A 72,089-nucleotide genomic window follows, 5' to 3' on the forward strand; every position below is an offset into this window, starting at 1 on the left:
ATTAATACTCAAATATGAACTCAAGTATATTTTTAACTCTTTAAGTTTGAATCAATCATATATATATATATTTTTGCTAAGCATAGTTAATAAAAAGTAATGAAGAGGATAAAGAAAACTTTCAATAGCTATTTTTTGTATCTTGTTCCTAAAAATCAATGAATATCTCACCATTTGAATTATTTCAAGTATTTCCTGAAAACGTCGCATAAACTCGCATTTTTGTCTACTCATATATAAATTATCTTTTGCAAGTTTTATTGCTAAAAATATCATTAGTATTCAAAATCATATCAACATTCATAAGTTTATTTTAAATGGCATTTGAAATTTCCTCTTATGCAAATCATCACGTTTTCTACAAATCGCATTCTAAATAACATTTCTATTTAAAGTTTTATCAATTTCTATCAATTTCGTTTTAAAAGGCATTTGAAATCTTCTTTTATACAAATTACTATATTTTCTTTAAATCTCATCTTAAGTGACATTCTTATATTTTTCTTAAAAATCTTAGCAACATTTTAAGCTTTATTTAAATAGCATCTAAAATCCTCTTTTATGCAAATTATCTTTTATAAGTTTTATTTCCAAATAACATTTGATTTAAAGCCTTAGTAATATTTACGAGTTTATTTAAAATGGCATTCAAAGTCCTCTTTTATATGAATTTCCATCTTAATTAATTAACCTAAGTTTGGTCGGATAACCGTAAGTTAACGGATTCTAAAGGATGCCTAACCCCTTCCCTTTAGGATAATATAGAGCCCTTACCTAGAATCACACTGGTTAAGCAGAATAGGTTTAGTCTTAACTTTACCTTAGTTAACATTTAGGTGTCCTAATTCACCGTTAAATTAATTAGGTGGCGACTCCTTAAAACAAAATAATAGGAATCACCAATACGTCATACTCTCTAAATCGACCCGGTTAAAATGGGGTGTGACAGTTTGGCGACTCCGCTGGGGATTTTAGGCTCTTAACCATAACAACTTAGGTTAATAAATCATTTGTTGGATGATTTGTTTATTTTGCTTTATTTTGTCTATATTGTTGCTTTATATGCTTTTAAGTATTTTTATTCCTTATATGTATTTTCTGTGTAATATGTTATTACTGCTTTCCTTAAACTGGCATTCCGTTCATATTTCCTCCACTTTTGGAAAATTCACACTATCACACGTACACGCGAGGTGTGCTTAGCGCACCCGCAAATTTCTTCATAGAATCCAAATTTTAAGGGAGTTGGCGCATGCGCGGGGGTGCCCGAATAACGGGGACCGCGTAGCCTTCTCACTCGAGTAGTCCGCTCGGGAACCTTGCGTCTAGTAAACCCACTCTTAGTCTACCTAGGGTAGAGCGAAACCAAAACCTTGTAAGGACATGCATCATTTTAAACCTAGGAAGCTTAATACCCTTGGTGTATTAAGTTCATTAGTCAATCTTACCAAATGTCGAAATGAGTCTATGACTCTAAGTGACACTACTCACTATCTATGTGCATTATTTGAAGGACAAATATGTGGAATATGTGGACCTAATACTCTATAGATAAATATTTCAAGGAAACTGACATTTTGTTGCAGGTTGCCGTGGAGCATTAATTAATGCCGGAGGTTGAAGACAACCAAAGGAAATTAGTGAAGTTGAAGTATTAGATATCTTAGGTTGATTTTGGGATGTATTATTAGCATGTAATAATTTTTATTCTTGCAAATTACTTTTAGGAGGAGTTGTGGAATGATACATAAAAGACATGTTTGTCCTTCAAATATTCGTTAGGCCTACCTCTGGCATAAAGAGGTCCCTTATTATAGAACGCGATTTATTATGTGCGATAATGTGTTTATGCAATATTATGTCCTTACCGTATACTGACTCGTTTTCTTTTTTCTTATTTTATCTTTTTTCTTTTAAACTTATTTTCAAAATAAAAAAAAAAAAAAATTGACTTGTGCTGAAGGAGAACTGACGGAGTATCCATATTTCACACGATCTAAAGCCAAGAGATCAAACTCTGACTCATCACTAACCACCTGGTTAACTAAAAAGACTCGTTCTAAAATGGAGCAAAGTTTGATCAATGCGACCACTTCATCTGATCCATCTCTTAGTTTACCGATCACAAGTAATCCCACATCCTCTAATGAACCAGAAACACATTTGGAGATCAATCCTCGTCTTGAGCAATAGTTGCTGGATTAAGCCACATGATACTTCAAAACCGGTCATTTTCTCAAAATCCGCTACATATAACTCCATCTCATGGGGTTCGTTAAACTTTGCCTATGCCAGATTCTCAAACCAAGCAAGTTATTTTACCTCTTCTCGACCAGCTCATTCCGAATCAGGCACCCACCTCATAATGCGGGTATTTTAAAATTCAATTTAGGCAACCCACATCGGGTTCGACCCTCCCTTTTATTAAAAACAAAACTCAAAAGTTCTTATTTTGATCACGAACTACGTCTGGCCTGATTCCTTTGGGATACGTAGGCAACCCGAGGCGGGTTCGGCCCTTCTATCTTAAAATTTTTATCTTCATTTTGTCCAAACATTTTGGTTCCTATAAAATACATAAGGATTTTTATACAAGACTTGGTCTTCCCACCGTTTAAATTCATGTGTCTCAGTATCTTGAAACTGGGATAAATTTTTGAAATCGGTCAAATCACTTTCAAAATTTTTCATTACAACTTTCTCACTTTTCGATTGTTTAGAACCAAGTGTCTTAGTATCTTGAAACTGGGACAAAGTTTTGAAGTCGGTCAAATCACTTTCAAAACTTTCATTATAAGTTTTTACTTTTCAATTGTACAGAATCAAGCATCTCTAGGACTGAAACTGGGACAATTTTTTAGAAGTAGCATAAAAGTGGTCTTAAATAAAAGTCCATTCATATTTCTAAAAATGTGAGTAAATTCAAAAATCGAGTCTTCTTAATCATGTTACATATTAGAGCCACTAAGTATTTCCTTTCAAAGTCATCTAAATCTCATTACTTTTATTTTCAAAATACATTTTTTTTATAACTGAAACTCCCCGGCAAAGCAAGATATGTGGTGAGACATCGAAGAACGCGGACGCGACCGAGACAAAAGTCAATTCAAGGGCCAAGTTCCCCGACATGCACAAGTCAACCAATTTTCTTTTAAACTCACAATTTTTCTTTGTTGAGACAGGTCCAATTAACATGAACACGGTGCATGTATTAAATTATGGGCGTGATCAAAAAGTTAACTTTCTTCAAAATGCAAATATTCTTCAACGTGGATGCAAAGGTAGCTTATGCCGAACGGCGGACATCGTTCCACTCATCACGAAATTTCGATTACAACAGGGGACACAAGTTCATCTTTTCATCCAAGGGTTGTAAGTATAATTCTTTCAGACCCAACTATTTATTCTTATCACTAACAATTGTTTTAGCTCGTGACATTCATCGATGGGTCGAATACATATAATCATGGACACTGACCTTGATCACCTGTTATCGGTTACAATTCCTCAATTTCGACATCATTTCATACATATTCAAATCATTATCAAATTCTTTTAAAATGAGGGATTAAGATGTGGATATCTTTTTACAATACTATTTCTAAAGTGGACGTGGATTTACATTTACATTGTGGATGCGAGCATGGAAGTGAAAATAGAATTATATTACGGAAAATATACCTACAATTGTAGAAAGTGGATACAGATTTACGTTTTCGAAAGTAAAGTGGATTTATTTTGCGCCGTATAATACGGATGTGAAAGTAGATATAGGTTTGTTTTGCACCGTATAATACAGGCGTGAAAGTCGACGTGGATTTATATTTTGTACCGTGAAAAATGGGCATGGATTTACATTTTGCACCATGGGAAGTGGACATGATTAGGCACCCACCTTAGAATGCGGGTATGTCAATTTCAATCCAGGCACCCACCTTAGAATGCGGGTATTTCAATGTTCAAATTAGGCACCCACCTTAGAATGCGGGTATTTCAAAAGTTAATTTAGGCACCCACCTTAGAATGCGGGTATGTCAATTTCAATCCAGGCACCCACCTTAGAATGCGGGTATTTCAATGTTCAATTCAGGCACCCACCTTAGAATGCGGGTATTTCAATGTTCAAATTAGGCGCCCACCTTAGAATGCGGGTATGTCAATTTCAATTCAGGCACCCACCTTAGAATGCGGGTATTTCAATGTTCAATTCAGGCACCCACCTTAGAATGCGGGTATTTCAATGTTCAAATTAGGCGCCCACCTTAGAATGCGGGTATGTCAATTTCAATTCAGGCACCCACCTTAGAATGCGGGTATTTCAATGTTCAATTCAGGCACCCACCTTAGAATGCGGGTATTTCAATGTTCAAATTAGGCACCCACCTTAGAATGCGGGTATGTCAATTTTCAATTTAGGCACCCACCTTAGAATGCGGGTATTTCAATGTTCAGTTCAGGCACCCACCTCCGAATGCGGGTATCTTATATTTCAAGTTCAGGCACCCACCTCCGAATGCGGGTATCTTATATTTCAAGTTCAGGCACCCACCTCCGAATGCGGGTATCTTATGTTTCAGTTCAGGCGCCCACCTCCGAATGCGGGTATCTCATATTTCAAGTTCAGGCACGCACCTCCGAATGCGGGTATCTCATATTTCAAGTTCAGGCACCCACCTCCGAATGCGGGTATCTTATATTTCAAGTTCAGGCACCCACCTCCGAATGCGGGTATCTTATGTTTCAGTTCAGGCGCCCACCTCCGAATGCGGGTATCTCATATTTCAAGTTCAGGCACCCACCTCCGAATGCGGGTATCTCATATTTCAAGTTCAGGCACCCACCTCCGAATGCGGGTATCTTATATTTCAAGTTCAGGCGCCCACCTCCGAATGCGGGTATCTTATATTTCAAGTTCAGGCACCCACCTCCGAATGCGGGTATCTTATATTTCAGTTCTAGCATCCACCTCCGAATGTGGATTCAACTTTTGAAACAGGGGCTGCAAGTGTAACTTCTCCAACCCTGTCTTATTTACATATATTTCTTTATTGCTAACAATTGTTTTTAGCTGGTGGCTTTTGAACAATATCGAAGTTGGCATCACACATCAAATCGTGGAACTTTTTCTTCGGCAGCGAACTGGGGCAATTTGTCGGGAAGGATAGTCAAACTTCCCGACACGGGTCAAAGATCTACCTCGAACACTCGTCTCTAATTGCAAGTATTCTCTTGCGTTCCAGCAATTCAATTTTCAGAATTCTAAAGTTTCTATCACAATACCCAGTGTTATCATAATTCAGCACTGGGACAATATTTTGCAAGTTTTGCGCCAATTGGGGTTCAAGTGTCGTAATTGTCCCAGAACTACACTCGACCTGATTCTCGTATAGCCCGAGATATGTAGGCAACTCAAAGACCGGAGTCCGGTCATAATCCTCTCAAGTTTCCTTTAGCCGGGACAAAATAGGCTACCGAGTCAACGTCTTTGCCCGACAACTCTTTTCATCGTTACCGGGCAAAGAGGGACAAGTTGTTGACACCCAATTTTGTCCCGCCTCTCTGCCAAAATACCTATTTTAAGCTTCTAATATTTTTTTTGAAAAAATTAAAAATATACATATATTATATTTTACTATGATTATTAGCCTTTTATCAAAGCCGGGGTTTCATTATTATATTACAGTTACTAATTATTATTATTATTATTATTACAGTTCACAATTTTTATCATTTTAGTATTTTACCAGCTTACGCACACGCATCGCATTTATCTTTGTATAATTAAATAATAGTATTTATTTTACTGTGGATTTTTCGCAATATTATTGCACTGCTATTACAACGCCATTTTTTATCTAAGCATTAATGACGACATATTCCATATTGAGCAATATTTTAACAGAAGTTATTTAAACAAGTCTTTTATTTAAATTTAGAAGCCAAACTATTTCTTGCACTCAGTCCGTATTTTGATTTATCGGATTCCAAATCAAAGCCCAATCAATTCATAAATATTTTTTAACCAGCCTATATTTTTTACCTTAATTTTTAGACCAGTCCGTATTTTAATTCGTTAGCCCATTCTTTTAATACCCGGTCTAAAAATTGACCCGGTCCGTAAATGAACCGGGTCTGACCCATTTCAGTGAAAATAAGGGGAACCCTTTTTAGGGTTCCCCTCATTTCCCCCCACCTTCCTCCGCCTCCCTCTTCTTCGTCCCTTTCTTCTCTCTTTTCCGCCGTCTCCACCATCCCCTCCATCATCGCCTCCACCACACCACCATCTCTCCATCTCCGCCCCTTCTCCACCATCCTCTCCTCCTCGTCGCCACCCGTCCTCACCGCCGCTTCACCTCCTCCGCCTCCTCTGCTCCACCTCCTTCACGCCTCCACCTCCTCCACCACTCAGCCTTGTCCCCCACTCTGCTCCTTCATCGTCATCGTCGCCTCACATCTCTGCTCCCCACGTTACTCTCCACTTCATCACCGACACCTCTGACACACCCCACGCCGCACCATACCTGTCTCCACCATCATCATCCCCACTCGCGTCTGACACCCCACTCCCTTCGCTCCATCTCACGCTTCTGACACCCCACCTTCTCCTGTTCCCCCCACGTTTCCTCTGTCACTCCACTTCCCTTTGTTCCCTCTCCTCTGAAACTCGAACCAAAAATCAGTCTATAAATGTGTTTTCATCATCCATTAGAAAAAGGGGAATTTTTCTGGGATTCATGAAATTTCCCAAGAACTAGGTAATACTGAGTTCTTCAGCCTCTGAATTAGTTTGTTTTTTTAGCAGTCATAATATCGATTAATATCGAAAAACATACCAGACGTTTTTTTTTCCTTCTTTTACTGCTTCGAATCCAAATGATACCAACTCGGAAGTTCGTGGTGTTTCGAGGGTAGATCGGAGACTCGAGGCTTCACTTCGCTGCACTCGAAGAAGGTAAAAAAGCTTCTTTCATCGAATTCATAAGGTCTTAGTATGTTTATGTGTGTTGATGAGTGTTAAGATTGGATTAATTGTTAGTTTGGCATATTAGTGAGTTTAGTATTAGAAGTTTGTGTAATTTCGTATGAAATTCTGAAGTGTCTGTAGATTAGTTAGCGATTATTATGTGATCATTTTGGTTTCATTTAAGTTAATTTAGCTTAGCATCTGTCGATATGGGTAATTTTGATTAGTTATTAGCTTCTTGATTAGATCTTATGTAGCAATATTTGTCATGGATTGTTCTTAATGGTCACTTGCACCTCTAAAATAGTTGATTAGTAGCAACCTGAGTCATTTATACCTATGTGAAGCTACTTTGCTGTTATATGTCCTTCATAATTAGTATGATTTTTCCCTTTAGTTCAGTTAACCATGAGCCAGTCCAGCTGAATATTGATATCAGTACATTCATCCATTGGCATAGTTAAATAATTTCATGCTAATATGAATTATGTATATGGTTGGCTTGCTATTTCATAGAAGGATGTTTGCTTTAGGCCAAGGTTAGTAACTTTTTGTTTATCTTCCAGTTCTGGTGTGAGTCTATTTCTGTACTTAATCTGCTGTTTAGTTCAACTGTCGTTAGGATGCGCTCAAATGCTTATATGACGTAGTTTTGTTGTTTTATCTGGTTGTTTGTTTGTTGTTAGTTTACCTCTATTCTATTTTAGACGTGTCGAATATTTCTGATTAATGTTTATTTTGTCTTATATTTCTGGTATGCCTGTTATAGTTTAAGTTTATTCATGCTTCATCCTATTGCCTAGAGCTTGTTTTGGTTTCATGTTTGGACAATTGGACTAATGATTTAAGTATGAGACCGATTGGACATTGCTGGTTGCCTATAGTTCGACTGTCCTTTCTGGATTTAGGAAGTCACTATTTCACTAAGTATATGTCAGTTTAAGTTAGACATTGTCCTCTCTCCTGTTGCCACTGAACTTAATCATTGTCGAAATCCAAATTTAGCCAAGTTTGCTGGCATATGAAGGAACTCAAATAGGACTCAGTCTATGATTAATTGATAAGTTACCAAATTGGTTAAGATATATAAAGAATTTCTATCCATTGTGTGACTGTTTGTGATATTGATGATGATATTCTGGATGGTTCAGTTTGGTTTATAGTGTGCTGCCTCATTCAATCCTTTTGTTTGCTTGTGTGGTTTATTGTTAACATAATACCAATTAGTCACTTGGAATTCTTTACCAAACCTAGCATCAGTTCATCATGCCCATTCTGTTTGCTCCCACGTGCTATTTAGAAGAATGATGTTAATCCTTGCTTGTCCTCTAAAATCTGGGTTTTGTTTGATAGCTAATGAGCTTTATGTTCAGTTTTGATCTAGAAGCCTACCAATCATGCTAATATGGTTAAAATTTGTTATGATTGGTCAGCCTATTAATAGTTTATGTCAAAATCTGGATTAATAGGTGCTGGGTTTGATCAGTATGATTAAATATATATTAGGTAATGCATAAACTTTCCTGTTTGACACCATGATTAGTGTATTCAGTTCTTCTTGCTTGGAGTGTAACTAAGAAGTAACATGTTAGAATCATACTTGATGTTTATACTTCTGAGGGTCTATCATATTGTTATATCTTTGACTGCAAAGGTTTAAATGGAGTGTGTGGGGTTGTCTTGAATTGTTGGTTGAAGAGTATATTAACATGGCTTGATCCCGGTTAAGTTGTGATGCGTTTGAAATGTTAATGGTCAAGGTTGTACACTTGATGTCGATCATTAGTTTCCTGTTACTCTAGTCAGTTTGGCAATGCTATGTTAAGGTCATTTTGGCTTGACTAACAGTGGTGTTGCCTTCTGCTTGAAATGTGTTTTAATTGATATGGTTACAACTCCTTTTTTTGTTTTTGTTGATATTGTGTTTAATTTCTGAATTCCTTATCTCATATGTACGTGTAATACTCTGCATCCTGTGGTTTCCGAATCCTTTATCCCACTGGCATTAAGTTTTAGAATTGTTTCTCCTATATATCCTAATGAAATGTATATACATAAGATACATCTAAATATGCAATAATATACATAATCTACTGATTTGTTTTGAGTTTAATTTTTACATGTTTAATCTTATTTGTCGTTTAGATACTAATCCTTCTCGCCTCATTTTTTATGCATGATCATTCACATACGAGTCCGAGGGACGCGTTCCCCTTCTGCATTCAGTGCTGGGCCAAAGCCCAACGAAAGATATCCCACCCCTGTCCGCAGCCAAAACAAGAAGCACAAAGTTCTGGGCCAAAGCCCAATAGCCAAGCACAGCCGCAGCAGTCTAAAAATGACTGGGCCAAAGCCCAACAGTAACATATTTGGAGCAGTCCAAAGAAGGGGCTCAACCCATTTCAATTTGATTTATCCCTCTATTTTATTATTTGTGCATTTAATTTGTATTGCATGACTAACGTTTTGTTTTTCTTAATTTAGATGAACCTTAGTGAAGTTAGAGGGGTTTAGTCTTAATAATGGGTAATAAACCAATAGTTAATTATACAGGTTTCATCCTTATTTATTTTACGTTAAAATTATCTATAACGCTTATAACATTCATCTTTCATTAGAACAATTGATTTTTTTTAAAATAGCATATTCAAGTAATGGGAAGCATATTTGTCTATTATAGACACTTCAAAACATCATTAATACTCAAATATGAACTCAAGTATATTTTTAACTCTTTAAGTTTGAATCAATCATATATATATATATTTTTGCTAAGCATAGTTAATAAAAAGTAATGAAGAGGATAAAGAAAACTTTCAATAGCTATTTTTTGTATCTTGTTCCTAAAAATCAATGAATATCTCACCATTTGAATTATTTCAAGTATTTCCTGAAAACGTCGCATAAACTCGCATTTTTGTCTACTCATATATAAATTATCTTTTGCAAGTTTTATTGCTAAAAATATCATTAGTATTCAAAATCATATCAACATTCATAAGTTTATTTTAAATGGCATTTGAAATTTCCTCTTATGCAAATCATCACGTTTTCTACAAATCGCATTCTAAATAACATTTCTATTTAAAGTTTTATCAATTTCTATCAATTTCGTTTTAAAAGGCATTTGAAATCTTCTTTTATACAAATTACTATATTTTCTTTAAATCTCATCTTAAGTGACATTCTTATATTTTTCTTAAAAATCTTAGCAACATTTTAAGCTTTATTTAAATAGCATCTAAAATCCTCTTTTATGCAAATTATCTTTTATAAGTTTTATTTCCAAATAACATTTGATTTAAAGCCTTAGTAATATTTACGAGTTTATTTAAAATGGCATTCAAAGTCCTCTTTTATATGAATTTCCATCTTAATTAATTAACCTAAGTTTGGTCGGATAACCGTAAGTTAACGGATTCTAAAGGATGCCTAACCCCTTCCCTTTAGGATAATATAGAGCCCTTACCTAGAATCACACTGGTTAAGCAGAATAGGTTTAGTCTTAACTTTACCTTAGTTAACATTTAGGTGTCCTAATTCACCGTTAAATTAATTAGGTGGCGACTCCTTAAAACAAAATAATAGGAATCACCAATACGTCATACTCTCTAAATCGACCCGGTTAAAATGGGGTGTGACACCTCGCATGAAATCAATCTCAATAATCACCGCAATCATAGGTTCCACAGATTCATACTATGAAGTGCAATTCAATATTTAATTTCTCAGTAATAACCTTCCTCTTACATATGACAAGTGAGATAACAAGAGAGAGAGAGAGAGAGAGAGAGAGAGACAATTATATCAAGTACATGAGATCACAACCATGGTGACAAGCCCACATAACAATATCGCACAATTATATCAAGTACATGAAATCACAACCATGGTGACAAGCCCACATAACAATATCGTAATAATGACGACAAGCTCACATAACAGTATCACAATAATGGCGACAAGCCCACATAACAACTAACAATACCAACCTAGATGGAATTCACCTCCACACCATGCCTGAAGACCTATCATGCTTTCCCCGTCAATCACTATTATTTACATACGTTTCGCTAACCGGAGTCTAGACATAAAGTAAGCCGTAACCTACCTCAATGCCGAGCGGGTGCCATGAACGATCAAATCAATGCCTTCCCTTTGCGTAGAGCCTTCGAATGATCGAAGTCTATCAAATATGAGATCTACGTTAGAATACGAATCTAAGGACACCCATATTGCTATACTTATATTTGAAATCCCAAAACGCACCTCGAAAAGTAATCCCGAGCCTACAAGGGCAAAACTGAATTTTTCTTTAAAAATCATTTTACCATAACCTAAGGGTCATAAATCCAGAAACTTAGTCAACTTCTTCCATAAATGTACTCTCAAATCATTAATTCTCATTTCTTAAGACTAGGGTCTGAAACCTTTAATTACCCCCAAAATCTTAACTTAGGATTACAATCCCATTTTGCATATCTCAACTACCACGAATTTAAGGGTACAAATATATCTCAAAGAGAAAACATCACAAATTAAGTTTAGCAGCTCGTTATTTCCATCCATTATTCCCGAAAGTACCCAACAATAGAATTTGGCATTACAATATTGCATTTCACGTATGCCACTGATTCCTTTAAGAATTGATAGTCATGGCTTCCAATTTGCAAGAAAACGTACAGGGATCATGCATTAACCAAACACCCATTCTATTGTTTGTGCCCAATGATTGCTTCATCATTACATTATCTAGTCCCTCAAATAATTTTTTCATCATTAGCCATCCACTAAGTTTCACTCAATTCCATAAGCAAAGAACTGTATATTTAAAGAAAATGATCTCATTGAAATCAAATATTATCCTACCTGCACATTGTTAAATAATATCTTTGTGAATAAATCACTCAAATCATCTACCTGAAGGTGAGAATCTCCTCTTCAAGGCATAGACGTCGTAACTTTCATGCGTAGCTACTCCTTTCTTGAAACTTTTGATGTCCTCCTTTAACAACTTCAAACCCTACCCACTTAAAGTGATTCTTATATATGAGCCATATAACATGAGTGCTAAATAAATTATGGACTTGGCCTATTAACCACCGACTAAAATTAATAGCCCAAATAACCTATTAACTGAACCACTATGTAAGAGGTAAAAACTAACTCAGTTATTCAACAACATTATTCACCAACTATACCTTATATTGTGGAAATAAAAATCCTACAAATATATATTCACACACTAAATAAATATAATTCTAAAAGTACATGCCAATGAAATCACCGTGCCACCAATTCCCGCAAGTCAAGAATACCATTTAAAGCTACGAAAAGGGTATTTTGGGAAAAGACTCCAAAACGCCAAAACGACCAAACGGATCGTTACACATCGTCCCTGCCCTTTCTCTTAACATGCCTGTTCCCTGCCTCTGCTTCCTTCTCTTGGCTGCACCACCTTGTTTGTTTGCCTCACCTAGCCATGTAGTCCTAGGTACCAACTTTGCCCACTCCTTGTACATTACTGCAGTCTGCACCTAACTATGTACTATAGATATAGAAATTGGTCCTAGTGGCATTTTTATGACTTGTGCTGAACTTATGACCATGTTGCATTCCTTTGTTGGTGCTGAACTCTTCTGTTAAGACTTATTGTTTTGCCATGTCTTGTTCTGAGGTCTTCTCTGCTAGGTAAACTAAAAACCTTTGTTTGGATCTTTGGTCCTTCATATGGCACTTTGCTTAGGCCCCATCATGCCCCCCCTATCCCTACCCATGTATGATCCTGTCCAAGATTGCCCTTCTAATGTGATTAACTGTTGTTGTTCCCATACACATGATTGGCCACAACATCTTGTTTAAAGCAAGCCTAATGACATTTGCCTGTATGTACAAAATTTGCCTAAGAGTAGTCCTGCATGCTTCTTGATTCTGTAAAGACCTGACCTTAAAATGGGTTTGAGTGATTCTTCTTGTTGAGCTGATCTTGCTTCACCTGTGCTACTATATTATTAGTAACCTGTGCTTTCCTTCAAACTTGCTGTAAAAATGCTAATGAGATTCTCATGTTATGCCTCAGCTGATCTGTTGAATCTTACCGAATCATTTCATGCTATGCCTTGCTTATATCTCTTGTTCCTGGGCAGTGTTGTTGTTTTGTCATGCGTGAGCTTAGTTGATTTTGTTTAGTCTTAAAGCCTTATGCTCTCTACTGTCTCTCTTTGGGGTTTATCAATTTTGAAATGAGTCGTGGTAGTTTGGGGTTGTTCGAGCCTTTCCCGGTGTTAGCCATGCCTGGGGTCCCTATAAACCCCTTGAAACTTGTGCGACATCGGGTATACGGGGCAAGGACCCAGTCCCCATACCATGTCAAGTCTCAAATTAATAAAACCCCATTTTGGGACTGGTATGGGGTAAGCATAAAACTTTATATGGTTTTGTTTGATATGTATATATACATAATTATAGTTGATTATTATTATAGTGATAAGTTCAGCGATTATAAACTAACCGGTGTTTTCTTTCTTCTGCCCCTCCCCCCCTCCTCCTATCACGTGACTGCTCAGGTAAAAAATGCATGAACCACCCTCTTGGGCCAAAGGCCCAAGTAGGAGTACTACTTCAAAAAATAGAGTCCGGGAAGACAAAGAAGATAGCGAGACGCGCAAAAAGCCCAGCCATAGGTGAAAATGGCCAACTAGGGGCTTGGTACGCCCCTAATCTAACTTAGTCTCTTTACATTTATTCAAAGACTTATTCCGATTTTGATGTGCTTGTACAAAGTGTATTCAAATACATATTATAGTGGAAATCCTTATGATTGGAATTAGACGTCGTAGGACAGCGGTTCTTATGCCGTTTAGTCGACTTTAGGTCCCCGTACGCGATTTCTTTAAAAACCCATGGACTCAACATAATCTCTTCATTTTTATAACTAAGTATCAAAGTAAGACTTTAAACTGCTTCCAAACAGATCACCATTGATTTTCCAAGCTTAAACAAACAAATCACGTTTTATATAATAAAGTTATTTCATAAACATGAGTTTATTAATTAAATTCCTACTCCAAAACTGAATTTTCAAAAATCAGCTTTAATTGAACAGGTTTGACAATTGGATTTAATCTATACATGACCAATTTTTGGCATAATATTGGGCTGGTTTTCAGAAGACAAAAAATCAGATTTTTGCCAAAGCCATGAAACTCATCTCTGAAAAAATAGAAACAAGTGGAAGTTTTTTTTAGCACGAACGCTGTTTTGGCCCAAAGTTGGCCCAAATTAACCTATATCTTTCAGGCGGGATATACTCGTCAAAAAAATAAAATACCTTTATAAACGATTAAAGAACCTACGTGTAATATAAAGTTCCGAATAAGACTGAAACATACCAATACGAGTCAACCCGAGCCCCGGTGTATGAGTATAAAATAAACAATATTTCTTCATAGTTTACTTATTTCTTACATAAAGGGAGACTATTTACGCGCGGATGATATAAATTTGAAACTACGATACCCCTATAAATAAAGGGGATATATTTTTTCAAAATATATGATATGCGTGACAGTTCTTCTTTGCGGGAAAATAAACACAAAATAAGCAGTTTAAACAAATACTCATATACTGGAATTCGAAGGTCAACCATATAGTACGGATCCTTAATACTTGGGTGCCTAACACCTTCCCCAGGGGAACACCAGAACCCTTACCTAGAACTCTGGATTACGAATGTTTTGTCACTGTATTTGAATAAACTTCCTAATTTCCTAAAAATTAGGTGGTGACTCTTTTAAAACAAAGTTCGAAAGAGCGTCAACGAGTTCGTAGTAGCCTTCTTGTGCCCTAAACTCGCGAAAAAGCGAACCGTTACACCATCCATCAAGTTTTTTGTTTGTTTGTTTGTTAAAGCATCAGGATTCTTCTAATTTGGAGCAAATGGAAAGGAATCCAATATTAGCCTATTGTAAGTTTTTTTTTTTTTTTTTGGTTAACTGGTTAATAATATTTGAAAAGAATTAGTAGCAATATTACAAAATAAGGGAGTAGTGTAAATTGGAAAAAGATCCGGTCAAGTATATTTGTGTCAAGTAATGTTCGATGGTCTTGTAGATCTATGCCATATGTATCATAAAACAATTATTGGTTGAGATCTATTTCAACTCATATGCTTAATAAAAGACTTAAAAGGTCAAAATATACTAACGCAAGTTGTTAACTATAACCCACTGTTCTTGCCATTTAAAAAGATTTACTTTCTTTCCTACGAAATCCAAAAGTTTGTACAACCTAGAAACATGATACTTTTTAGAAACAAGGTTTTATTTTCTTCTGTTCTTTTAAAGTTAGTTATTGTTTGATCTTATTGAGTTTGATTCTTTTATTTATTTTAAAGTTTGATTATTTGATATATTTTTGATATAGTATTATATATTTTTATACTTCATCCGAAAAGCTCAAAACAAGATATGGTAGCACTATGATTTTTTTAAATGTATGATGTCATTAATTCTTTGCTTGAATTATTGCTCGGAAATAAAGACGATAAGACGGTTTTGCAAAGTCTAGATTAATTTATGTAAAATAACAAAAAAGCTAAATTTGTATAAATTTCATAAAACTACCATCCAAATCGTACCAATCACACCCCTATTGTGGAGTTGGATTAGTTAAAAAAAAAAAAAACAATTGCGTTGCATACTTTTTATATGATGGAATTTATTATTTTTTCTTTCTCTAAATGAGGTATATTTATATTGATTGAGGATAATAGTTAAGAAATTTTTATATTGATTGAGGATAATGTCTTTGTTAAGAAATTTGACAATATTTGACGATTAAATATCTGAAAATATAATTAGTTGTGTGGTGTATTTAACTGTAATTTCCAGTTGAAATAGCAATAGAAAGTAAATCTTTTTTAAATGGTAAGAAAAGTGTGTTATAGTTAACAACTTCCGTTATGTTATAAATATTATTTAATTATGGATGACTATCTTTAGGAGAAACTTTAGGGTTTGTGCCTTTGACACCAAGTTAATTTTCTCCTATAAATAGAGATGTTATCTTCATTGTATATCATCCCTAACAAGAGAAATAAAAGAATTCTCCTCTCTTCTCTCTTTCTCTACTATATTTTTGTTCTTGCTTTATTATTTTATAACACGTTAGTATATTTTGCCATTTTTAATTCTTTTATTAAGTATATGAGTTGAAATGGATCTCAACCATTAATTATTTTATAGTACATGTGCCATTGATCTACAGGATCATTGAACATTACTTGACACTAACTTGATTGGATCTTTTTCCGTGTAGATTGTAGCATTGGATAGTAATTTCTCAATCATCCACACCCATAAGAAATAAACGAGAGCAAATTAAATAGCAGAACCCAATAAGGAAGACTCTTTGTGTTTAACTAATATCCACCGACAATGTAAACGTTTTTCTCACTGTCAGGTAATTTTAAACCCTATTACATGTAATCTCTCAAGTATCTTACCTTTTTAATACATTAAATATTTATATAAGGTAAATATATAATAGTAGATGGTAACTTGAACTCTACAAACTACAATTATCAATATACCTAAATTACAACTTTGTTTACCAGAAATACAAGGGGTTCCTGTCTTCTTGGTTAGAATCATACGTGGGTTTTACACATTCCAACATCATTGAAGCAACCAGTAGATGATCTTTCACCCCGCTCGTAGATGATCTTCTGTCAACAATAGTCTATTTTTACCACTATAAGAAAGTAGAGATACGACAATATTTATTTAGTGAAAATGAAGAATTTTTGACATTTATGAACAATGTCGTGAAAACAATGATCGAATGTCGTAAAAAGAACGACATTTAGTATAAAATATTATAAAAACAACGACATTTGCTATGAACAGGTTCTTGAAGGATTTTTAGATTTGATTCAAAATGCAAGTCTTGCATATTTTCTTGCGAGTGTTGCCGAGGTGTATGCATCAAATTTTAGTAATTATCCACGATAATTTTTAATTTATGCAGTAAACTTCTACTGAAAATTTGCTAATCTAAACCCAAATGAGGTAACTACATTTAACTTTAGTATGAATTTGAATTTATATTTGTTTGAAATAAAAATTATATATATTTACTGATTATGTATAAAATGATATTATAAATCTCAATTTTTCATTTATGAGTTATTAGAAATATTTGAAAATATTATAAGTAGTAGATTGAATAATTTTACTCTCGAAATAGTAATAATTTATATAAAATAGCACGGAATAAACAATTTTAAGATGAAAAAAATATCTTCATTAAAAATTTACTACTCCATCTGTCTCAAATTATCTGTTATAGTTACTAAAAATAGTTATCCCAAATTATTTGTCGTTTTAAAAGTTCAAGGCACAATTAATTTTTTATTTTTATTTTACCCTTAGTGGAATTTTATCATTAATGGAGCTGATAGAGAGATTATAACTTAGATATAAATAATGAAAAAATTAGTCAAATACCTCTCCTATCTAATATTCTCTCTGGTTCATAATAAGTGTCCACTTAGCCTTTTTTTTTTGGTTCAAAATAATTGTCCACTTACATAATCAAGAAGGAATTAATTATTTTCTTTCAAATTTACGCCTATGTAGATAAGTGATTTTTTATGTGATAAAGAAACTATATTAGTAATTATTAGGTAGTATGTAATTAAGGATAATTTAGTCAAAATACCGATTGTCACCTAGGAATAACTCCATCCGTCTCAATTTAAGCGTCTTACTTTTTTTTTTTTTTATATGTCCCAAAAAGAATATTTCTTTCTATATTTAGTAAGTTTTAGCAAATTTTAGACCATAAGATTTAAAGGACTACACATATTTTTAATTTAAGATCACAAAATTCAAAATTTTTTCTTTATTTTTTAAACTCTTTGAGATGGAGAGAATAATATTTTCTTAAGAAATGTGCTAAACATTAAAAGTTAAGTGAACATTTATTTTAAAAAAGTGACACAAATGTTTTCGAGAAGTAAATGGAATAGCTGTACAAAATCTATAGGCTATAGTATTGGGCTTTTTGGGTATTGGGTTTCAAAACTAATCTTTATATATATCAGCCCTTTTCTTTTCCATTTGCCCCCTTTTCTCCTCTCTTCTCTTTCATCGATAATCACCTGACGCCATCGAACATCACTACTTGGCACCTAGATCTCTCTCAATCTCTTTTTCCGGTAATCTCTCGATCTATTTATATATATACATATAACTATTTCCTTTATGTAACTGTCAATTTTTGTGTATCGTGCAAAAATGTTAGGGTACGTACTTACTGTTAGTACTTGTTATCTAGGGCTTTTTCGTGTTTCTGTTAGTTTTATTTGCTTCAGTTTCTTCTTTACTTTACCTATCGAATTCTTAATTTTTTTAATTTTACTTTTCGCTGATATTTAGTACTCTCACTGTCCCAATTTATGAGATACAGGTCGGATTTCGAGACTCAAATGAGAAAATCTTTGACCGCTATTTATTCGTATGCCATTTAAATATTTTAAATTATTAATTATTGTGACGTATAGTGCTTTTTTGTGCAGTTTCTAAATATGTAAATTATTTTTCGAAAAAACTTAAAAGTTTGGACGTTCGATTTCACGGTCAAAATAAAGAAGTTTGACTCTCGAAATCCGAACTGTATCACATAAATTGGGATAGAGGGAGTAGTATTTTAGTTTCGATGGATTTTTGTGGTTATATTACGTTGTGTTTAGTCTATTGGAAATTTGGATTACATTATATTACCAAAAGTAATATCAGAAGTTGGGTTACGAAAAGAAGTACTTTCTCCGTCTCAATTTGTTTGTCTTACTTTTCTTGTTAGTCAGTTTAAAAAAGAATGTCTGTTTTCTTTTTTGACAACTCTTTAATTTCAACTTTCCACATGACATGTTTTAAGACCACAAAAGATTAAAGGGAATTCTGGTACATTCTACGTATCTTTAGAGTAAGACCACAAGATTCAAAAGTTTTTCTTTACTTTCTTAAACTCCGTGCCAAGTCAAAACCAGACAAACAAATTGAAATGGAGGGAATAGTTTTTTTTGCTTTATTTTCTCTTCGACTTACCTATAGAATTTTATTTATTTTTTAGGCGCATTTGGGGAAATAAGTGTGGATTAGTTATAGAAGAAGGATATATATATATATTTTGGTTTATTGAATTAGGTTTATGCATGAATTTTATTTTTCGCTGTTGTTTGAGTTTGAAGTGTGATATTCTGCATTTTAGGTTCGGTGGATTGTGTGGTTATGTTACGTTGTGCTTAGTCCATTGGAATACTCTGTTCAAAATTCGTGTAGCTGGTGATTAGTAATACTCCCTTCGTTATGATTTGCTTGTCTGGTTTTGACTTGATACGGAGTTTAAGAAAGTAGAGAAGACTTTTGAATTTTGTGGTCTTAAACTAAAGATGTGTAGAATGTACCAAAATTGGAACTAAAGAATAGACAAAAAAAAGGAAAGAGACATTCTTTTTGAAACAGTCTAAAAGGAAAGTAAGACAAACAAATTGAAACGGAGGGACTATTATTTAATATTTTGGACGCTTTGGGGCAGCAAGTGTGGATTAGTCATAGATGAAGGATAGATAGATATATATTTTATGGTTTATTGAAGTATGTATGTGCATGAATTTTACTTTTCTTTGTTGTTTGAGTTTGAAGTGTGATATTTTGTATATTAGATTCGGTAGATTGTTGTGGCTATATTACATTATGTTTAGTCCATTGGAATACTGTGTTGGAAATCCGTGTAGCTGGTAATAAGTGATATTAGAAGTAAGTTACCAAAAGAAATAAAAGGAAAAACCAAAATTATTTATTGGAAGCTGTGAATTCCATACCAATTAAAAGGATTTTAATTGTCGTTATTATTTTCCTGGAACGGTCTGAAAGTAATTTGGCGAGAGTACACGTTCTTCACTACGTATTTCTTATGATGTGAACACGTAAGTTGTTAATTTGCATATGGAGTGGCCAGTAACGCCAGTTGCATGCTGAGAAACTTCATAAATCTTTTAGTCATTTAATTGTTGCATACTTTTTTTACTGCACCATTTTGCGCGCTTCTCCATTATTTCACTGGATGGCTTGCTATCCTAGTCACACAGGTTCAGAGTAAACGTGTCGACTGAGGTGGGAGCACGCTTTCTCACACTGAGTCTCCAAATTGCATGATGATAACATGAGCATGAAATTTTTAATGGTTATTTACCTTTTCAAATTTTAACTGGTGTTTTGAAGAGGTGAACTCGTTGAATACGTTTCTGAAAACTGGCTTCCACCGGGTCATATGTTTTGCATGTTCAGGACTTTGTGTGCTCATGCTTTGTGGCTCTCTCTCAGCACGTTTCAAGGCTTAAATTATGCTTTGGTTACTTTTTGATGCTATCTTATTTCTTTTTTCGCTCAATTCGATTGTAGAGATCAATAATACTTTTTGACTGGCTGTTCCAATCACATTCCTTTTCAGATAATAGGTATTTACTCATTGGAAAGGCTTCCAATATTTTCTTCCATAACCTTTCCGAAGTTAAGGATAACGGAAGCTGCTGTACAACCAGGAATAATTTCTGCATGACATCTTGACATTTCTGCAATGTCAGGGTTACTCAACGTATTCATCTTTCTTAATAAAATTTATTTGTATACTGATATTTCAGTTCTGTTCTTGTATTCATGGCTGTTCTGTTTTGGGAAAAGTTGTTTCTTTTTAGTTGGCCCCTTTTCTGTTCACTTTCCTATTTTGGAAGGACTAGGTGCTGATATTGTACAAGAAGTTGGTTGATGCTGGTAGAAATCTAATTTCTAGATCCTCTCCTGGATTTACAATTACTCTTGCTATCGATTTTATATGATAGTTTTGACTAAAATGGAGTTTAGGTTGTTACTTTGACTGATCTATTAGATTATGTAGTTTAAGGAAGTATTAAAGTAATGGTTGAAAAGTTAATTTAATACAGAAAAATCAGCAAAGTTTAAAATTTCAATTGTTAAATTTATTTTTGAACTTTGTGGAAGTTATATGAAATTCGTTGTTAATAGAATAGTGCCAGACAATTTGGAGCACTCCAAAATGAAAGGGTTTCATATAAATTGCATGAAAGGAATATCTCATGTTTCTGTAAGGCTATTATTCCTTCTGTTGGTTCTTTTTCTGGAAATATTTGTTTCAGTTATTTTGTTAGACTAGTTGGATAAACTTTCACTCATTTTCACCAATCAAAAAATAAAATAAAAAATTCACTCTTTTCATGCCCTACTTCATTGGACCTGATTATTACTAGATTGAGAATAGAATGAAATGCTGTTCAATAAATTTAGATTACAATTATCATTCATTGACGTTACCTGTCTAGTAGATGAACTGTAAAGCATCTTGCTATAATTGAAATCAAGCATGATTGTCCAATGTTTATGGAAACGTGTGGAAGATGTTATTGATAAGTCTGTTGCATTATCTACACCTTTCTCGCTGCTATCTGAAACTGTCAGCAGTTTTGAGGTGTGGACATCAATGTTGGGCTTCTGAATGCGGAATTAGTTAAATTTCCTAGCAATAGTTGTGGAAAGAATAATTCCTAGACCAGGCTGATGCATTGGGCAAATGAACGGACTTCCTAAATCGGTATTCCAAATGAAAGGGCTTCGTGAATTGGGTGTGCTCTTAATAGTTTTGTACTGTTTGAGAGATCGTAAATTTGTGGATATTTTGGCATCTAAGTACTATGTATTTCAGTAATGACATTGGTTTATGTATATTCTTAGCCATTTTAGATGGCTGCCCTTTTCATAGAATGCCATGCATCTATCACTCCATAAAAACCGGCTCCTTTTGCTGGATGATTTTAAAATCCAATGTCATGATTGCTTGATTATGCGGAAGGACAGTTAAAGATTGAAGTTTTGAGTCTATGGTTGAATAATGGAAGTTGAGCAGCTTTAAGGACCACTTCCCTTATTATTTGATTGATTACCTTTCTCTATGGTGTATTAGATGTCTTGGATGACATAGTTTTCATACATGAAAAAGGGCTATTCTGAGCTGAATAATTTTTTAGCAGTCCTTTCTTAATGTATTTCCTGTTTGTTGTAGTCTTCTCTAAACGGATCAGCTTCAAATCTTCCTGACAACACCGGCCGCTCATTTCCTTCATCTTTCTCTCCTCAATCTGGTGCACCCTCCCCTCTTTATCATCACTCTGGTGAGTTATTTGCTGGATTCTCGTTACTTTCCGGATATTTATGCCAATCTATCACTAAACTTCTTCCTCACAGGAAGTATTCAGGGGCTGCATAACATTCATGGGAGTTTCAACATTCCTAACATGCAGGGGGCACTTGGTTCAAGAAACACAGCGATAAATAACCTCCCCTCCAGTGGTGTCCAGCAATCTGGAAATAACCTTTCTGGTGGTCGTTTTTCATCAAACAATCTCCCCGCTTCCCTGTCTCAGGTTTGTGTAATGTTTCTCTTATCACTATTCTATCTTTTTGTATTTGATATTACCTAAGTGGGAAGGGAAGGAGGGGAAAAACATTCAAAATCATTGTCATTATCTCTTCTAGGCTCTCTCCTGCACTTGGTGAAATCTAATTTGTGATGGGAAACCATGGCCGACGGGAACTTTTGAGGGTGCGGTGTGATTTTCATTTTAGTAATGGTTTAATTCGCCTTTTGGAAATGGAGATGAAAGAGCTTTTGAAAGATACTGCTAATATATTGTAAACCATGTCAAGGATTTGTTAAATTTCATTCGGGAAATATTCCTCGTTTTGTCCTCTATATGCCAAAGCGACATTCCCTTGTATTGCATATCTTATATGCCTGTTAGTATTTGTTTTACAGATATCCCAAGGCAATTCGCTTGGTCATTCTGGAATGACAAGTAGAGCTGGTATGAGTGTTGTTGGTAATGCGGGATATAGCAATAATGCTAGTGGTGTAGGAGGTTCTATTCCTGGGATTCTCCCAACCTCTGCAGCAATTGGTAATCGAAGTTCTGTGCCAGGTCTTGGGGTGTCCCAAATTTTGGGAAATGCAGGCCCAAGGATGACAAACTCAGTTGGAAATATAGTTGGTGGGGGCAACATTGGCAGAAGCATTGGCTCTGGTGCAGGATTGTCTGCGCCTGGTCTTGCTTCACGGTTAAATATGAACGCCAATGCTGGTTCTGGAAATTTAAATCTTCAAGGACCTAATAGGATAATGAGCGGTGCTCTTCAGCAAGGTAAATCAGCTTTGATTAGATGATTATTTCCCTCTTCTAGTTTGTTAGCTCCCTTGTTCTCTCTGTTGTTTAGCACGGTAAATTAGCTTGAATGCCTGATAGTTTCCTTCCACTTATTGTGGGATTACACTGGGTATGTTGTTGTTGTACTGATAGTTTCCCTCTGGCCTCATCTAGTCTGTTGACTCCCTTGGGCTCTTGCTATGCGTTCTCTTTTTTTACTTCCCAAAGTTATTGAAGAGTGTTCCTTACAGTTGGCAGAGCCTCAGCTCATTTCGTTCGTTTGTTTCTTTTCAGCTGCACTACTTCATGTTTTGGACGTTACGGTTAATTTTGAATGTAGTAAAAAATGAATTGTGCTAATTTTGCCAACTGCAAACCTTGGTGGACGAAGTTACTGGAATTATGCGTTTTCCCAGTATTCCTTATCATTCATTTTCAGACATATTTTTCCCACAGTATAGGTATCAGGTTATTTGTAGTGGAAGGGAAATGGAGATGTTATAAGATTTTCAAAAATTTCTTCATGTTTTTGGCTATTTTGGTTTTAATTATTTTCCTTGACTAAACTCTACAGGATGCTCTTTAGATAACATTGTCTTATATTTTCTTGAGAATTTTTCTACATGAAAAGTCTTTGAGTCTTTGTGACAGATCTGTTTTTGGATATATATATACAAGTGTTACCTTATAAAAAAAAAGTCTTTCAGTTAAATACGATTACAGTCCTCAGTTTTTGATTTGTGATAAAACCTCCTTGACATTTGAAAATATATAATAACCTCCTCAAGATTGTGTACTAATAGTGATACGGATTATCCATATATTTTGGGGGTGGGTGGAGAGTTAACTACCTAGTCTCGCACACATGAGTCGACAGTGGTACTGGTGCTAAGCTTATATTCTTATCCAAAAAACATAACATATTGGATCAAAACTTCTACTTCAATTAAAGAATATGCCAGTCAAAGCAAGTCTCTTGAGCCGAGGGTCTTTCGGAAACAGCCGCCGTACCTTTCAAGGTGGGGGTTAGGTTTGCGTACGCTCTACCCTCCCCAGACCCCACATGGTGGGATTATACTAGGCTTGTTGTTGTTGTTGCCAGTCAAAGCAAGTAAAAATAAGGAAAATCCGAAATAAAAATAGTACGGCCCGTTTTTCAAAATTTCTGAATTATGGCTTGAAAGAAGAAGAAAATAGTGGGGATGGTGCAAGGAGAGGAGGGTAGACACAAAAAGGGATGGAAAAATGATCGACGGTTTTGTTATTTGTCAAATAAGTTCTTTTGGATGGGAAAATTTTGTTTGGTTTTTGTTCTACTTGAGTACCTAAATAAACCGATTAGAAAATTTTGCAGCTTTTGTCATTGCTTTCACATAGAGATGTCATTTGTAGCTTTTTTCAATGATTTCACACTGAGATGTCATTTTAAGATAGGTAGCTTAACTAGGTATATGTAACACCCACTGTTTGCAGGTTGGTGAATCCTCTTCTTATGCTAATGGTAGTATTTGGAATCAGCCTCTCCGCAGGTACTTTCTATGTTAGGAAATTCCTATCCTGCTGGTGGTCCACTATCTCAAAACCACATCCAAGCAATGGGAAACCTTAATTCATTGGGATTGTTGAATGATGTAAATTCAAATGATGCTCCTTTTGACATCAATGATTTCCCTCAGTTGGGCAGTCGACCTAGTTCGGCTGGAGGACTTCAAGGACAATTGGGTAATTAATGTTCCTTCTCCTTCTAAACATTCTTTGCTAGTGCTTTTATCATAAAGTTTATTCAGAAAACTGATAATGCAAGATTCTCAGGTTCTTTGCGGAAACAAGGGCTCAGTCCTATTGTTCAGCAAAACCAGGAATTCAGCATTCAAAATGAAGATTTTCCTGCTTTACCAGGATTCAAAGGTGCTTTTCTTCTGCATGCACAAAGCTCGTACAATTTGTCTTGAGTGGGTTGATCAAGTAGTAACATGCTACACATGTTTGCTGTTACACTTTTTAGCGGGGATCGCAACAGTAAGGGGAGGAGTAGGGAGTAAAAAGAGTACATTTATGAAACCTCGTTCTTTCCGTAATTGAGGAGGTGACATGAAATCGGAGATTCTCGTAACCTTCCATGTCAGACTTTTCATTTTTTTACTAGGGTAGAGTGGAGAAGGGAGTCTTTTGTACTTCCCTTTGGCTGTACCGAAAAACTTGAAATCGAGGCTAATTACATCTCCTTGGCTAGGAGATTATCAATTAGCCTCTCCAGCTCCTGTTTTTCTTTACTTGAATATTGGTGGACTGCAAGCTCAAGTTTCTGATGACAGTAGATGCTATCGACCACAAGCTCAAACTTGCTCCCTGTCCTGTTATGGGTATCCTTGTTTCGTCATATAGCTCTATTTTTCCTTGAGAAGGCAAGGGGCAGGGGTTTACCATGTTTATGGCTGTGTTATTAGTTATTTCTGCCTGCATTTTGTGACATATGTACTTATCAGGGATAAGAATTTATAAGTGTCTCCTTTGCTTTACGGTATGAACGATTTTGTTTTGGTGTTGGGGGGGGGGGGGGGGGGATAAAAAACGGTTAGTGGAGAATGACTGGGTGTAGAGGAGGGGTTTGCTGGTTGCTCTTCAATGCTAGGAGTCTAATAACACTATTGCTCTCATGTTTGATAAGGTGGGAATGCTGATTATGCTATGGATCCTCACCAGAAAGAGCAACTTCATGATAATGCTCTTTCTATGATGCAACAGCAACACTTCTCAGTAAGCACAGATTTATGGAACTTCACTGTCTGTATTATAAAACCATAACCTTATAGTAAATGCATCCGCCTGCTGATTCTGCTGTCGATCTAAATGGTGCAGATGGGAAGATCTTCGGGTTTTAATTTGGGGGGAACATACTCATCGCATCGTCCACAGCAGCAGCTACAACATGCTCCATCTGTTAGTAATAGTGGTGTCTCCTTTTCAAATATAAACAACCAGGATCTGCTGAATTTGCATGGTCCAGATGTCTTCCAATCATCCCAGTCCAGTTATCATCAACAGGTCAATTACTCTTAATTTCTTTTTGGGTCTCCCTTTGTCTTGTTCTTTTTAATAATTTGTTATTGTGTTTTGTTCCAATCAGACTACTTCCATGTGAGTCTTTTATGCCGCATCGAGTATAACTGGAAACAAACCCCCTCTCTTGCAGACGAACAAACTAAAATATGTTACTACGATGCAGCAATTTGTTAGGAGTATGTTTTAGCTTGTCCCTCTCTTCTCTGGCTAGTTTGTTAGGCGTGAGTTTAGTTGTTCCTATTCTTCATCAAGTCTGTAGAGTTCAGTCCTGCTATTTTTCTGCCTTACAACCCTATCCGATTTGTCACATTTTACTTTGTTCTATATAAGGTCCAACCCGTAAATTCTGTGCAACATATAGCCTATTTGGCCAAGCTTATTTTTCCCCTAAAAGTACTTATTTTAAAAAAAGTGAGGTATTTGGCCAAGCTTTTGGGAGAAAATAAGTGCTTTTGGGGAGTAGCAGAAGCAGTTTTTCATAAGCTAAAAAAATAGTTTTTGCCCAAAAGCACTTTTTTGAAAAGTACTTTTGAGAAAAATACACATAGAAACACTTTTTAAAAGCTTGGCCAAACACTAATTGCTACTCAGAAGTACTTTTTAAATTAATTGGCCAAACACAAACTGCTTTTAGCCAAAAGTACTTTTTAAAATAAGCTGTTTTTGGAAGCTTGGCCAAACAGGCTAATAGTTTCCAACAAAAGATTTTGTTTATAAAGAGGATATTTGTAACACGCTTTCCGCCTTCCATCTGTTTTTTTTTTTTGTGTGTGGCGTGGGGTGGGGTGCGGGGGCAGGCGGGGTTGGTCCATTGTTAAATGTTCTTCTTCCCGAGTGCTTCCTCCACTTGAGTTGGCTGATTTGATAGTCAGAGGTTTGATTATTTACAAGTTTCTGTTAATCAGTACTTAAAAAAAGATTCTTATTCGAAAATGTTTCTGCGCATCAGCCATAAAGCAGAATTTACCCTCTTGAATACAAGGGGGAAGGAAGAAAGAAAAGAATTGCATTTGAAACTGGAGTTTTGATTTGGTCAAAGCTAGAATGTCAACAAGTCTAGATTCCTGGTGTGTGCAATAGAGGCTGCATTCATTCAGGTTGAATGAGCTAACTTTTTTTAATCTTCCTTTGGCTTCAGAGTGGTGGACCTCCTGGTATTGGATTACGGCCTCTTAATTCTTCAAGTAATGCTTCTGGTATTGGATCATACGATCAGCTCATCCAGCAGTACCAACAGCATCAGGGTCAATCCCAATTCCGTTTGCAGCAAATGTCGAATTTAGGTCAGCCATACAGGGATCAGAGCTCAAAGTCCATGCAATCCCAGGTTGCTTCTGACCCGTTTGGTATGCTTGGTTTGCTAAGTGTAATACGGATGAGTGATCCAGATTTGACTTCTCTTGCACTTGGAATTGATCTAACAACACTTGGATTGAATTTGAACTCTGCTGAAAATTTGTACAAGACTTTTGGTTCCCCATGGTCCGATGAGCCTGCCAAGGGAGATCCAGAATTTACTGTACCCCAATGTTATTATGCAAAGCAACCACCACCTTTAAATGTGAGCTGCCTTTGCATATTTTGTTAATCTGGATCTGACTTATTTTATCTGCTGAAATACTTTTTTATTCTGGATGCAGCAAGCATACTTCTCAAAGTTGCAGCTAGATACTTTGTTTTACATTTTTTACAGGCAAGTGTCTTGTAAACTGGTAATGTTCCTTGATTGTGAAATTTCAATGCGATAATAACTGGATCCATTGTGTTTTACAGCATGCCAAGAGATGAAGCGCAACTGTATGCTGCAAATGAACTGTATGTTTTCTGTTCTTTACAAAGTTGGTTGCTTTTGGGTGCATATTTTCTTCTACTGTTTTCCTGAGAGCTAATTTGTCAGCTATTGCATGTTAGTAGTAGGATACTCCCCTTACTTTACAGTTGACCTTCTGGATGTGCTAAGTGCTTAGCTGAAGTCTTTAATAGCAGGCTGCATTTTCTGTGTGCAGGTATAACCGCGGCTGGTTTTATCACAGAGAACATCGGTTGTGGTTTATGAGGGTTGCCAACATGGAGCCTCTCGTCAAGACGAATGCATATGAGAGAGGGTCTTACATTTGTTTTGATCCAAACACATGGGAGACAATCCGTAAGGTATGGATATCATAGTACAGTTTTGAATTTGTATATTAGTTGGGTTCGTTATGTGCCAAGGCGCTTCTGTTTTATGAAGTTTCCAGTGTTTTAACGTCTACAACTTCAATGCAGGATAATTTTGTCGTGCACTATGAAATGTTGGAAAAAAGACCTGCGCTACCTCAACACTAATTTCGAGTTCCAGTTTATAAGTGTACATTTTTCAACATATTCCTTAATCTAGGAGCCAGGTAGTTCACCTGTAGTTTCTGCTCAATTGGGCTGTTAGCAGCAATTGTTAAAATTAGAGTTGTCTTAGTCATTGATTTCCTTGTATCTTTTAGACGTCGCAAGTCAGAAAGACATGTTTTCTCAGAATTTCGTATAAATGTCATCTTTAAGGCATTGTTGATAGAATCGTAATTACTGAAAGAGACCTTGATTTCATGCGCAAACTGGCTTGTTCATCAACCATCAACATTCCCGTACAAAGAGAACAAGAAAAATAGATGGTGAGTAAACAATCAAAAAAGAAGAGTTGACTGCATCGCCGTCGGTCTAACTAGTCTCTGGTGGTATACTAATTTTTGGCGGTTGCCCTGTCCATGAAAAATTATGGAGTATAAGCATATTTGTGATGCTAAAGAGCTTGTAAATTTGTTAAGCCATCAGCAGCCATGGTTAAAAGATCTTTTCAAAAGGACTATTTTAGCTAACTTAGCGAACTATAAATCCAGACGTGGCATTAGAAGTGTTTCAGCATCATATCTTACTGACTTTGAGAGGGAGAGATTTCTGCTAAAGTCAAAAAATGATTATGAGAAATGATGGCAGATTCAGAATTTAGACTGATTTTGAAATATATAACTTTGACTTCATATTTGTCTTTCAGCACACATGTATAGGGTTTAAATCTTAGTAGGCGTTTGGCATGCGTTTTCAAACCATGGTTTGAAATTATGATTCCAAATCAGCGTTTGGACATGTGTTTTCACTCATGATTTCAAATCATGGTTTTAACTTTTTAAAATATAAAATTTAACCCATAAGCTTATATTTTGTAAAAAAAAAAAAAAATCATAAACTTGGTAGATATTTTTAACAATTACCCCCATCAATCATTTATCAATCTCATTAACTTTCACTAACGTCTACCAATCTTTAATTTATGTGAGAGGATTATATTAAAGAGTAGTTATATTACTATTCATGTTAAATTTTCATTTTTATTGAACTAAAATTTGATTAATTGATGTTGTATTTTTTAGAAAGGCTTTCTAGTAGCGTACTAATTTTGTTATGAATGACTTGCTCATTTGGTAAAATTGTATAACAATTGAGAATATTTTGATAGTTTTCACAATTTGTGGGGTTTTTATGTCTATAAGAAAAAATACAACTTAAAATATTCAAATTACATGTCCAAACGAGGCCTTAGATTTGTTAATTAGTTTCGTTTTCACAAAAAAAAAAAATCAATATTTTAATTTCAGGTATTTATGTCACGTCAACCTTACATCTTCGTCAGTAATTCTTACCGTATATGCTGACCCAGAATGGTCAGACAAACATATGCAAAGGATTAACTTTCACCTATGGAAGCTAATCCCACCATTTTAGTACAAACTTTTGCCCCCAAACTAACTATACATGAGGCTGTAAGATCAAGATGTTTCAACCATTGACTTTCGAAAAGCTGGAATAAAAAATAAAAAAATCTGGAAGTTTTTGCCAATTCTCTCTTAAATGTCGAAATCATAATAACTTACTTATTTTTCAGTGCTTATACGTGAACGTTATGCCATTCGTGAAAGGGATGGGTAAAGGGACTAAAAATAACATGGTGTTCAACTGTTCATCTGTGTGCGTGCACAAATTTCGTCCTTCATGTGAGATATAACAAGTGCAACGTTACACTTAAACAGCTTTCTTTCTCGTTATACTCTATAGATAAAAATAAAAGATTACGATTAGCAACAGTCTATGTTAACTGATTGGTAGTTTGTGCAAACAAATATACAACATCTATTCAAGCTTAAAGTCTTTGACAAGGGCTAAGTTCTTAAAAAAAAAAAAAAAAAACTATTTGATATCTAGCCACTCTTCTAACTCTGGTTATCAAAGAAATGTGAATGCTTCCATCTTCATACGTTGGAATTATTTCCTGAAGTTAGAATCTATCAAAGTCATGTCTGTGACTGTGAGGTACCTAGCACTAATCCCTTCAATGCAGGCATCAATTCCTCTAACTGTTCCTTTTTGCTCAAAATTCTGTCAGATGTACAATCTTCCTCCTATAGAGAACAGAAAGTTACACAAAATGAACAAATGTGATCCTTAGTAAGTAAAACATTGCAGAGAAACTTTCTTGGAATTGTATAGGGGTACTAGCATTCTTGAACTTTCTTTTGTTTTTTATTTAGAGAACACAAAAGATGATAACAAAAGGACAAGAATAACTCACATCGCCAGTGGCAGCAGCCATTAGAGCCAAGACGCTCACTGTTCCACTCTGGTAATCAACCAAGGTCTTGAATGCCGATTCATCCAGTTTATCCTGAAAAGTAGTCGTAATAGTAACATTAGTTTTTGGCTAAATTCATTAGAATTTAATAAAATCTCATTAATACCAAGCGCCTTAAATTAGTGAGATGAGTGCTATATGGGACATAGTTTTGCTAGAGGGGCATCCAACTTCCTACTCATCATAACACCATTAGGAGGTCACAAGCAAATACAGATAATTTGCAATTAGAGTATGTAACACTTGTGACCGTTCGGTAATCTACCGTATGTCTTCATTAATGATGACAAGATTTATGCAGTGTAAAAGATATGTAATAGCATCAAGTGTCTTCTCATAATATTAAGGATCATACCTTTAACCGAGAGACACAAGCGGAAATGGCCCTACCAGGAGCCTGAAGAGCTTTTCCATAAACCTATGTATCATAAGGAGTAAAGATCAAAAGTCTGACAAGGATAATCTATAAGGACAATATGCTACAAGAGAGAGAGAGGGGGCTAGCGCTGACCTGTACATAAAGCAGAGATATAACTTGCGGTAAGAGGGCAACTGGATCCGTTTCAGCAGAAACTTGAGATGTCAAATCCTGTAACCAAAAGAAACCAATTATTTAAAGCAGTTAATAGAGTTGAGTAAGCAGTCAAAAAAAAGATGAGAAATTCCAGCCTTTGCATAATTGTGCTCAAGTGAAAAAAGCTCATGCACAACCATATTCAGTGTAAAACTCATCAGCCCTCAAAGTCGACATCATGTAAAACTGAGTGATACCTTGCGATACGAATGCAAAAGGGTTCTTTCCAGTTTCTTGTCGAGCTTCTTCAAAGTCAATCCACTGCAGATATTCCAGACTAAAGATCATTCTTCTTGTTCAATATAGGGGCAAATTAAGCGGATTATGGGAGGTAGAAGAATACGCAATACCTTTCCTCAGCAACTTCTCTCAGTGCCGACATAAATGATTCCACCCGCTGTCAATTGTAAGAACTTAAGTTATAAAGACTCGACATTGTAAGAAAATGCAACACAGATAAATTGTGGTAGTATAACTGGGAAAGTAGTACGATTTTGAGACAAACAAATGTTTGTAGAAACAGAAGCAAGCACAACATTGACTTGAGAAGTGAAAATAATGGGTCAGAAGAATTGTCATATTATTTCCTTCCCTAGGAGAAAAAAAAACTCATAGAATCCATGCTGCTGTTAAAAGTAATTGTTTCACATTGATGTCTTAAATGGAAATGTGGTCTGCGAGAAAAGTGCAAGCATAGTATCACAAGATTGGCAGTAAGTAGGTGTTAAATAGGCGGGTTGGGCTGAATTTGGGCGGGTCAAAATGGGCTGGGTTAATAAATGTGCGGGCCATTGACCCGCCCAAAAGATACTGGCGCTTAAATGGGTTGGGCTAATTTTTTATTTTTTTTATGACAAGGGAACCCGAAGTCGCTACCCTTCGGGTGCGCACAGGGTAAACCCCGCTCCTGTACAATAGCCTGCAAACCACACAGGAGAGAGAACCCACACTAGGCAAGCCATGTGCAACGAGCTTGACCCAGAAGGCAAATCCCCTACTTTGGTAGGCAGAGGGTTTCGAACCTGAGACCTCCATTATGAAAGCCCCATGCTCAACCAACTAAGCCACCCTTGCGGGTTAGGCTAATTTTTTAAGTACCTAATAAAAATAAAAAATAATCTTTATTATGGCTATATATAACATACAACAACAACATACCCAGTGTAATCCCACAAGTGGAGTCTGGGGAAGGATGTACGCAAACCTTACTCTGCCTTTGTGGGTTAGAGAGGCTGTTTCCGATTAGACCCTCGGCTCGAGAAAAGAAAAGAACAGAACAGAATTCGAAGCAGATAGCAAGAAAGTATGACAGCAAAATAGTGGCTAAATATAACATATCACGTTGGAAAAAATGTCTTTTTGAAAATATTTTGACAAGGTTTCTACGGGTCAATGTGGGCTACATATCAACCCAATTATTAGATGGGCTGAAATTGGGCTATATGGGCTGAGCTAATAAATGGGGGGGTTATGTTTTCGTGGGCTAATTTTGCCCTAGCTGTTGCATTGGCACTAGAGGCAAACGGTAACTGACCTTTCCTTCTAAAGCTTCAACTGTTGCAACGGCCTTGGCTGACAATACACCTGGCAGACTCTTAGCCTAGATAGCATAAAGTCATAAACATCGATATTAACATTAGAATTATTCAAAACGCATCATGCTCAAACAATTATTCAAAATGTGCCGCTGTATTTGTAACGGAAGAATAAATGAAAAATTATTTACCAGAGCAATTCTATCTCCAGCGCTAAGTGAAATAGACTCGGGAGTTTGAGGCTCAACCGGAACTCCATTTTTCAGTTTATTGAGCAAATCCTGAGTAAAAAATAAAACAGGAAGGCAGAACAAGGGGATTTTGAGTTCACAAAGACCAATACTAGACAACTATTAAAAGTAGTACTTAGCATAGTCTTACCAGGTTAACCAATAGAGTATCAACCATTGAGGTTCCTGTGGTACGCAAAAGATGCTTGTGTAAAAGAACCTATGCATATAAGAGAAGCTATAATAAATTCGATACTTATGAACAAAAGGAGAAACTACTAAGTAATGGAGCTGGATAACTTACCGAAGTTGATTGATCATCTTCAAACAAATCGAGGGCTTTTTCATAAAGCTGCATATTCAAAAACGACTGCAACAGAATATCAGAAATTAAATCCAATCACAATATAGTATATGACTTCTCCAAAACAAAAGGAAATAAATATTCACGTATGCAGCTGAGTTTAAACAAAGAAAGAAAACAGAAGCACACGTACGGCGGGCAGAATGAACAATGGCAAACACAAGATTTTACACAAGCAACTTTTTTTGTAAGTGGGTTAGGCTCTAGGACTATGTTGGTTTTAAGGCTTTACTTCCTATCTCAAATTGACATTTACCTTGTATTATTTTTATGAGGTGTCGGCCTATTTTATATAAGATTTTGTTTGTAAGGAAAATGTATTTACACACACATATCCAATGTTCATTAAAGTGGGAGTAGCCATGACTATCCATAGCTTACCTCATCAAGTTTCTTTTGCAAATTATCAAGTAGTTTTTTCATGTTTTGGGAATTATCAGTGAAAGCAGCCTTTCTTCTTTCCTTCCATGAATTTAGGAGCAAAGGTCTCAGATGTCTTGCTAAAGGCAAAAGAATCATCTCCGGGTCATCCAGACCTGCGGTGGAGCAAATGGAAATTAGAGTGTAAATGCAGTTACGAATGGATCGCTAGACAGCTATAATACTCTGAGAAAAGAGAGATACTTGCAGTCCAATGCCTTTCGGTGATCTAATTTACAAAATAGCCAGCAAATGTATAGTTTTTGTATATTAAGTGTGTGTGTGTGTGTATATATATACACACACATATAATATACATAATAAGTTCATATGCTTTGTATATTTTGGCTAGCGCCTGTAATTAATTCTGGCCGAGGGGACAAAAATGAAAAGAACTCTAATCACACTGTACCTTGTTCTTCAAAGTCAGGATTGAGAGATGTGATCTTCTGAATTACCCATTCTTCGGAAATAGCAAGGCTGTCCTCATCCTTTCTAGCACCTGATGACGTTTGTGAGCCAGATGACACCTTACCTTTCCTCTGACTTTTCTTAGATTTACTAGGGGCAGATTCCTGGTAATCTGCCCCTGTTTCAGCTTGCGCCGTCTTAGTATTCCCAGATGATTTTCCTTTTTTCTTCTTAGATCCTTTCTCCGATGCCTGTTTGCTGATACCAGCATCACTGCTTGTCTCATTTACTTCACTGGTGCTATTATCACGAGACTCATCTACAGGCCCAGCACCGACAAGCCCTGGAATGCTTAATGTTTCCATCTCTTTTTCCATCCGATCAAACAGATCCTATTAAGAAATTTAACCCAAAAAAAGAGACAAGATTGAGATATTAGAACTTCCACAGAAGGTTAGCGATATAACCTTTGAATTGAAATCAGATTTTTAAAATAAACTGCCAATAACTTTTAGAGAGTGCAAATTATTACCTTGACAAAGCCGTTGCTAAAAATATATGAATCCCCCAAGATAAGTGCTTTATTCGACTGAAAAGCAAAACCAAGATTGTGAGATCACATGACGTGAGAAAAGAATGCATTCTCTATAAATTGTCAGTGCACGATTCTCATGCACAATCCAAATGCTACATAGGTTTGCATTATCCCACAAGAAAAGGTTGCAAAAAATAAGCACGCATATGAGAATCACTTGTACACGAAGTACAAAAAGGATAAAACCTAAGAAGCATGCGTACAAGAGAAGCAATGAAGCATTACCTTTTGTGCTGTTTGAACCGATGGACATAGTGACAGAATCTTAAACGCATCTTGGCTACCAAAGGAACTGGGTAAAACTGAAAGCGAATCAATCCTGCAACAATTTAAACAGATCAACAGAAGTCATCTTTCTACTCCGTACACACAACTCCCAATTCAATGACAATATTTGTGTTCATCGAACAAATAAACAGATGAAAAAATGAGAAGGTCATGAAACAACACCACTTGTTCCTTTCCAAGTTCCAACTTAGATATCGGATGGAACTTTGTTGTAAGATGTAAAGAGGAAATTTTAAGGTTTTGAACGTAAACACATTCAAAAGTGTAGATCCTACTTAAATGTTTTGATGAATTAAAACTTCTAATTTGTAGGCAACGCAAAATTAAGAAGGGTTAAAAAGTGAAAGATACACTTTTATATTGGAGATGAAAGAATGTGGATAACTTAAAACATGGGTATATGAAGGATAAGAGATCGTTTTCATCTATGAACTGCTATTTTATCAACATTTATCAATGTGCTTTGACTACTAAAAGGTTTTAAGAAAAAAAAAAGAGAATCTCCGATCGCTCAACTCATAATTCAAAAAAGGAGAATGTGAGATTAACAAGAAGAAAGGAGAAAAAAGAATGGGAAGTAGATCAATGACTAAATAAGGTCATCAAGGATTAGGAAGAGATTTAAGTTTTGCCTTTGGTACACATACAAGATTGCTGCAGTGTCCAGCAATAAAAGCTACCTTCATTATCAAAATAAATTTAGAAAAGAACATAATGGTCAGCAAGGATCAATATTAGCTGAAATGCAGTTTACCAAGTTAAATGAAACACGATAAAATACAATGGGATAGGATGAGCTCAAATTTCACGCCTCTGGACAAATTTGTTGACCTAGAACCACGAAGGTAATAGGATTTTAAGTCAACAGAAACAACTTTACAGATTAAGTTCGTCGCGCATTTTCTGAAAGAAGTCAAAATAACTCCTCCCACTTAGGGACCCTTACCAGCTATTACGTTCTATGGCATCCTCAACAGCGGCATCCAACATCTCAATTATTGAAGGGTGAGCGAACGTAGAGTCGAGAGATATACCATCTGGATATCTGGACTAAAGTGGCATTCATGACCAGAACTTAATTAGAAAAAATCCAAGGAACACATGCAGCTAGGCAAAAACAAAGAAAAATACCTGCAGGAATTGAGAAGGTTGCGGAATCCCAAGTTTTTGCAGAGCTTCATAAGTAATAAAAGAATTCTGCATTACCAAAAAAGAAAGTCATATATAATCACTTAAAAGGATCAACAAAAAATATTTAGAAAGATTTGAGTTTATTTAGTAAAACAGTCATTTACGTTCCTTCAGAGTAAGGAACCCCTTTCACTTCTCTATCTGAATAGGCTGTAATAAGTAATATAAAATATATTCTTTGGAGACAAAAGAATTGTCTTTTATTTGCGTACAACTTGGTCTACAAAAGCTTTATCTGGTCATATCAATACCTATATTTGCTTCTACGAGGACAAAAATCTTTTCTTCTAATCACTTGGCATCAAATTTTAAAAATAAAGATTCTAATGAAATATATGCCTCTAGACAAACTACATAGAATCTCCCTAAGGGATAAGAGTATCCAGATGAACGTGTTTTTCTTTGTGGAGCCATAGAAACACTCAGGTGTTTGAACTTGTTCAGGAGATATCATCTAACTCCAGAAACAAATGATACAGCCAGCCAAAAAAGTAGCCACTAAAAATAACTTCCCTTAAGTAACTGAAATGAAAAGTTCATCTCCAACTTCAAAGATATAAAGGTGCACCAACAAGTACTACTGGATCACATTGGAAAATTTGCATGTCGAAGCAAGGAACTAGAAGTTTAGGTCAAACATTAGTAGAAGGACAGTACAGATACCCACCTGCGAAAAGAAGGAATCTACACAGTCCTTTTGAGCCGTGGCAAAGACCTGAAGAAATGAAACAAAGGTAGAACAGCCAAAAAGAGTTATTGCGCACAAAAGAAAAGTGCAAAGACATAAAATTGAGATATAACACACAATAAATTAGGTCACATACGGAAGGTGTCCAATGAACTCCAGCACGAAGAGAGCCGAGAATCTCGCCTTCTTTGACTAAGCCATTAAACATGGACTGGAAAAATGAAGATTCAACAGCAACACCAACAGCTCCATCCATCTCTTGCAGTAAACTCTGCAAGGAGTTCCATAACGCTGACGTGTTCATTGGAACAAAAATGCCCCTAGCTGCACCACGGACCATTGCACTTACACGAGCAACATAGGCTGGTGTATACAATTGCCCACCTTCAAGCCTACCTTTTATCTAAACAATCCATACAAACATATTAAAGCCTCCACTACATAAATTCAACCCTACTAAGTCACACCAAAAAGATAGAAATTTACCAATGTTCCAAGACGAGGTTCAAGAATGGAGACTACTAACTCAGACCCAACTTGTAGTTGTCCTGCTATTTCAGCAATGGCAATTTGGCTACATTCTTGAAGTCTTTCATTGATTTCTTCAGCCGCTGTATCCCAATAAGTATTCGAGATAATTTCCCCATTAATTAACATGAGGGATGAGTCATGGGATACTACATGATGTGCTTGTTTCTCAACATGGTACAAGTCTACCCCCGTAGAGTCAGCTAAATCAATCAACGAAATACGTCCCAGTTTGTTGATCTCTGCCACAATTTCATTTCTCAATTGCTCCTAAAATTCACCCATAACTACAGTTAAACGACACCCTATGAAGAAAAGATCATAAGACCCACATATAAACAGAATTAAACATCAGCACCATAAAAAAAAAAATGAACAAATTTTTATTATAAACCATAAAAATCAAAATTTCTATGCTATCATTTCACTTCTCAACTGCTCCTAAGTCCTATAACACACCCGCATAACTACAATTAAACAACACCAGTAAACAAAATTCATAAAAACCCATCTACGAACATAACAAAACATCGGCACAATAGAAAAATCTTGAATTTTTTTTTACCTACAAACCAAAAATCATTTTTTTTTTATTAAAAATCTCAGATGCTTTAGGTGGTTCTATGCCACCATTTCACTTCTCAACTGCTCCCAAGTCCTATAACACACCCACATAACTACAATTAAACAACACTAGTAAAGAAAATTCATAAAACCCATCTACAAACATAACAAAACATCACCACCATAAGAAATCTAAAATTCATAAAAATTAAATCTTTTTTTGTTTTCTTCAAAAGTTTTGATTAACAAATCAGATGCTTTAGGTGGGTTTTATGCCACAATTTCACTTCTGGATTGCTCCCAAGTCTAATAACACAATTAACAACACCAATACACAAAACCCATATACAAACATAACAAAACATCGCCACCATAAGAATAATCTTGAATTTTTTCAATCTAAAATTCCCATAAAAATCAAATCTTTTTTTCACAATTTTTTATTTAAAAATAAAACACTCAGATGCTTTAGGTGTTTCTATGCCACCATTTCACTTCCAAACTGCTCCTAAGTTCTATAACTACAACTAAACATAGCCACCATAACAAAAATCTTGATTTTTTTTAATATCAAAAATCAATTCTTTTTTCACAATTTTTTATTAAAAGAAAAACACTCAGTGGCACCATTTCACTTCTCAACTGGTCTTAATCCCTATAAAACAACACCAATAAACAAAATTCATAAAACCCATATATAAACACAACTAAACATAGCCACCATAACAAAAATCTAGAATTTTTTCAATCTAAAAACCATAAAAATCAAATCTTTTTATTTATTTTTTCAAAAAAAAAATCATAAACTTCTAAACTGCTCCTAAGTCCTATAACACAATTAACAACACCAATACACAAAACCCATATACAAACATAGCCACCATTAGCAAAATCTTGAATTTTTTTAATCTAAAAACCATAAAAATCAAATCTTTTCATAAAAAAAAAAAAAGGGGGTGTATACAGGGGTGATATATTCTTTGCCAGTGATAGTATGAAGAAGGTCAAAGTCAATGATTTGAAGCTGATGAAGTTTCTGCACCAATTCCACTACGTTACGCTCTGATAATCGAACTGTGGATTTAACTTGTTGTGCTAATTCAAATTGTTTTTGCAATTCTAGCAATTCTTCATCCATCTCTCTCTCTCTCTCTTTGGTGAAAAAAACTTTGATCAGAGTGATAGAAAGAGATGGTTGTAGAGTTAGAGAGATATTGGGCCACTTTACACTTTTCTGCTATTTTTGGGCTCAACCAACTTGTACTCTACCAGCAAAAAATTGCTTGGATTGGCCTTTTATATGGACTGGTCTTTAAACTACTTCTCATTTAATGAAATGTGCCAAAGTATCTTTATTAGCTGGTCTATAGAATTAGAGATTCGGGTTTGAATCCCAGCAGGAAAAAAAAAAAAAGAACCGCAAGGTAAGATTTTATAGCAAACTATGTCTATTCGGACAAAAGTTATGTTTTAAGGCATAGTTTCTATGTAGTTCCTTTTCCGGTATAGTTTTGTGGTATAACTTAATTTCTACAAAATTATGTCGGACAAGGCATACTTTCTAAGTAACTACATAGAAACTATGTTTTGTGGCGTAGTTCTGCAGGATAACTTAATTTTTATAGAACTTGCCGGACACGGCATAATTTACATAGAAACTATGTCTTAAGGCATAACTTTTGGCCGAATAAGCATAATTTGCTATGAAGTCTTGCCTTCCGATTTTTTTTTAATACTCTGCTGAAGTTCGAACCAGAATCTCAGGAGTATTTTCAGCCACTTAACGTGCCGAAAGAAAAAAATTAAAGACAACGATTTGAGGGACGAAAATTAAAGACCACTCCTAAAATAGGGCATTTGTACGAATGACCCATCTACGAAGGGTCATTTGCACTTTGGTCCCTATGTTGTGCTGGTCTTTAATTTTTGTCCCTCAAATTTGTGGTCTTTAATTTTTGTCCTTCTATATTGGCACGGCATGAATTAAATTTCAATCTGTATAATTAACATTTATCTTCGACATATGTATCATACCACTCCACAAGTTATGCCAAACAAAGCAAAACTTTCAACATTCAACATAAGTTTAAAATACTACATAACTTAATTCCTACAGAACTCGTGAAAGTTCAGTTTTTTAAGATAAAAATATTACATAATTTATGCTGAATGAAGCAGGTTTGAATATTTTCATTAAATAAACAGAAGGGACAAAAATTAAAAATCACAAATATATGAGCGGTAAAAATTAAAGACCAGTCCGTGCAAAATTTTGACTACTTTGTGCTATTATTTGGGCTGAACGACCTTGTAGACTGGTGCCATTATTGGGCTCAAAAATAAACTGGGTGTTGGGTTTCAAAGTCAATCCTAAAGTAATGGGCAATTCGCGGGAATGTCCTTTTTTAGAGTGGTCTCTAATTTTTGTCCATTAAATTGGTGGTCTTTAATTTTTGTCCTTCGTTAGAATTTTTTGATTTCGAGTTCGAACTCCTGTTTAGTCAATTTTTTTAAAAAAAAATCGCAAGGCAAATTTTGGATTTGCAAGACAGAGTTTTGCATGTAACTCTGCCTTCAAAATTTTGCCTTAAGGCAGTGTTTTGGAGGCAAAATTCGGAGGCAAAATTTTGAAGGGCAGAGTTTTTAAGGCAAGCCAGAATTTTGAAGGCAAAAGTATGCCTTGCGAGATTTTTTTTTTTTTTTTTTACTGAGCTGGGGTTCGAATCCGGAATAGGCGAAGGGCAAAAATTAAAGATCACCCCAGAAGAAGGACAATTCGCGCAAAAAAATGAAAATAATTTAGATCGACAATATAAATTTGGGTCATTTGCACCTTGGTCCCTATTTTGTGCTGGTTTTAGTTTTTGCTCTAAAGGCAAATAACTTTTTTGTGGGACATAAATTTATACAGTCAAATCTCTCTATTACATCATCATTGGGTCCGAAATTTTGTGGCCGTTATAGAGAATTGTTGTTATACACATATAACAACATTAACATTTAAATAATATTTTGCTGTTATAGGTAAAAAAGATGCATAAAATCTAAATTTTCATTTTTAATTGTCAAATCCTAAGCTTAATCACACTTTATATAATGAAGGAAAATCTTTTAATGATGACAATATATATATATATTCATATGATATTTTTTGTCATAAATATTGTATTAAAGGATCAAATATTTGGTCAAAATCTCTACATTTATTATCGGTAATCATATATATTCTATTTTTATAAAGATAGTTAATTATTATATTATCAAAAAAAAAAAAAAAGTTGTTATATGGGTGCTAATTTTACAGAGAGCGTATTATTATAAAGTTGGTTGTTGTTGTTATAGGTGAAATGCTGTTACAGAGAAGTAAAATATAACATAAAAAATCGGTTTCGAAAAAATTTGGCTGTTATAGAGAGGTGTTGTTATATGCGGCTGCCGTTATAGAGAGGTCTAACTGTATTCGCACATCTTAATATCCCACAAGTTATGCCCCGCATCCTTACAGAATGTGTGTGTCGTTAGGCACAAGTTCAATTTTGAAGGGCAAATTTTTTAAAAACCAGCCCATTTGAAGGGAAACCGTGTAATTTCTTCTCTAAATTTGTGGGTTTAAATTTTATGTGTGAATAACTTTTTACACTGTCAGGTCAACAACGGATATCTATATGTAAGTATTCTTAAAATATGAGATTTGAAATTTTAAAAATAAGATATGTTATTTGCTACAATAGATAAATATGACCAGATGATGTAACATTAATTATTTACACTGACGATGTTTATTACTTAAACTCCATTTTTTATTTTTTTTTATTTTCATTCTATTTTTAAGTTATTCAATACTAAAGTATTAATGTGTATCTATCAAAGTCAAATTATTTTTATAGTGGCTGTCGACTAATTATTAATCACAATACTACGTCATTTTTTTAAATTTTATGTTTGGAATTGACTAACATTGCAGAGGGGATATTACTAGCACAATTGGTTGATCACCTAAAATTTTACCTTGTCGAGGGTTTGATTTCTCACCTTGTGAAAAAAAATGACTATCATTGCAGATTCATTATAATTGAAATTCTGTGTTTCAATTTAAAAAAGAGATTTTTTTTTTTTGGTTTCCATCCGGTATTCGGTACCCGCATTGGAGCCCGACTATATCCGGATTCGTGCTGCATAGAGCCCCATTTGGGGGAAAGCGCTCCATGTGAAGGATTTTTCCATACTTAGAGCTCGAGTCCGAGACCTCTGATTAAGGGAGGAGCAGCCCATGCGCTGCACCATATCCTTTGATGGTTAAAAAAAAAAAAAGAGAGAGAGATGGAGAGATATTACTAGATGACTTCTTTATATTTTGATTTTGAAGTCCATTCTTCATTCTTCTGCTCTTATTATCCTTGCAAGTTATATTTGATTATGTAAATTGGATGTGATTATCTTAATAAATAACTAAATATAGTTATACAATTAATTCAAAGTTTTCTTTGTTTAAGTAAAGCAAAAATTGACATTTAAAGAAATATTTGTCTCTGCTACTTCGTTTAATATCATTAATACCGAAGCGGATATTCTTATATATAACCGATTTCATGATCAAATGTTTAATTAACAACACATGGTTAATCGACACTTTTCCCCCCCAAAGTATTACTACTGTTTTTTCTTCCCCCAAATTACTACTACTACTTTATATTTGCATACACACTGGTAAGAATAGGCCGACAACATTAACAAACATGTTCTTACCCGGTATGGTTCTTGCAAAACAACAAATTATAATGCCAATGACTAATGGTCTAATCCAATAGCAATTATTGGATGTAAAAGAAGAGTTTTTAGGACTACCATCTATAATAAGTAATTGGTCGACAAAAGAAAAGGAAAACTCGGGTTATAAGTAATTTCAAGAGTATAATTTATTTTTTATTTTTATCAATCCAAGTGATACTTTTTTTTCTTTAATTTCATTCGCGTGACGCCCAGGCAGACGTGCCCTCAGCCTAATAGTTTCGGGTGCAATTTATGTTTAAAGACTCGATGATTCATGGGATTCTGAAATAAACACCAAGTATCGCATTTCACTACGTTCTTCATCAATGCGAGAGCCGAGATATCCATCGCCAAGAGTCGAAGTGATACTTTGTTAAGTACCATGTTGGGTGACTAATAACCATTGTGAGATATTAAAAGTAGCGGGAAAGTTTCATTTTGTAGGGGACAATATTCTCCTATATTACCCTTCAGAAAAATAGGTTTTATTAATGTTTAGCAAAGCAATGGATAGGCTAGGGGACCAAGAAAAATGAAATCTGTACAATTTTGCAAAGTTCTAGGGCATATTTTGATAATTTCACATAGTTCAGGGATAAATTTAATCATTTTCTCTTGTGAAAATGGCCATGTTGGAAAGCTTTAGTCATTAATTTAAGGACATATTTTGACCAATATTATAATAGCAGGGGCATATTTTACCCCAACTACTAGCGGATGGTAAAGTTAAACTGTTACATAAAGTTCAATGACATATTTAGACCTTTCTCCTTAAAATATACTCTCTCGTACAAGTTGTTTGATTGTTTGACCTATTATGAAAGTTTAATAGGTTAATTGATTGTGTACATTATAAAGCAACTTAAAGAATATTAAAACAATAGTTTGAAAAAGTAGTTTGATAAAGAAACAATACAGCAAAAATTATAATTTAATTTAATAATTGAAAGAATAATTTCTTGGAAGTTACAAAAGTTGTATAAAATAATAATATCAGGCTTATAAATTTTTTTTAAAAAATCTCAAAATTGAAAGAAAAAGAAATCATATAAATCACGTAGGAGTCACAACCGACTCTTGCAACATCAATTATCATCATCATTATTATGGAAATTCCATCCGCTACGTGAAAGTAGTGGTAGTTGGTATGGAACAACCGTTGTCTGCGATAAATTCTTTCTCTATACAAGTTCTTAGCTTTCGGCTAAAATAACACTAGAAATTTGGAAGAAAAAAAAAAAATCTCACTTGATTGAGTATTCGTATCGCCAATTAGTAAGTTGGAGGTTCGAGCCGAAGTGTAAACATAGCACCACTTTCAAAATTTTCCACCAAAATGATGGTTGAAAAACAAATTTCAATTGTCAAATCCCCCCTAAACTTGAAGAAAAAAGAAGTTACAATATCTTATATAGCATACATTTTGAATTCATTGTTGTCATCAGAAAGGACTGAATCAGACCCTTCCATAGACTTACTAGCCAAAGAGTTCTTTCTCATGCTCCTCTTGTTTGATGACTCAATCCGATGCCTAATGACCCAATATAACATTACAACTATTGTTGAAGCCATTATAGTTGCTCCAAGAATTGTCACAATAACCGCCATCAGCCTATAACGCGTGCCAACAACAACAAATGATAGCGCCAAATATGCCACTGATACAAACACACATGCCGTCCACATTAGCTTGTTTATGATTGACATCAACTGCCTCTTTGCTTTGCTTTCTATCACAATCACTGTTGTTTGCACAACCACAACTGCTAGTGAGATGAATAATGCGATGGAGTCGAAGACAAAGAACACAAGGAAGCCAGGGTGGTTCGATATGTTTGCTTCTCCGATTATATGGCCTTCTGGGAGGTTATCCGGATCCATATAATATTGCCCTGGCACTTGAAATATTCCCGCAAAGGCAACCGTGGCAATGAGTACAGCTACTACAGTGGTTGAGTTGATCGCATTGTTAAGCCCCTCTCGATGCATCTTGTGAAGCCGCTTAGCAATGCCTTGTATGCGTTTTCTCGTCTGTTTTGTGTGTTTTAACTGATCGTGCACCTCGTGCTTAATGTCACTGACGGTTTGCTTTAGTTCTCTTGCAGGGTTCGTTGCCTGTGGTTTGAGGACTTTAGCACTCTGAACGCCATATTCCTTCAGGATGGCTACGGTCTCAACCTGTGACATTTTCTCAGCAGTGTCGAGAGCTGTCTCGTGTGACCTATTGATAACTTTCGTGTCTGTTTCACTCTGCCCTAGCAGCAATTTAACCATCTGCATAAGTATAAACAAGTGAGATCTCCAATATCATCAGCACTTCCTCTTCATTTTATATTATCAACAATTTGGCTCATGATATATGAAGTAACGGGTACAAGTGGCCTCGCTATTTTTTTGGAAGAATATAAGCAAGCAGAGATAAAATTAGTCTAACATGGCTATCAAAGTGAGTGACCAATGAACAAGATACATATTTTGGGGCTCTTTAGCTGAAACTAACATCAAGAGCCTATCAGTATAATCAACAAAAGAAGGCCATTTTGTCTTTTTTCAAGTGCAAGGGGTACATCAATAGTGACACACTAATGACAGAAGTAGACACGAAAAGAGTATAAAATTTTGTCTCTAAGAAAAAGGTGCTAAAAGAACAGAAATATCCTCAAATCCCTGGTTGCAAAAAGCTCAGTAGGTGTTAAAACAAATGTTTGAGGTTAAAAATGCAGGCTGGAAATATCGTACAGCCTTCGTTTTCTGTCCCGGGAGAAAATCTAGGATTCAGGGTCTCATTATTCAGGGTCTCATTCTTACATCAGTAGATAAATGACATTTCCACAAACTTCGTGCACACGTTGCATTCATAGTGACTGGTTTCTATTTCTTTCTCATTTTATTTTTCTAAAGGACTGTTTTACCATTGTAGCAATCTCAGTTCAGTCTGTACTACTCCACTATTCTCTTCCGATGTTATTTAGTCAAAGGCAGATCCAGGATTTAAAGTTTATAGGTTCCTACAAGGACCTCAGGTTAATATACAATAATGACTGGGTTCACAATCGAACATTTATATAGAACTAGTGGATTTCTTAATACAAATGTAGTGTTTGAACAGAAGTTACTGGGTTCACGTGAACTTGTAGGAATAAAGCTAGATCCGCCCCTATATGTAGCGACGCTAAATTTAACAGGATAGCAAAAGGGGAGCAGAATATTGCGCTAAACAAAGTCCTAAAGACTAACTAGAAAATGTTTTCATCTCTTGTTCAGGTAAACAACGAATACTCAGTTAACTAAAACATCAGCAGTACGGTAAGAAGTTTTAGATGAAACATACCTCAGCCCTCCCTTTCCGAGCTGCAATATGCATCGGTGTGTTTCCCTTATTGTCGACCATGTTAACTAATGAAGGATCAGCTTTAATCAGTTCCTCCACAACCTCGAGATTTTGTCCTTTGACAGCCATGTGAAGTGCGGTCTGTCCCTTATTATCCATCCGTGTTGCGATCCCCGGCTCCTTACTCAAAAGAGCCTTCAATACCTGCAAATGTCCGTTTCTTGCAGAAGAATGCAGCGCTGTTTTCCCGTTACTTTTAGCTATAGTAGCCAAACTGCTTTGTGCCTCCAAGAGAAAATTCACAACCTCTATGTGCCCTTGGTTTGCTGCTGTATGCAAAGCTGTCGTATTTGATACATCAACAGTCATCGCGAGCTCGGGATGTGCTTCCATTAGTATCTTCACCACATCTGCAACATTACCAAAATGAACAAAGCAAGTTCATACAAAATTTCATACATTAGACATCAGAAAAATGGAAAGGCTAAAATGGTGTTAGCTAGAGGCAGATGGACCTTGCATACTATAGGTTCAACTGAACTCAATCTTTTCTAGAGATTTTCCATTTGGCCTGTTGGCCTAAATTAATTACGGGGGCTAGCCAAAATATACAAAACTTATACACTGATTGTGTATATCATTTGAATATTTATGTATATTTCGTGTATATGATATGTATATTATACGTATATCTATATGTATACTTAAATTACAAAACGTATTCATTTGCTGGATATTATTCTTTTGAGCGGTCAAAAAATGTAGTTCTCCCTATTTTTCTACATGGAACATTGGTATATACTAAAAAGCTACTGAAACTTCAACAAATATTAAATTATGAATCCATAATTCAATAGACTACGAATTTCATGCGAAGAACCATAAAGTTTAAACTAAATCCACCTCTGATGCTAGCAAAAACATCGACAACTTACCCATATCTCCTTGTTTGGCAGCAATATGCAATGCATCAAATCCGTTCCTCGCTTTAATTCCAGCTGCAACAAGATCATAGTAGATGATCATCTCCCTAACAACCTCATAGTAACCATATTCAGCCGCAACATACAAGGGGGTCTCTCCAGCTGAATTTTGCTTTATCAACAACTCTGCCAATTCTTCCTCGCCTGTCTCCTCGATAGTATTTTTTATCGCGACAAGATTTCCAGCTCTAGCTGCTGAATGCAACGCACTATCGTCGCGTTTGCCTGTCAATTGTTTGGTCATCTTTTTCCGAGGAGTAGTAGGTTGAGCTGCTGGTGTCTCCATCCTGTTAAAAGTGCTCAAGAAATTCCCACAATGCTAATGTTGAACCAATATCCTCTTTTTTCTTTCCTTCAAACACTCAAATCAACAATCATATATTTCAACTATGAAAAACTTTATTTTATAATCACACATTTCTGGATGCATCAAATGCCAAAATCTTGAATTTCACTCACATTCCCTCTTCACGTTTGAGCAATTATCAATACCCTGGCAACAACACACAAAAAAAAAGTCATTAAATTTTTATTTTTTCCCTACATGAAGAAAGGCATTCTTTTTTAAATCTTTGACCTTTAATTCATGAATTCCAATACACTAGCTAGCCTGCATTAACCAAAAAATGAATATTTGCTATCTTATGTTATGTCTATTGTCTTGTTCTCATTCCTAAGTGCATTACACCATTAAAAATGCCAATTAAGATGCAGAAAAAAAAAGGATTTTGTTTTACCTTTTTGAACCTTCTGAATCTTCCACTTTTTTGCAATTTCCTGATAAAAATTCAAGAACTCCACCAAAAGAAAGCTGTTTTTTTTTTCCTATGAAAACAACACCTGTATATTGGTTATGAGAAATGGAAAAAAGGTTCTAAATGTATTAGGATCCTTAGAAATTGGCCCAAAAAAAAAATGCTAGAGACAAAGGGACATCAAAATGGCACATGCATTCAACAAACAAAATTAAAATCACCACCCTGAGTTCTTGAACAAGAAGGAAAAAAAAAAAAAAAGAACCAAAAGAATGGAACTTTTTTTTTGAAGTTGGTGGTGATGATTTAAAAATTGAGAATCACATTTAAAATATTAATGGTCTTCTTATTTTTATTATTTCTTTCAAAAATTTGAGTTGACTCAGAAGAAAAAATATACTCTCTGTGGTTGGTGAATAATTTCACTAACCATATTACCAGAAAGTCCATAACCACACACATATATATATGTGCTTTTGGGAAAGTGAAGTGTGTATCACGCGCTCTTAGAAGTCAGAAGCATTTGTGTGAGGCACCAAATAAAATATTTCTAGAATCGCAAAGTTTTCAATTTTTTCCAAAAGCTGAAAATGGTATGTTTTCAAGTAAATGAAACACTTATCTCTAGTGGTGCTTAGTTTAATTCTTTTTCTCCGAAAATATTGAGCAAATTTTTCATGAAATTGTTGTTCACCCTCAAATTTCACCCTTATAGTAACAAATGTCACCAAAATTTCAGTTTTTGCAGAATACTGGAGAACTTGTCTTTCTTAACGTTTGGTTGGAATTTGTTTTCTCAAATAGTTAAAACTAATTAGTTGCAAATCGTCTTCAAATTTTTTAAGCAAAATAAAACGAATAAAAATCTTGAATTTGTTTTCTTCAAGCTAGCTTTTATCTTGTCAAATAAGTATATATTTTTTTTAATTGATCACTGTGAAATATATATCGTATTTGGTCATCCCAACATGTCCATAGCCTTAAGCTTTGATGGTTATTTTTTATTTTATTGACTTTTCATTTAAAAAGATCATTTAGAGAAAATTTTGTTTGGTTCTGACTTCTGATGATATGATGCATTTGGCAAGCCCAGACAGGAAACCAGATATTGATTATGAATGGGAATTTGGATATACTTTAGGTATTTCGTCTAGTTGACAACTTTGACACTACTACTTTTATGAAATTGTGAAATTGATTATAATTGACGTGAGATTGAAGAGTACAACAAATGGAGCAAATAGAAGTCAGTCCAGTGCATAAAGAATCCCGCGTTAGCAGAGTCCAGGAAAGCTGTATCCCAAAAAGTGTGAGGTAGACAACCTAACCTAACGCAAGCTTTATTGTTTACGTTCATGTATGTACATTTAAACGATATTTTTCACATTATATATTTTCACTCTTATAACGCTACTCGTCGAACAAGAGTATAATTTAGGGTCAAGAGTTACTGCCTATCCAGTCAAATCAGAGTCATCATTTGCCTTGATTTGCTCGGTTAAGTACTAAGTAATATTCACCCGACACAATATCAAAACGAGAGTAACATGCTCATAACTGATACGTGGATGAACGAACAGTCATTCGCGTAAGCTAAAGATTTTTTTGGAGTCCCTAAAGCAACTGAAGAGTAATAATATACAGGAACATTTGTATTTAACCGCCCCTTTCAAACTAGGATTTTCAAAGCTAATCTATGGACTATCGGAAACAGCCTTCCTACCTCCCAAGGTAGAGGTAAGATCTGCGTACACTCTACCCTCCCCAGACCCCACCATGTGGGAATACACTGGGTATGTTGTTGTTGTATCTATGGACTATAGCCATTCAATAATCAGGCTATACAGCATTCTGAATAAATCAAGTGACAGTATCAAGTTTGCCTGCAATTCAATAAGACTAAATGGCGGCATATCTACATGCTAGCTCATATAGATTTCCATGGGAAGTTTTCTTTTGACCAATAGAATAGCATAGCATGCGATCGTACATCAACGACTACGAAAGAAACATGTATAAATCAGGCATACAAGAGATAAGGCTATAAGATCCTCAGTCAGCAAACGATGAGATTAGCTATCACTCGTGTGTTGTACCATTAACTTGTAGAGGGCAAAGCCTCCCCTGTGGCAGCCGGGCATTTTAGAAGTCATGTCCTCCAAATCACTCTGACAAAAAGAAACAGTATGAAATTAACATTTGCAAACTAAATGATGGTAAGGGCAAAACAAAAGGAACTGTTTAAAGCAATATGAACTTTTCTTTTATAAAAAATGAAGCAGAACTGTCCCTCATACTATTTTTAGCAACAACTACTTCAACAACGTATCATTGCCAAAAATAATATAAACACACCATCGAGCCAAAAATGGTTACATACAGCAGTTAAGCAAAACTTAAGAGATAAAGACAAGTTACTAGAACTATTTTAACAATTTGTAAAACGAACCATTGAAACAGCATAAAGCTGAGTTGACTCGAACCCATCCTGTGCACTAGAATATAGTTGTTGAATTTCATCTGACGGAAGATTGCATTTGATGAAGAAAAAAGCAGTTGGTCGAACATTCAATACTCTGCGGGATAAACCAATAAAGATGGGGCTGGACTGAACATAACATCAAAGATAAAGAATAAAGAAAAAGAGTTAGGTGGCTTCAACAAAATATGAGTCCTGATGCAATCTTATCTGAAAGGAAATCACAGTCCAAGTGTGCACATAAAAACATCCCCCTCAAGAGTTGCAGACAGCCATATTCATAAATAATTCACCAGTCTCCAATTGATCAACTTACAGATGCAACTTTATTTATAGCCTGTTTGGCCAAGCTTCTAAACTCAACTTATTTTGAAATGTGTTTTCCTCAAAGTGTTTTTCAAAAAATTACTTTTGGTGAGAAGCAGTTTGTGTTTGGCTAATCATTCTGAAAAGCACTTTTGAGCAACAATTAGCGTTTGGCCAAGCTTTTAAAAAGTGTTTCTAAGTGTATTTTCTCAAAAGTGTTTTTTAGAAAAGTACTTTTCGTGAGAAACTGCTTTTTTGGCTTCTCAAAAACAGTTTCTCCTACTCAAAAACGCCTTTTCTTCTCCTAAAAACTTGGACAAACACCTCAACAACAACAACAACACCATACCCAGCGTAATCCCACGAGTGGGGTACGCTGACCTTACCTCTACCTCGTGGAGGTAGAGAGGTTGTTTGACCCTCGGCTCAAGTAAAGCATATCAAAGCAATTTTTTTTTCAAAAAAATACAGAAGTGAAGAAGACGTGGCAAATAATAGGGACATCACTGCATAACATTCAGGAAAAAAGGAACAGTACCAACAGCAAACTCCTCAACTTTGAAAACAAGCACTTTTGGCCTTGGAGAAGCTTGGCCAAACAGGCTATCAGTAGCTGACAATCAATGTGTCCTTTATCATGTTATAATACTTTTGTCAAGGATATCCAGCATGTAACCCAAAAAAGGAATTTTATACATGTTGTACGGTAAGTTTGCTCAAAGGATTTCCTCTCTCTTAGTAGTAATTAGTAAGTTTGTCAAATAGCAACATTCCCTACATAATTTCCGTTGCATATAAAATAAACTTGGGATGAAAAGACCATATATATAATGTTGGCGAATTATTTAATTACAGTTTCAAGGTAAATCTTAACGTTATAGCTGAATGAAGTGAGAAATAAGAACTATGTGTTACTCAAAATACACAGCCATATTTTCCTATTTGGGCCACAAAAGGTTAAAAAAGGACGAAAACAACAAAAAATATCTATGTAAAGTTAAATGACTTCACAAGGTAAAGATTCGAATATGACAAATTGACAGCACAACAAATATGACAATTCTCAATATTCGACGATATTGTGCTATTTTGGTATAGAAAACCTAGAATGATAAACAGGTTGAGCCCTGAGATGCTTGATTAGACATTATGTTTACCCAGTGCTTCCCGCCTCCGAAAAAGGAACGGGGAAAAAATAAATAATAGAGAAGAGAGAGAAAATAAAGGTTGAAAGTATCAGTATGAGCAAAGGAAGCATTCCAGTTATGTAGTGTTACTTTCTATAACAAATTAGAAAGGGTTATACAAGAGTGGCGATTAGAGTAATACAAATCACCACTTACAAGGGTATCTGCAGGAGCTCCAACTTCTTCAACAACTTCACGGACAATGCTGTCAAACATTTCCTGAGAAACTTTGCTGTTAATCATCTGACACTGGTTCAGCTCATGCAAGCCTTCATGGGACATTATTCCGACTTCTTGGGGCTGTTAAAAGCAAAAAAAGTAATCACGTCCTGCATTGCTTATCAACTGGACATATTTGGGCAGTGAAGTAAACAAGAATCCACAGCTTAATCTTGGCACAAAGAAGAGTGCTTTGCATGAGAACAGTGACAGGTTCAACATCCCTTAGGTGATGTTCTAATTACATAACCCTAAAACAAAGCTTACAATTGCAGCAAGCAATGTCAGATAAGGTCACACAAATTTGGTTTCATTATGATCAGTTGAATTTAAAGAAATAGATAACTAATTACCAAACTTAAGATCACTCTTTAGCTAAAGGTCTAAATGGTGAACACTGTCAATTGTTAAATAACATTTTCCAAACAGAAATATGGCAACTGCTTTTGGCTGCCATAGATCACACGTTATTATTCAACATGAAAGGGTTTGAGTAGCTTGTTGGGTAACAAACATTTTGCTTCACCCATTTTTCAAAGAAAGGTAATAATATTATAAATCTTCAGCACAAAGGCTGTATACAAGTTCAAAGCCTCTATCCTCTTGAGTTACAACAGCTTGTATTTATCAGAATTTTGTTACCATTATCTCAAAGGTGTCCTTACAACACGAGATGAGATACCTCTGGGTGGCCTCCAGGAAAAACAAAATATCCAGGGAATTCTCCAACTTTATTACTTCTCTGAAGCACAAGTATTCTTCTGTCAGAAGTCTCCACAACTGCACCATTACCAAGAGGACTTGATGTGTGCTGACACTGTATACAATCATCTGCAGAAAACCAAGTCACATCTTTTAGTACAAATGAATTGTAGTCTGGTGACCAGGAAGATCAGTCAGAATCATATCCATATACTCGACGTGCCTGCTCTGTGAATTGTTATATGCAGTTCTGCATTACATAAGAAACGTGTAACATATGCCTCTTAGAATTCTTAAGACATCAAATTAGCTGCAGAGTCGCAGACCTTATGTTGGATTGTTTAAAAGAGAATAGAAAAGGAGACCGAAACACCTAAGAAGCTTGATGTTATGTTGCAGTTTGTGGTATCCATTGGAGAATATACAAGGTACACTCATTTCCAAAAGAAAGAAGCAAGTCAAAGAACGATTTATTTCATGGAAGCTTACCTTCAGACGAAACAAGAAATCTCTCCCACATAGAGCTTAAATTTGTTCCCACGAATGTCCTGAGTATAAAAATTCAAACATAAGATCATTTTATCTCTAATTCATTCTCTATTTTTGCTCTTCTTTTCAGTTAGATGCCTGGATAAAATTTGAAGTGTTGACGGAACACGGCAGGCACTCACAAGTATCACTGTTCACTCATGATTTTAACAGCACAAATAAAGAACATAACCAGTGTAAATTACACCAAAGATGTCTCATAAAGCTATTGCTGCACAAAAGTAACGGAAAAATAGAAGGTTGATACGTATGAAAACAAGTTGGCAAAGCATTTAAAGACAGTGATATCAAACTACAGATTGACCTGTCAAATACTATTAGAAAATGGAAAAGAACCCTTCCAAAAAGCAATATAAAGTAATTTTCTACTTAGATTTTCCAAATAGAGAGCATACCGAAAGATCTATGCTCTATTTTACAGTAGATGAGAGCCCTTGCAAAAAGTAGTGCCTCAATAACATAAATTAGAATCCGTGATAAAAATAAACAATTTTGAATAAGAGAACAGGTTATTTGCTATGACTACACTGAGAGTGAAGCAGAAAGCTTCTGGTAAAAACGATAGTTTTGACTTGGGATTCTGAGTGTTAATACTCAGCTCATCGCCACTATAAATATCATCATTCCGCAATACCGTTTTTCAATACCGGTGGTGCAACTCTCAACTACAAGAAAGAGTGCACTCTCAAGATCAAACCAAATTTGATGATTCATCGTCTCAACGTTCTGTTTATAAGATTGGGACAGCAAAATTAGCCTGTCCAAATTGCACTGGACCGAGTAAATCATTATAATTTTCCATCACATGCATATCAAATGAAAAAACATATACTTAAATGAAACACTAAAGGATGGCAGGAAGGAAAAGAGGAAGATAGAGAAGAACCTATAATCTGTCAGACCAAGATGAAGGGAAACATGAGACTGTTGCTTGGGATCATTCCCTACATCGAAGTTGTATCCACCATACTGTAAAATCATCAGTATATATAACATTTTTTTTTTGAGAATAATATATATATATATATATAACATTTTTTAGGAGTAAAATTCAAGGATATGCAGCTTCCCAAGCTATGCATATACCAGATTTGGGCCAATTTTGATAAAATAGAAATGACCAGCTAAACTTTCTTACAAGTAATAGAGTTGCAACTGTTGTCATCAAAGTGACAACAGTACAGCACTACACCGAATAAATTTAACCTGAGTGGATAATAGACAAAATATCTGTAATTCAGAATTAGAATTAAAAAAGAAATGCAATGACAAAAGAGTGCAGCATACCCTGAACTTTGTTCCATTGAAAAGTGATGAACTTTGTTGAACTCTTGCATCCCATATCTAACAAACCATACACAAATGAAGAAAGATTCAGAACAAATTCTGGTATTGGTACAAGTGAGTAATTATAGCTTTTTGATGTATTAGCATAACATACAGAACATGAAGAAAACTAGAGCTGATATTTGGACTTTCAATCAAGTATGATCCTACAATCAGCAAAAGTTACAGTGTCATTTGCGAAGTATTCCTTCTGCTTCATTTTACATGAAACCATTACTATTTGGAAGTCAAACATTTTTCCTTGACTATGACTTTTTCAAATGTTTTCTAAACATGTTTAATCATATGATTGTAATTTATAGTACTTTACGTCTAACTTTAACTCGAAAAACACAAGGAATCAATGTCCAATTTCATATTGACAAGTAGCATTAGCCTCATGCTCCTTTGTCCTGCTATTCCTTCTTTTTGGGACAAAATAAGCAGTATTAATTGATGAAGTCCACTCATGGATGAATACCGCATTCTGTTCCAAATTGCCCTGGATAAGAACTCTTCCATTGCCCAGAACAGAAGTGGCAAGAAGGTTTGTAGAAGATTCGGAAGTGGAAAGTCTGATGGATATGCTAGCTAATGGAGAGGTAAAACATTGATGAGAGCCTACCTGACACTCTTAGTTGGGGAAACAAGAACATTTCACAGTGAAAGAATGCAAAAAACAGATCTATACTCAGAATCAGGCAATTGACTCTTGGGGTTGGAATCTTATATAGAAGATCAAACTTCCTACTACGGTTATATGCTTCAACTGGATTGCCCTTAATGAAGCATGCCTAACACATGATAACCTCAACAGAAGAGGCTTTCAGCTGGTCAGCATATGTCATTTGTGCAAGGAAAACCTAGAGACTATCAGCCACTTGTTCCTGCATTTCCCCGTGGCCACTGACCGATGTAACATGTTCTATTGGTTCTTTTTTTAATCTTGAATGGGTCATCTCACAGCATATGAGAAAGACAAACATAAGTTGGAGTCTACGGAGAGTAGACAAGGCCATCAAGAAAATTTAGTTGATGATCCCTGCAGTTGTTTTTTGGTGTTCCGTGTTCTGAAGCCTTTGCTCAGATTTTAAGCTTGGCTGACATTTGATTTGTGGAGCAGGACTAAATCAGAGAGAAAGTTTGCTCTCTTGTTTTTTGATTGGTTTACTGTAGGCTGTGGTAGATGTAACCTTGATTTTTTTATTTTATTTTTTAATTTCGAGCAGTTTTATGAAGAGCTGGTGCAGGGGACAAATTCAAAATTCGGACAGGGAGAATTATCAGAAAAACCTGTAAACAAAAAGACTCTTTTCAAATATTCTGATTCTTCTAGCAGCGATGATGATGACGATGATGATGAAGATGAGGACAACGTTAGTGATGAGAACCAGACCAAGGAGGAGACTGCAAAAGTTGAGCAACATGAGGAGAAAACTGATGATGAGGTTGGCAGCTTAAAAGCTGGTAAATCCGAGCCTGAAAACAAGGATAACATCTCTACCGATGAACAAATACAAGGAAATACTGAGAATAAAGAGGAGCTAGTCGAGACAACTCATGAACAGAAAGATATTGACGTTGGGGAGCCACCTGCAAAGAAACAATGTGTTGAAAGAGAAGCACCAGAAACTGGAAATATTGCATCTGGTAAGACAGAGGAGAAATCTATTGATAAACTAATAGAAGCTGAGCTTGCTGAGTTGGGAGACAAAAGCAAGGTAAGTGGATATACTTTTTTCTTAGTGTTACAAGTAAGCTATAACTTTAATTCCTATGCTATGTAAGTGTACAACTTGTGGCTATTTAGTTTTTTATGTATGTATCTCTGTTGCACATCTTCTGGTCATCCTTGGTAGAGTGGTAGTTTTGTATTAGATGTTTGTTAGGGCCATTTCAGTTTGAGCACAATGGGATGCAATGCCTGTATAGTCTCTCACTGAAAGGGGATGGGATTTTTTTCCTCTCCTTTGGTTTTGTGGTTGACATAGTCCTATTTACTGTCTGAGCCAGTTAAAATAGTGTTGGTTCAATATAGTTCTTCCTACTTGTCTCTAGAACTTTTTTTTTGTTTGTAATATGTTGCTTTCCTGCAAACAGAGGCGTTTTAGCTACCTAGACTCAGGTTGCAACGGTGTTGTGTTTGTTCACATGAGCAAGAAAGATGGAGATCCTAACCCTAAGGAAATCGTTCAACATATGATGTCTTCGCTTGCCTCAACAAAGAGACATGTATCAAGGTTCGTTTATCTGCTTAATTTTTATTCATAGAGCTCTAAAGTATATTTACCATTGGAGTTTATGTCATATAGATTCTAAATATGGGATATGCCAGATGCCATGTAGTTTACTTTGTTTAATATCTCTTACTCAAGAGTGTCATAGCCTTCAACAGGTTCATATTGAGAGTGTTACCAGCTGAAGTAACATGTTATGCATCAGAGGAGGAAATTGGAAAAGCAATAACGCCTCTCATTACAAAATACCTACCTGCTGGAAGTGACACTCCGAAGAAGGTCATATTCATACTTCCTGGACCATTGTTTTCTCTGTGAAGGCTCTTCTCTTGGCATGTGGTTGAAACTCTATCTAATGTTTGACATGTAAACCTGGAAAATGGAAATTATATTGAAACTTTACATATTACTGCCTTTGTGGATGTGTTATGCACTTAATTGATCCAGCATATTTCAGCTACATGATGGCCACTATTCTTTAGATACTGGAGTTTTGTTTCAATGTTTTTTCATGAAATATAATTCTCTGTAACTTCTGTTGGCTCAAGTGTCAGAGATGTGAAAATAGGATGGAAATATGTGGTGCGCATTTATGTTGCAGTTAACTCGTTATTTTTGGCAGGGTGAATCAAGTTTTTAGCCTAATTAATTTTCTCTCACAGTTTGCAGTGCTTTATGAAGCCCGAGCAAATACTGGAATCAATAAGATGAAAATCATTGATACTGTGGCTAAAGCTGTTCCTTCACCTCACAAAGTTGATCTTTGCTGTCTTATTTTATTTTGAGCCAAGGGTCTATCGAGAGCAGCCTCTCTAGGCGTAAGGTCTGCGTATATCCTACCCTCTCCAGACCCCACTTGTGGGATTACACTGGATAGGTTGTTGTTGTTGTTGCATTCATCTGACTCGCATTTTCAATATTCCTAACTTTTACCAAGTATCCTAGCTTCAATTAAAACTACTCCCTTAGTTTCAATTTGTTTGTCTTAGTTTGACTCGACATAGAATAAAGAAGACTTTTGAATCTTGTGGTCTTAAAATAAAAGATGTGTGTAAAGTACCAAAATGCCCTTTAGATCTTGCGGTCTTAAATATGTTAAGTAGGATGCTGGGTGTAAGGAGTTATACTAGATATAGAAAGTGACATTCTATTTGAAATAGAATAAAAAGGAAAGTAAGACAAACAAGTTGAAACGGAGGGAGTACTTATTTTGTTCCAAAACGAAGGAATGAGAGGATTCAAAGGAGCAAGACTCAACATGTCTGATTTTTTGTGTGAATTAAAACTTTTACCTTATGCGAACTTCATCAATTAATCTTTTTTATGAAGGTATTTCATTAGAAAGGCATCAAGGGGATGCATAGTTAGAAAAATAGGAACTACCAAAGTACAAAGGAGAATATGCTTGTCCCTTTACAATGTGTCAATCTAAAACTAGGGAGCTAACAAAGTCCAAAATTTTTGTCAGTGCTTATTACAGGGGTTAACTTAGTCCGGCAAAAAATGTTAAGCAAACATTTAGATTTGAGAGAGTGATTTAGAGTTAAGAGTGTATCAAAACATCTTTGATTCCTTTCATTCCATAGCAAGATACAAAACAAATGCAGCAACCAATAGTAATACACGTTGAAGAATACAAAACTGCGCGATAACTAAATATTACTACTAAAAATAAGAAACCATGCGATAACTAAATAGCACTACTAAAATAAGAAACTACACGACAACTAAATAATACTCCCTCCGTCTCAATTTTAAGTGTCTTACTTTCCTTTTCGGTCTGTCCTAAAAAGAGTGCCTCCTTCTATATTTAGTAAGTTGACAATTCTAACATCCTACATGACAAGTATAAAACCACAAGATTCAAAGGACAGTTTACTACATTATAAACATCTTTAATTCAATAGTCACTTTTATTTCTTTTAACTCCGTAACTAGTCAAACTAAGATACTTAAATTGGGACGGATGGAGTACTACTAAAATGTGACATTCTTTTTGGGACAGACTAAAAAATGAAAAAAGTAACACATAAACAGGTACAGAAGGAGTACTACTATAAATAAGAAACTACGCGATATCTAAATAATACTTGAAAAGATGTGGTAAAAGAAATAGAACTGTAACATAACCTTGGAAATGGAGTGCTCCAGAGTAGGATCAAGATGTGGAATCCTATCATATGTTTTGTCAAAAACAACTGACATCTATTCAACAAGACCACATTTCAGATCACAAAAATGAACTTATTAAAATATGTACAATAATAGAGTAAACAGTAAGTAACCTGTGAAGGAGATAAACCAGAAGGACATGAGAGCAACAGCTTAAATTCTTGACCATCGTCGTAGCTGATTTTATCCTCCATTTCTTATTTCCAATTGAAAAGATACACACAGTGGAAACATTCGATTGATCAAATTACAGTGAAATTGTATGAGAAGATTGATGTGAGTCATTTTTTGCTTTTGCCCTTATTTTGTTCATTGTTAATATTTACCCCTCAAAGAAAACTACTTTTTCACAATTCACGTCATAATACTCCCTCCGGTTAAAAAAAAAAAAAGCGGCCACTTAGCCATTTGCATTACTAATTTGGTGCTGCAATTAAAAAAAGTATTCACTTAGCCATTTGTAAATCTTTTAAAAATTATTAATTCCTAGACAAAAATAGATAATTTGACTAAACTCCCCTAATTACACTGGAATTTCATTACCTAACACTTAATAAGGATAATTTTGGAAGAATAAGATTAATCGTTTCTTGATTTGGTAAGTAGACACCCTTTCTGAACCAAAAAAAAAAGGTAAATGGATACTCTCTTTTATACGAGGGAGTAACTCCTAGACAGAATAGGTAATTTGACTAAACTACCGTTAATTAAATAGGTATTGGGAGTTGATCACTTAGCATTTAATGAGAGCAAATATGAGAAAATAAGGTTAATTTTTATTTTTATTTTGATTTGGCAAGTGGAAGCTTTTTTTTTAAGGGCTAAGTGGACAGTCTTTTTGAACCGAAGGGAGTACTTTCTCTGCCTCAATTTAAGTGTCTTAGTTTAACTAGGGACGAAGCTTAAAAAATAAAATGAGATTTTTGAATCTTCTGGGCTTAAATTAAAGACATGTCTAGTATTTTAATCTTGTGGTCTTAAATAGAATGTTGGAATTGAAAACTTACTAAACATAGAAAAAGACACTCATTTTGAGACAAATCAAAAAGAAGAGTAAAACACTTAAACTGTGACGGAGGGAGTACCTTAAAGAGCTTATATTCCACTAGGCATAAGTTCAATTTTGAAAGACAAAAATAGAAGACCAGGCCATTTGAGGGAAAACCGTGCGATTATATTAGTAAAACTTACACAAATAGCTATCTTTCAATAGCTTCTAACAAGTTATAGCTACAAGTTGAAGATTTACAATCCGTAGCTACTTTTGACTGTATTTCAGTTGGATCTCGTGTTTTTGAAATACAACGAAATACAACGCGGCTGTTGAGTAAAAAACGACTATATTTATGGCAATAAAAATCTTTTTCAAATTATATGGTAATTTGTATCAATGGTTCCATGATTCACGCAAGCCTCATGAGTTCCATTACAACCAACGCCTGTCAATCAAAATCACTCCATTCAAAAGTTTTTGAATTAAAAAAAAAACTAAGCATCTTCTCTTTCCAAAAATACAGTAAAATTTTCTTTCATCTTTGAAATTTTTTCAACAATCTGATTCGAGCTAATATACTCTGTAATTCACGAACGAGTGATTTTACATTGTCATAGTAAAGAACAGTTGGAAAATTCGATTATCAACAAGGTAATTTTGATTTCATTCTATTTTTTTTTTTTTTAAATACAGTGAATTACATGGAAATACAAAATCGGGTTGAGTAAAATAGGCTATATTTTTTGAACGAATTCTTCTTTTTCTTTTTAATGGTAAGTCAAATTAAATCAACCATATTTCACGCATAACGGCTGATGTTCAATAACAGCTCATGTCTTTCTCTCCCCCTATTACTCAATTCCAAATAGGAATACGCTGAAATATATTGAAATACACATAATTAATGGCAAAAATAATACACTGATTATATACTGAAATTAGATAAAACACAGTGAAATACACATAATCAATGGCAAAGATAATTAAATATAAATTTAAATACACTGAAATATACTGAAAATTAGATATATTGTTTGTTAATACACTGAAATATACTAAAATATTTTATCAAACACTTGGTGGGCATGAAACTCCACAACTCTCATTAATGATGTTTCTACACCAACAACCTATTCTCTTGCTCCTAGATGATTATACAATATCATATTGCTATAATCAATACTATTCTTCATCACTCATAAAATAAACAACACCATATGACCAAAAAACATCAGAAGAATTTTCCTCTTCTTTCGGCCCATCCATGGAGATTTAGCAGATGAATTGTTATGGCTGAGCTTCGGCCATTGGTTGGAGATCCTCCACTGCTTTCCTTGTTGCTACTTCCTCCACCACCAACAACAATCACGACAACCACCGTGACAGAGATCGTGGAAAAGCAAAAATGAATTGGATTTTGAAAAGGGAGAGAAAAACAGTGAATTTGAAGGTGGAAAGAGAAATGTATTAGGAAAGAGAAATAGGAGTGGAAAAGGGAAGAAACCGTATGAAGTGGGAGAGAGGCCGTAAAATACGTGTGGCTGGAGGAAATAACCGTGTGTATATTGTTGTAGCTATGATATGTAAATAAAAAACTCATTTAGCTACTAATAGTTAATTAATTCAATAGTAGTTATCATCCATAAATAAGTCTTAGAGGTAGTTATGCTAGGTAAAAATTCCATTATATTAAGATGAATTAGATTGAGAATTTGGATTCTGTTTTAGATGGGCCAAAGCCGGGTAATAGTTCGAGTTTTACGGGCAAAGTGCAGGGTAATTCGCACGAATGCCCTATTTTGGGGTGGTCTTTAATTTTTGTCCCTCAAATTTGAAATCTCTAACTTTTGGCCTTCGCTAAAAACTCTTTAATTTCGTGTTCGAACCCTCGCTCAGACAAAAGTAAAATAAAATAATCGCAAGGCAGAATTTTGCAAAACTCTACCTGCAGTTGCATTAATAGATAGTGAGAACGAATGTGAAACATGCTACCAATTTCTTGAGAAAGGCAAAGCATTAGTGCATGCGACTAATGCAGTACATGAAATTTTATTTGCATTGGCTAACTGGGACGTGCGTATTACTGCATGCTAGAGCAGAGACTTGTTCCTCATTTTCCAGACATGAGAATTCTTCTCTTGGGAAGGAGGGGAGAAAACAGCAAAATGATCTTTAGATAGGTCTGCTTCAGGCAGAATTCTTCCTGGGCAAAACTCTGCCTTAAAATTCTGTCTTAAGGCAGAGTTTGTCTGTGAATTCCTGCCTTAAGGCTGAGTTTCGCAGGCAAAACCTTGCCTTGCGAATCCAAGTTCTATCTGGCGACATTTTTATAAATTTTTGACTAAGCGGGGGTTCGAACCCGGAACCAAGAAATTTTAGGCGAACGACAAAAATTAAAGACTAACAATTTGAGGGCCAAAAGTTAAAGACCACTGCATTTGAAGGGCACTTCGCACAAAAAACAGAAGCAAAGTGCACAAGTAGCTGTTCTTACAATTCCAATTCCAAAAATAAGCAAAATTGAAAAGATTTAAACTTTAGCCCTTTTAAAATTACTTTCTTATATGCCGGTCTAAAATTTTCAAATTCAAACCTTCAAGTCTGAAGTTAGATTCTTCTAGAGGTCTGAAGTTTGAATGAAGTTCAATTTGAAGACCTTGATTTTAGACTCGAAGGTCTGCATTTGAACTTTGATTTTCAAACTTCAAATCTTCGGAGATGAAGTCAGCTCTGGCAGAGCCCAAATTCAAATTCAAAAAAAAGAAAAAGAAGCATTGATAGGAAGTTCAGTTTAAAATTTGCTAACAATGGCAAAACTTAAAATAATTTTTAAGAATTAAATATAAATTAGATAGGATTGCCACAAACAGCCACCTGATGCCATTTCGACGAGTTTTACAGAAGATTTTGTGAAAGAACCACTTTAGACCAAAATATGGATGGAGTGTTAGTTTGATGGGTCTTTTTTTTTTTTTTTTTTTTTTAAGCCAAAAGAATAAGTTGAAGGTATTTTTAGATTAATAGGTTGAAGGAGGATATTTATCAACTATTCCCATACGTTAGGGATATTTTTGGCCCTTTTCCAAAAAATAATCTAAGGATAAAATTTCACTTAACATAATGTCTTCAACAGTGGCTAAAACTTGACTGTCTGGATTGTATATCTCTTGTTGATCATGTCAATCTCAAATTCTGAATCGGAGTCCGAACAACTAATGACATTAATAAATCATAATTTTATGTGGGTGCAGTCATTATTATTATGTGGCAATGAGTGAGAACTTATCATAAGTATAAAACTCATTAAAATTATTCAACTCCATCTATGTCTCTCTCTATATCTATATGCGTTGCAAGTGTAATTTGTTCATTATGTTTAAAATTATTTTTCTGGATTAGAAAAGAGTTAAGTTTGTTTTGACTTTTCAAATCCAAATTTTGCGTAAGAAATATGTTTCTCAATGCTGGCATTTCAATAAAAAAATTAAAAATTACATAATGTGAATTTGCCGGACTATTAAAAAAGATTACGCAACTTAATTAAGATGAAAGAAGTGTTGCATCACGGAATTAAGAAGTGAAAAATACAGAACGAGAACAATTAGTGGTACTCTAGCTTCAATTAAACTTAATTTCTATAGCTTCTATGAAATTTTATCCATTCAATTAAAGTTGGGTCCCATGCATGCATCTTTCTTTTCAAAGTAAAACAATAAGAAGGGGTCTTCACCAATAATTACGAATAGTTCTATACAACTAATTTATGGGGACCTCATACAGTCATACTATTTATGCTGGCCCATAGACACGATCAGCACAAGTACCGTATGTACATAGATAATGCAATCATTTGAAAAAACAAATCCAAATTTGCATAATACTATATAAGACTCTGAAAGGACCAAATTTGCATAATATATAAGATTTCAAAAAGTCAGCAGTCTCGAGCAACGTATGTTCATTTTTGTTTATTGGAACTGTTTTATGATCTCCATCTATCTTAATTTATGTGATATTTTTTATTTTTAGCTAAAATATAAATTACTAATGTCTGTTTAATGATTCATTTCTACAATGAAATGTAGTAAAAGTCGTACTAATGCAACATCAAAGTCTACATTTTTAATTGATTGCGCGACAATGACAATGGAAAACTTAGACAAAATCAATATGTTTTTAGCATTAGAAGTTCGATATGGAACTCTGATACCGTTATTGATGATGATCTGACAAGGATTGGTTATTAAATTGTGTTGAAGGAGTTCGACGGAGGTAAAAAGTTAAATTGCTGCTACAATTACTCATTCTTTGAATTTTATTTGAGATGATTTGAGGTTGGTTAATTTGAGCTTGGAAGATAGAGACCATGTCGTTAGATGTTCTGAGTACGGAAGAAGACGACGTTACTGGCGCCGAAACAATGATCCCTTCTTCAAAGTTCAGGAGCAAATCTGGACCAGTTTGAATAGTTCGAGGATAAATTTGGCTCTTTTTCATTGTAAAAAAGCTCATGTGTTGGAGAGCTCTTGTTGTTAGTGAATAAAGACACCTATTAACATAGAAAAAATTTAAATCATTTCATAAAGTTTAAGGAATTAAGTTTTCCCTTTAGTTACTTGCAAAGTCTATTTTCATTTTTGTTTATTGGAACTGTTTTATGATCTCCATGTATCTTAATTTATGTGATATTTTCATTTTTAGCTAAAATTTAAATTACTAATGTCTGTTTAAGGATTCATTTCTACAATGAAATGTAGTAAAAGTCGTACTAATGCAACATCAAAGTCTACATTTTTAATTGATTGCGCGACAATGACAATGGAAAGCTTAGACAAAATTAATACTCCCTCCGTTTCAATTTATGTGAACCTATTTCCTTTTTAGTGCGTACCAAAATGAATGACCTTTTCCCTAATTTGAAAACAAATTCACGTTATGCAATGATTTAAAGCCACACAAATATCCAAGGCTTATTTTGAACCACACGTTTCAAAAGTCTTCACTCTTTCTTAAATGTCGTGTCCAGTCGAATAGGTTCACATAAATTGAAACGGAGGGAGTATGTTTTAGCATTAGAAGTTCGATATGGAGCTCTGATACCGTTATTGATGATGATCTGAGAAGGATTGGTTATTAAATTGTGTTGAAGGAGTTCGACGGAGGTGAAAAGTTAAATTGCTGCTACAATTACTCATTCTTTGAATTTTATTTGGGATGATTTGAGTTTGGTTAATTTGAGCTTGGAAGATAGAGACCATGTCGTTAGAGGTTCTGATTACGGAAGAAGATGACGTTACTGGCGCCGAAACAACGATCCCTTCTTCAAAATTCAGGGGCAAATCTGGACCAGTTTGAATAGTTGGAGAACAAATTTGGTTCTTTTTCCTTGTAAAAAGGCTCACATGTTGGAGAGCTTTTGTTGTTAGTGAATAAAGACAACTATTAACATAGAAAAAATTTAAACCATTTCATAAAGTTTAAGGAATTAAGTTTTCCCTTTAGTTACTTGCAAATTTTGCATATGAATGTTTCTCATATTTGCTGGCATTAATTAAATAAAAACACTAAAAATTACCTAATGTAAGTTTTGCTATTAAAAACTGACTAGATTTGTCTTCTCTATGTTACTATTCCTCTTCTTTCCCTCAAGTGTATGTTATAGGTGAGAAACATTTATCATATTTAAAGTTTACAGGTCTAGATTAAATTAACTTAACTAACAATCATTGTTAAGAGGATAAGTTTAGGATAAAAATTAATCAACTTTGATAGAAAAAACTCATCCTCCACAAATTAGATAAATCCAAAAAGATTACACAGATTAAAAATGAAAGAAGTGGAATTTAGCCTGGTTTTTTACACCAAATTATATTAATTTTTTATGGTTAGTTGCTTTAATAATTAAGGTGAAAATACATGTTAATTAAATGATGATTAAATGTTAAAGATTTTTTGTGCAAACACATTTCGCGCATCTATTGACTTGATGTATACTTGGTGCAAGTAAGTTTTTATCTTTGAATGAGTGACACTTATCATATTTAACTTATTTTAATTTAACAAGCATCTTAATATATCATGGGTAAAAAAAACATTTTGGGATAGTATTCACTAACTTTGGTAAGAAAAATCTCTATCTGTCACAAATTTTGGCATCCCCATGATATTATTACTTTCGTTATATGTACTTTCTGAATTACTTTAAGATAAAACCTATCTTTTTCTATTTACGGTTCTTTGAAATCTTGTAAAACTGTCATTGACAGAAAAATTAAAACATAAATATGGTCAAATAAAAAGATCAGTATTTTGGCGAATAAAAGATCAGTAATTTTGTCTTGTGTGCTTACGTTCTTGTAATGAAAGTCATGATTTAAAAAAAAAAAAAAAAGGTCATGATATTAACGAGGCTGTCACACATGTTTGTTTTGAAGCTTTTAAAAATCATACCATTCCCGCAGAAATCAATATCACCCATGTTATTCTTATCCCTAAAGTAAAAAACCCGAACACCATTACCCAATACCGCCCCATCAGTCTGTGCAATACTGTTTACAAAACTATCACCAAAATTATAGTAAATCGGATTAGACCCTTATTGAATGACATTATTAATCCTACTCAATGTAGCTTTATACCGGGAAGGAGATCTGTAGACAACACCATCATAGTCCAAGAAGCCATCCATTCCTTTCAAAAAAGTTCTAACACTAAACCAAAAATGATGCTAAAAATAGACCTGGAAAAAGCTTTTGACTGTCTTGAATGGTCTTTCATCCATGACTCCCTTAATGAACTAAACTTTCCAAAAACGCTGATTAAACTGATTATGAACTGTATCTCTACAACCACCACCGCTGTAATGATCAATGGAAATCCGTCTGAATATTTTGAACCTACTAGAGGCATCAGACAGGGGGATCCACTGTCCCCTTATTTGTTTATCATTTGTATGCAAGCCTTATCAAGAAGAATTGACCATGAAACAGATATTGGTCAGTGGAATCCAATTAAAATAAGCCAATTAGGGCGTCTCCTCTCTCACCTCCTCTTTGTAGATGACCTGGTCCTTTTTGCAGAAGCAAATGAATCCTCCACCACCTCTATCATCCAAACTTTTAACTCCTTCGCAACTCAGTCTGGCCAAAAGATCAATTTTAATAAATCAAAAATCATCTTCTCCAAAAATGTCCCTCAAACCACCATCGATTCCGTTTCGGGAAGACCGAACATTAAGCCCTCTGCTTCTTTTGGAAAATACTTAGGATTCCCCATCACCAACCTTCAACCAAAATACTCTGACTACCAACCTATCATTAACAGGATGAACGCTCGCCTAAAAGGTTGGAAAACAAAAGTGCTCACAATGGCAGGAATAATAACTCTTACACAATCTATTCTCAATGCCATACCTGTACATGTAATGCAATTAAATATGCTGCCCGCAAAAATAAGGGACCACATAGATAGAATCCAAAGAAACTTCATTTGGGGTACAACCGCCGAAAAAAGGAAAATCCATCTCTCCAACTGGGAGCAAGTAACCAAACCAAAATCATAAGGGGGACTGGGTATACAAACTGCTACAAGTAAAAACATATCTTTACACACTAGTCTCATTTGGAGAATGCATAGAAACAAAGAAAACCTTTGGACAAAGATTATCCTTGCCAAATATAGAGTTACTAGCCGTAACCATACCATTGCTGCTAGGAGCGCGGACTCATATATTTGGAAAAGCACCTTAAAAGCAAAAAACACTTTTTCCCAAGGTACTGCTTGGTCCATAGGAAAAGGAATTTCCATAAACCTTTGGGAGGATAGATGGCTAGCCTCGACAAAATCACTGCGAGAATTAATTTATGGACCTCTACTAGAACATGATTTTACTAAGCCCCTTAGCGCTATTCTTCAACAAAACTCTTGGAATTTTCAACAATTACCTTTTGAATTGCCTCAATCCACCGTTAGCCAAATCCAAAACACTTACCTTCCATTCTCAGAAAACTCACAGGATTCAATCTACTGGATTGGGTCTCTTAATAGGGAGCACTCAACGAGAGAAGCCTATAAGATATATCAATCAACCATAGCCAAAAATATTATACCACCCGACTTATCTCTTAGTTGGATCTGGAAAATCAATGCTCTAAATAAAATCAAACCTTTCCTATGGTTGTTAACCTCTAATAAACTGCCCACTGCCTCTCTACTTTATAGCAGACATATCCTCCTAGATAATCTCTGCAAACATTGCTCTATATTGGAAGATCCTTATCACATCTTTATTAGGTGCCTCAAAGAAGCCGCCCTATGGCAAAATCTCGGGATAGACACACCTAATGAAATAGATTTCATTCCTTGGATCCGTGCACACTGCATTTCCAGCCAATACATCACAATACCACAACAACATAGAATGCCTTTAAAGACTCTAATTCCCATGGCCTTATGGCACATCTGGCTAAATCGAAATAGTAACTTATTCCACAATACTCATAATACCACTAACAGTGCCAGGCTTTGCGATCATGTCCTAGAATACTACCACCTAACCTATAGTAAAAACACACAATCTACTCATACCAATAGAGTCACCTCGGCTTTTTGGTGGGATAAACCACCCATGAACTGGTACAAATTAAATATGGATGGGGCTTACCACAGTACCACAAACAACAGTGGCGCAGGAGGCATAATTCGAAATACAACAGGCCATTGGGTGCAAGGATTCGCAACACGCATCATAGCCCAATTAGCCCTTCATACAGAAACCCAAGCGCTATTACAAGGCCTGGAGCTGGTGAAATCTATTTCCACTCATAGCGGAAGTCGATAATCAGGTATTAGTAGAACACTTAAACAGGAGAACACTTATTATAGCTCACACAAATACTCTTGATGACTGCAGGTTCCTCCTACACGCTATGGAGAATGCAGCAGTTCAGCACATCTTTCGGGAAGCCAACAAGGTGGCGCATGAACTTGCGAAGTTTGGACTTCATGCTACCAACCAGATTTTGGGAGAATCAACCTTTTGGGATTACCCACCTACTATGTTTATTCGACTTTTAAATAACGACTATTTAGGAAGGTCATCGTTAAGATCCTTCCCATGTAACTAGCACAAACAATATTGTTACTTTCCTGTATTTCGTTTCAGTCTATAAAAGTCTTCATTCAACAAAAAAAAAAAAAAGGAGCCAAAATTTGTGGAAGTTTGATTTTTACTATCAAAGATGTTAGATTTTCCCTAAAATTTATCCTCTTAACAATGATTAAATATTTATCAAATTAATTTAATATAGACCTTTAAATTTCAAGACAAGTGCCTATCATCAATGTAGAGGAGTCAAGTGCATCACGTAATTAACAAATGAAAACTACAGAACATGAAGGAAATTAATATCCCAAAACTCTACCTATCTTCAACTAAACTTATCCTTATGATGCTGACTTTCTCATGAATTTCTGTTTTCTATAGCTTCTAATGAAATTATTCGTCAATTAAACTTAGGTCCCATGCCTGCATTGGACTTTATTAAAGTAAAACAGCACTGAAAGGGACTTCACCAATAATTACAAATAATTATATACCGCAAATATATAGGGGACCCCATACTTTATATGCCTATAGACACATCATGATCACAAGTGTAAATAAATATTGCTAACTTCCCACTACAACAAAAATCACTAAAGTGGCAATTATTTAGTGGGTTCACATTTTTTCTTGTGGGTGGGGGTTTAATACTGTATAATGCTACTTAACAAGAAGAGAACTAGTGTGTAGTGAAAATTATATTAAAAACATAGTGTAATTATTCAGTAAAGGAGTGTCAAGTGACGTCCTTTGGACAAAGGTGATTTCGTCACTGGAGAACATTACAGAAGTTGATAAAATTAAAATCTCAAATCCACATCTCGTGATGATAACTGAGTTCTATACATTTTCGATTGATTATGCGTCTTGTAACCACGACGCGACGACAATGGGAAATTTAGACATGATATGTAAAAATCACTCTAAAAAAACGTAAGACGTGCATGTTTACATCAGCTTGTATTGAAAATTAACTTTGGAAAGTGTATTATCGTTCTCTTGTTAATTAATTTGTTATCATTAATTAGACAACACAAATTTGTTGGTTTGTGTCGGACGAACGTGACAATTGTGTGAGATAACTTATATTATCAATGAAATCAATGAAAAGATAAATGAAAGAAATCAATTTTAGTATACTTCTAATGTTGTGCATTAGTACATATACTTCCCCGAGGCTTTGTTCGCATGGACAAGATTGTTGAGCTTCAATTTTTCATACAAAACTTAATTGATTTACGTTTTATTATAGCTAAAATCAACTTCATTGAACATGCATGACTAATTACATGAACGGATGTATCATTTATTGTACGAATTCGACAGAATTCAATAACTTTAGTCTAACTTATATATATGTTTTGAGACTGAATATATACATATAATAAGCTGCGAATTCCAAATAGCATAAATGAGTTAGGGGTCTGTTAGCAAGGAAAAGGTCGCCGGAATTCATAAAATTTAATTTTTGAATTCACATATGAATATAATTAATAAATAAATATATCTTTTAGCAACTTGTGCCCCAACACATATTTGTACTATTTCTAAAATCCTCCCAAATCTCCCAAATCTTGATCCCATAAGTTGTCAGTGCAGGTACAAACATTATACATTCTAACCCCGATAAATTTTTGAGTACTGAAACTTTCTGATACACCGAACTTGAGCTTGTGGTCCCTTTGCAATGGATAAATTTGCAAAGTTGTAGTCTTGTAGACACCGTTATATACTAATCGATTTGTAAGTTGTAACGTGTACGTGTGAAACAAATCATTGCTATAATGATATCATATTAAAATGTCGTATTTTAGTTACACTATACGCCAATTAATCATACTAACAAATCGACGAGTATTAAAACAACCTAATTGATAATAAATAAAAAATTTGAAAGAAAATTGGGATTACAAAGTTTAAAAGGACCATTTTGAGAATGTTCTACTATTATTCACTAATAAAAAAATGGAACTAGTGACGAACAAACATTGTAGCTAAAAAACAAAACACCTCGCTAATCTTATTTAGCGACGGATTAGTGATATCAAAATATTCTACTAACTAGAACTCTAGAAGCAATTTAGCGGCACAATTCGTAGCTAATTCCAGTTTTTATAGTAATTGCATCATAGTCATGGGGGATATATTCAAATTGCTAGGGATTTCTCAACATTAGATTTTAAGTTTAAAGAACTCCATCACTTTGTCAATTTTGTGTCGATTCATTGGCCATTTCTTCCAAGTTGGATAAATTTTACGATATTGAGCTTGGTTTTGTAAGCTTAAAAGATGCATTAGAAAAACATATCTCTATTGAAATTTAAGTTGAATTAGAAATGATTAAAATATCAATTTGAATTATATTAATCCTAAAGATTCATGACATAAAAAAACGTGCCCTTTCCCTAGTGCATAACCGACTTATTTGTAGCTAGGAGTCCTAATTGTGGTGTGTTTCTAGGTACTTCTATATGTTTTTATAATCTCCCCTGTTAGTATCAAATAATCAATAAGAAAACACGATTGATTCTTGATCAAGTATTCCTCGTGTTATGATAACTCCCTTTACTAAAAAATAGCTCCATCCTGCTTGTGTATTAATGATTAATCGACTTAAAGGTTGATTAA

The 72,089-nt window shown here is 34.9% G+C and overlaps 4 protein-coding genes and 2 non-coding genes across 14 annotated transcripts; 1 reads left to right on the plus strand and 5 right to left on the minus strand.

The window, feature by feature from the left end:
* Positions 1–18,051: 18,051 nt before the first annotated feature.
* On the plus strand, positions 18,052–28,853 carry LOC132600853 (probable NOT transcription complex subunit VIP2). Of its 2 annotated transcripts, XM_060314270.1 has the most exons (14): positions 18,052–18,185; positions 20,480–20,623; positions 22,103–22,211; positions 22,285–22,463; positions 22,856–23,237; positions 24,759–24,962; positions 25,053–25,148; positions 25,909–25,997; positions 26,100–26,285; positions 27,442–27,864; positions 27,944–27,996; positions 28,077–28,118; positions 28,310–28,454; positions 28,569–28,853. In XM_060314270.1, exons 2-14 carry the CDS (start codon positions 20,606–20,608, stop codon positions 28,626–28,628), a joined length of 1,986 nt encoding a protein of 661 aa, XP_060170253.1. In that variant the 5' UTR covers positions 18,052–18,185; positions 20,480–20,605; the 3' UTR covers positions 28,629–28,853. The 2 variants fall into 2 exon arrangements, with proteins under 2 accessions (XP_060170253.1, XP_060170254.1); XM_060314271.1 differs by lacking the exon at positions 20,480–20,623 and having other exon boundaries at positions 18,059–18,185.
* LOC132601040 (small nucleolar RNA snoR35) lies at positions 22,131–22,211 on the minus strand. The gene has a single exon (XR_009567487.1). It is a non-coding gene; the product is annotated as a small nucleolar RNA snoR35 (small nucleolar RNA).
* A 1,447-nt stretch (positions 28,854–30,300) lies between the features above and the next one.
* LOC132600854 (E3 UFM1-protein ligase 1 homolog) lies at positions 30,301–39,611 on the minus strand. The gene is made up of 20 exons (XM_060314272.1): positions 39,313–39,611; positions 37,743–38,054; positions 37,393–37,659; positions 37,236–37,283; positions 36,509–36,574; positions 36,324–36,427; positions 35,315–35,408; positions 35,027–35,083; positions 34,496–34,886; positions 34,045–34,199; positions 33,604–33,669; positions 33,451–33,519; positions 33,261–33,350; positions 33,069–33,134; positions 31,885–31,931; positions 31,732–31,795; positions 31,472–31,549; positions 31,316–31,378; positions 30,901–30,993; positions 30,301–30,730 (listed from the first exon to the last, which is right to left on the minus strand). The coding sequence occupies exons 1-20, from the start codon at positions 39,484–39,486 to the stop codon at positions 30,623–30,625; spliced, it is 2,412 nt and encodes an 803-aa protein (XP_060170255.1). The 5' UTR covers positions 39,487–39,611; the 3' UTR covers positions 30,301–30,622.
* A 3,710-nt stretch (positions 39,612–43,321) lies between these two features.
* Positions 43,322–43,477, minus strand: LOC132600886 (5.8S ribosomal RNA). The gene has a single exon (XR_009567355.1). It is a non-coding gene; the product is annotated as a 5.8S ribosomal RNA (ribosomal RNA).
* A 774-nt stretch (positions 43,478–44,251) lies between these two features.
* LOC132599590 (ankyrin repeat-containing protein At5g02620-like) lies at positions 44,252–48,909 on the minus strand. Its single transcript, XM_060312913.1, has 4 exons — positions 48,170–48,909; positions 47,385–47,925; positions 46,450–46,859; positions 44,252–45,392 (listed from the first exon to the last, which is right to left on the minus strand). Exons 2-4 carry the CDS (start codon positions 47,716–47,718, stop codon positions 44,526–44,528), a joined length of 1,611 nt encoding a protein of 536 aa, XP_060168896.1. The 5' UTR covers positions 47,719–47,925; positions 48,170–48,909; the 3' UTR covers positions 44,252–44,525.
* Positions 48,910–49,983: 1,074 nt separating this feature from the next.
* On the minus strand, positions 49,984–59,697 carry LOC132600855 (nudix hydrolase 9). 8 transcript variants are annotated; one of them, XR_009567331.1, is made up of 11 exons: positions 59,478–59,697; positions 59,323–59,397; positions 57,446–57,564; positions 56,249–56,434; positions 54,917–54,973; positions 54,516–54,573; positions 53,570–53,628; positions 53,061–53,209; positions 52,316–52,459; positions 50,637–50,763; positions 49,984–50,355 (listed from the first exon to the last, which is right to left on the minus strand). XR_009567331.1 is itself a non-coding variant. In XM_060314273.1 (11 exons), the coding sequence occupies exons 1-11, from the start codon at positions 59,531–59,533 to the stop codon at positions 50,260–50,262; spliced, it is 1,158 nt and encodes a 385-aa protein (XP_060170256.1). In that variant the 5' UTR covers positions 59,534–59,687; the 3' UTR covers positions 49,984–50,259. The 8 variants fall into 8 exon arrangements, 6 of the variants coding, with proteins under 6 accessions (XP_060170256.1, XP_060170257.1, XP_060170258.1 ...); XR_009567330.1 differs by having other exon boundaries at positions 50,637–50,790; positions 59,478–59,696; XM_060314273.1 differs by having other exon boundaries at positions 50,637–50,795; positions 59,478–59,687.
* Positions 59,698–72,089: the final 12,392 nt, after the last annotated feature.

This window comes from Lycium barbarum, chromosome 6, assembly GCF_019175385.1.
Source record: "Lycium barbarum isolate Lr01 chromosome 6, ASM1917538v2, whole genome shotgun sequence".
NCBI classification, from domain to species: Eukaryota; Viridiplantae; Streptophyta; class Magnoliopsida; order Solanales; family Solanaceae; genus Lycium; species Lycium barbarum.

Coding starts and splice junctions, on each gene's coding strand:
- LOC132599590 (XM_060312913.1), bottom strand. CDS start 47,718: ATGGAGACACCAGCAGCTCAACCTACTACTCCTCGGAAAAAGATGACC. Junction 46,860..47,384: donor TGCCAAACAAGGAGATATGG/GTAAGTTGTCGA, acceptor GTAATGTTGCAG/ATGTGGTGAAGATACTAATG. Junction 45,393..46,449: donor CTCGGAAAGGGAGGGCTGAG/GTATGTTTCATC, acceptor ATACTTATGCAG/ATGGTTAAATTGCTGCTAGG.
- LOC132600855 (XM_060314273.1), bottom strand. CDS start 59,533: ATGGTCAAGAATTTAAGCTGTTGCTCTCATGTCCTTCTGGTTTATCTC. Junction 50,796..52,315: donor GAGCTCCTGCAGATACCCTT/GTAAGTGGTGAT, acceptor TGTTATGTTCAG/TCCAGCCCCATCTTTATTGG. Junction 50,356..50,636: donor AGCTTTATGCTGTTTCAATG/GTTCGTTTTACA, acceptor TCTTTTTGTCAG/AGTGATTTGGAGGACATGAC.
- LOC132600853 (XM_060314270.1), top strand. Junction 22,464..22,855: donor TCCCCGCTTCCCTGTCTCAG/GTTTGTGTAATG, acceptor TTTGTTTTACAG/ATATCCCAAGGCAATTCGCT. Junction 28,119..28,309: donor CTGTATGCTGCAAATGAACT/GTATGTTTTCTG, acceptor TTCTGTGTGCAG/GTATAACCGCGGCTGGTTTT.
- LOC132600854 (XM_060314272.1), bottom strand. CDS start 39,486: ATGGATGAAGAATTGCTAGAATTGCAAAAACAATTTGAATTAGCACAA. Junction 37,284..37,392: donor GAGTTCATTGGACACCTTCC/GTATGTGACCTA, acceptor TCATTTCTTCAG/GTCTTTGCCACGGCTCAAAA. Junction 31,796..31,884: donor AGAGAAGTTGCTGAGGAAAG/GTATTGCGTATT, acceptor GAATATCTGCAG/TGGATTGACTTTGAAGAAGC.